Source organism: Papaver somniferum, chromosome 9 (genome assembly GCF_003573695.1).
Source record: "Papaver somniferum cultivar HN1 chromosome 9, ASM357369v1, whole genome shotgun sequence".
NCBI classification, from domain to species: Eukaryota; Viridiplantae; Streptophyta; class Magnoliopsida; order Ranunculales; family Papaveraceae; genus Papaver; species Papaver somniferum.
The window spans coordinates 7,245,505-7,306,452 of record NC_039366.1 but is presented as its reverse complement, the minus strand read 5'-3'; the positions used below and the strand labels follow the sequence as shown (position 1 = coordinate 7,306,452).

The 60,948-nt window shown below is 35.6% G+C and overlaps 3 protein-coding genes and 3 long non-coding RNA genes across 10 annotated transcripts; 1 reads left to right on the top strand and 5 right to left on the bottom strand.

The window, feature by feature from the left end:
* Positions 1–675: 675 nt before the first annotated feature.
* LOC113311268 (S-protein homolog 29-like) lies at positions 676–1,146 on the bottom strand. Its single transcript, XM_026560109.1, has one exon. It carries the CDS (start codon positions 1,144–1,146, stop codon positions 676–678), a length of 471 nt encoding a protein of 156 aa, XP_026415894.1.
* A 6,602-nt stretch (positions 1,147–7,748) lies between these two features.
* On the bottom strand, positions 7,749–8,274 carry LOC113310514. The gene is made up of 3 exons (XR_003341180.1): positions 8,227–8,274; positions 7,963–8,018; positions 7,749–7,823 (listed from the first exon to the last, which is right to left on the bottom strand). It is a non-coding gene; the product is annotated as an uncharacterized LOC113310514 (long non-coding RNA).
* Positions 8,275–23,628: 15,354 nt separating this feature from the next.
* On the bottom strand, positions 23,629–24,219 carry LOC113310728. Its single transcript, XR_003341349.1, has 3 exons — positions 24,106–24,219; positions 23,842–23,897; positions 23,629–23,703 (listed from the first exon to the last, which is right to left on the bottom strand). It is a non-coding gene; the product is annotated as an uncharacterized LOC113310728 (long non-coding RNA).
* Positions 24,220–26,973: 2,754 nt separating this feature from the next.
* On the top strand, positions 26,974–28,004 carry LOC113311267. Its single transcript, XM_026560108.1, has 2 exons — positions 26,974–27,573; positions 27,666–28,004. Exons 1-2 carry the CDS (start codon positions 26,974–26,976, stop codon positions 28,002–28,004), a joined length of 939 nt encoding a protein of 312 aa, XP_026415893.1.
* Positions 28,005–36,410: 8,406 nt separating this feature from the next.
* LOC113309497 lies at positions 36,411–37,791 on the bottom strand. Its single transcript, XR_003340627.1, has 3 exons — positions 37,317–37,791; positions 37,054–37,109; positions 36,411–36,914 (listed from the first exon to the last, which is right to left on the bottom strand). It is a non-coding gene; the product is annotated as an uncharacterized LOC113309497 (long non-coding RNA).
* Positions 37,792–55,007: 17,216 nt separating this feature from the next.
* On the bottom strand, positions 55,008–60,240 carry LOC113310867. 5 transcript variants are annotated; one of them, XM_026559678.1, is made up of 6 exons: positions 58,499–58,736; positions 58,116–58,298; positions 57,740–57,922; positions 57,364–57,546; positions 56,736–57,186; positions 55,008–55,768 (listed from the first exon to the last, which is right to left on the bottom strand). In XM_026559678.1, exons 2-6 carry the CDS (start codon positions 58,252–58,254, stop codon positions 55,723–55,725), a joined length of 1,002 nt encoding a protein of 333 aa, XP_026415463.1. In that variant the 5' UTR covers positions 58,255–58,298; positions 58,499–58,736; the 3' UTR covers positions 55,008–55,722. The 5 variants fall into 5 exon arrangements, 4 of the variants coding, with proteins under 4 accessions (XP_026415463.1, XP_026415464.1, XP_026415462.1 ...); XM_026559679.1 differs by having other exon boundaries at positions 55,008–56,916; positions 57,049–57,186; XR_003341425.1 differs by lacking the exons at positions 55,008–55,768; positions 56,736–57,186; positions 57,740–57,922 and adding exons at positions 59,223–59,312; positions 59,521–59,652; positions 59,852–60,240 and having other exon boundaries at positions 57,411–57,546; positions 58,499–59,038.
* Positions 60,241–60,948: the final 708 nt, after the last annotated feature.

Genomic DNA, 60,948 nt, shown 5'->3' with positions numbered 1-60,948 from the left:
CACACTCCATGAAAAACGAAATACATACCTACACCATGATGGTGACCCTGATTCATACTTGACACTTAGTTTTTTGGGTGATGGAATCTAATCACCTTATGGAATTACCAAGCATAGAGTAGAGAATGCATCTCTACTTTAGTACTACTTACGAGAATAAAGATTGGTTGGTGGTGGGAGAGGGTTAATTACCAGGAAAGTTTAGATATGCTTATCACAGAAAGTCTTCGTTGCATCTTTTTGTTTCGTACGTACTACATTTGTAGACCTGGTTGTGATTCATGCTTGATATCTATGTTATAACAATTGCTTGACCCTCAAATGGAAAATCAGACTTATCATAATTTAATAACAAAAAATCAGAAAACGTGCAATATATCTATGTTTACTGGCCTGTAATCATTAGAGTCCGCACATACCTATGCATATATATTGCCATTTTCATAGGTAGTAATTTTTATTAATATTTCAATAAACATTTGATTCACATACGAACCAAATATATCAAGAAGCGGAATGCATCTTAATGAAGCAAGCAATTATTAGATTTCAACTAACTATAAGAAAACGGAAATACCGGATTGGTCGTGAGTTTCTTGCGGAAAATTATGACTAGGACCTAAAGCACCATTACATCATTTCACGTGATTATCAACCGATAATCTAAAATTAGAATCATTCATAAGAAAACATCTTTTCAAACGGAAAATCTTTATCTGCTCCACTGTTACCATAGTAGCCACCATCTCGACGAATGCTCCAAAAACAATCACCTAAACAATGTCTGTCATAGTCCCTCCTAGTTTTGTAAGCAAAAAACTCCATTGTGTGGTTCTTTTTTTCATTTGGATCATACCAACTTGAATCACATATAAATTTAGTTGACCGCATAAAATTAACTTTAAATCTCCAATAGAAACTTTGTTTGTAATATAGGATACGCTCATCGAGATCATCTTCACTTGATTTGCAATGGATTTTGAAAGCTACGCTTGGATCTATATCATTTTGCACGGTGACAATCTTTTGGCTCCAAACAAGGTCAATACTACCATCAACTGATTGTGCACATAATAACGATAAAGTAAGAAGAGTAAAGAAGATGGTAGAAGCTGATCCTAAAACTAGGAATGGTGATTTTGGCATTATGATTGGAACTGGAATCAGCCTTGAAAACGAAAACTAAGGAAATGGTTGCTTCTTTGTTTCTTTCTTTCTTTCAAAGTTTTTTATAGTCACGGACGGGGTTCAGAGTTATCAAACATGCAGCATGTCAACATATTCCTTAATTACAATCTTATTTATGTTATTTGTGGCGATAAAATATTTGCTAACAATGTTTTATCTTTACATCACAAGATACTGCATATTTGTAATGTGTTCATTATGAAAGAGTGCTCCAAAATAGACTAAAACCGGTGTTACAATGATATTTTCTTTCTTTTCTTGAATTTTATCAAGATACTGGGTGTCACCATGAAATGTCATATCTTATCAAGATATTAGGCGTCGCCATAAATTATCATTCAATGTTGCCAAAATCGCACGTAGCAAAATCCATAAATTATAATAAAAGCTGTAAATTACCGCCAGTTCATTCTATTTTCTTTTATTTTCTTCTTTCTCTCATTATGAATTTGCAGTCGTATCTTCGAGGTCAGACTAAATCAGTAGTGTAGCTCATCATTTCAGAAAAAAAATATTTGAAAATACGGGTCAAGTTTGCAAGAAAATTAGAAATAGTTTATGGGACGACAATGTGTCTAACACTTAACGCAGGGATCCATTTTATGCGTCTGTTTCGAAATTTAGGACCATTTCCATAAAATCTATATCCTCTCCATTCATTTTGTGTAACCTCCTGACCATCTACTTCCACCTTCCACCACACTTCAAGGCCATGTACATTATATGTATGTCTTACAATTCATCAGAGCACACCCATCAGGCTTGGTAGGCGGTTCCAATTACAAAGAAGAGAAGAAGTACGTCATGGTAAATTCAATTGCTAAGAAACTGAACTGTAATGTCACTAAATGTTAATTGTGATTTGGTTATTGATATGATGGCACGGGGTTGTGAATGTCAGGGATCAGTAAGTCTCATAGAATTTCAATAGTATATAATTTTTTTTAATTAACGTGTGGAGATGTAGCACAAGTACATGATAAGTAGTAATGGTTCATATGTTTACGCTCTATTGCACGCCTCCAAATACCTGTATATTTGGAGAAGTAATAATTAAATTTAAAGCAACACCGTTAGCCCAATAAGCCAGGCAAGGAGAACCCCAAGACAACAACCAGTCGCTTTCGAAACATTCAAAATAGATCCAGTGCAGACTAGCATTCTGAATTGGGTTGAAACCCATCCATGGTGATTAGCATTCAAATCACCAGCACTAAAGGTGCGAGCGTAGCTATGATTTTGGAGATATTAATTCACTGACATCAACATGCTCGGTACGAGACTAAGGTGTCAGGTCCTTCACCAACTTAGAGGTTGTTTTTTTTAACACAATTTAAGTCGGATTCATACCCAACAAGTCGGGTATAAAATGCCTCAGAATGAAAAATGAAAAACTAACGATCTGATTTGGGCCGACACAGACTCAAACAAACAATGTGTTAAGTGTGAGATATTTAGGGTTTTGAGTACCATAACATATTAAAAAGAGTTTGACCAAACCCTAAACCCTATTTGATATTTGACACCAAAACCCTAGAACCCTATTTGATTCTTCCTTTCCATCGATCGCTCGTCAAAACTCTCTCCCTCGAGCACCGTCATAAACCACAATGGCATGTAAATTGATGATAGGTACTGGTTTCGTATGGGAAAGTGGTGGAAGAACAATAACCCATCTTAATCATGGCAGCATGATGGTATTTCCTCTCGAAAACGTTTTGTTCTACAGGTATTGGCTATCTTTCAACTTTATAGATTGGTTATCGGCAGATCGACATGAAATTCTAATTTTCATATTCTTGCAGGACAAGTTCACGTACCCAGAGGTCTTTAATGAACTCTTATTATGTCATCAAGTTTAAGACCGCGTGGATGCAGCCAAAGCTAACCCGTACAAAGGAGAAGTGGGAATGTCTTCTCCTCAGATTATTTCAAGGTATTATAGTACAAATCTGGTTTTTGTTATTTGTTTTCAGTTTATGCTTACGAAGATTTGTTTTGTTTTGTTTCCTGTTCCTCTCGCTCACTTTCTTTTCATTTGAGTTGAGATTTAATCGGAGTTGAGAATGGAAACGAAAGGGATATTGAGTTGGAAGAAGGATGGGAAATCGTGCAGAGAGGAATTACAAAGGTGATAAATATTATTGAAGGCGTCCCTGATGAATCACCAATGGACGCCGATTATTGGATGAAGCTCTACACAACATGGGGCCACCTAGTCGTCGTGATTATTCTGCAGAGCTTTACTTAAGGTATGAAGGCGTTTTTATTGATTACTTGCAATCAAAAGTTTTACCAGCTATTCAAGAGAAGAATGATGATGTATCCATGTTGCAAGAAGTTGTTAAGAGATGGGCTAATCATAAGGTTATGGTAACTAAGCTTGGCCGATTTTTGCATACTCTTGACCGTTTTCACATTTGTCGGAGCTCTCTTCCATCGTTAAAAGAAGTTTCCTTTGGTTGCTTTGTTTATGACATAATTCTTCTTTCCGGAAGATTTGATGCAGGTATTCTTTATTAGTTTTTCCTGTTACTTGTTTCATTAGGTTTCATTATTTTGTTGGCATTCTCTCGCATAGTTTCCAACTCTATACCTGATTTTACTTCCGAAACTTCTAGCTTGTTCATGTTAACTTCTAATTCTTTGTGCCTCTTTACTATCTGCTTCACTGAACAGCTGTCGGTGATCCTCTCGGGCAATGTCATGTCACACCATTTGGATTCTCTGTTAAAAGGTCTGCAGTCGACGGCTTCTAGTTCCTTTTTAATGGTTGTTAATGTCACATTCTTCATTTTTTGGGCACTTGGTTGATATTACGTCTGAGATTTTTTAAAATTCTTGTTTAGCATGTTTGTTAAAAAATTCAGCTAATGGACTTTGCCAAAGGTAAAATTGCGATGGCCTTGGAGGGGGATACAATTTGGACTGACTCTTTAGCAAATTCAGTCCTTGCATGTCTTAAAACTTTATTTAATGACAAGCCTGCTCCACATTCTCAAGAGACCAGTGCATCCGAATCTTCATGGCGTGTAATAAAAGCTGTAAATTACCGCCAGTTCATTCTATTTTCTTTGTATTTTCTTCTTTCTCTCATTATGAATTGCAGTGTATGGTATGGTAGTCAATATTACAATGTAGTCATTAAGCAATAGTGAACGTTATTTATCATTACATTTTTAATTGGTGGTAATATAGTCAACAAATGCTGATAAAAGCTTTCTTCATGAATCAGAATAAGCAATCGAGACTACGGATGACACAGTGGAAAGTTCACATCAAGACACACGGGCACCAGAGAAAGCACTAAGGCTTGAAGAGAAAAAGGTTCGGGGTTTGACAAGATTGAATGGAAACACGCGGTACAATTTGAAGGCTTTGGTCAATTTAAGGGGAAGTTTAAATCAGAAATCACAAATTACATGGGTATCTTGGTACGTCGAGATGTTGGCATTAGGTACTACTTGAACTGGAAAGAGGTTCCAATAGACAACGTTATGCTCAATTTATTGTGATTTCATTTCTCGTGTAATTTCAAAAACAACGCTCCAGCTTTATCATAGTCTTTATCCAGCTTAACTTTATCATTCTATTTTGAGGGAATTAAAATCGTTATTCAGATCGATTCTACAAGAACGGTAATAGTGTCCATCCCTTCAACTCTACAAGAATGCATGTGGATTATTAGTAAGTGGTTTCATATGGGAATCTGGTGGAGCAGGAATCCCTTTGAATCCAAGCAGCAATGATATCTCCTCTCAGAAACAATTGAAGGAATAGGTACGCTGATCACTTAATAAGAATGGTGTATACGGGTTCTTATAGCCCATTTGATGGGTTATGGCAACAGAAGCAAAATATCTAAGAATGGTACAAGTTCCGCCATAGTGAGCATTGTTGATTATGGGAAAAAATTGTTGATTTCATAAACAATTGGGTCCAGGCATAACTGGATCCCATACAGCTATTCTGATGGTCTTCCATTTATCTGTTGAATATCTCGGAAAATTAATGTTGCAGATAATTCAAATGATTTAGGGATGATTCTGACAACTCCAAGGTAATTCAAATGTATGTCCATGTTTTCATTCCCATTAGCATTTCAATCATGCCTGGATTCAATAAAACTGCTGCACTTGAATTCATATTGGTGATCATGCTTATACTTTGGTTGTTCTTTACTCATTAGGTTACTTCAATTGTGAGAATTTACTGGAGGAAATGGAGGCACGAGAATCCTCCATTGTAATTGTATAAAGTTTCATCTTAACAGAACAATGTTTCGCCTCTGACAGAAAAAATTGGTATGCTAAAACATCCAAGTATGCACTTTGTTTTGGATGTCACCATTTTTCCTAGTTCTCGGTATTAATTGTGAACCACTGTATTTGTCGACTTTGTTGTGCACGGGTGCTGCTGAAGTGGGAAAGTACTGTATGCATGGCTTGTTCTCCACAGAGGTGCTAGTTGTTATTTATGTCTTGACCGAGATGTGTTCAATGCATTGATAGATAGTTCTAGACTGATCTGTTTGCTTCTTCTTAGCAAGTTTGAGGAGCCTGAAATGACATCCAATTAAACTTGTTTTAGCCATAAGCTAATGGTGGATGCCTTACATGTCATTAAAGCCTGCTTAGTAAGTTTCAATCTCAGTTTCAGTAAAGAAACATGTTCATACTTCATACGAATATGAATTGTCTTAGGTGTTATGCCCATGTAATGCATTTCTTTGTCCTGCTCTGTTTATATCCTCTTCTGCGTTGAAGCATCGTTTTTATCAATCTGTTCGAGTCATTATATTTTCATTTTCTGTGTCTTTGAATTTCTATAGGATCCTATTTGGGTTTAAAGATAAATGTGGAAGACTGCAGCTATCTTATTTTCTTTTATTTTAACTTTTGACTGATGAGTTCATATCAGTAGCAATTTATATTGCATGAACTATCCTGAACTAAATTTTCTTTCGTACGTTTTGCCAAACGCCAACCAGCATAGACACTTTGTTTAGCTGAACAGAATGTCTTTAACTTAATCATCTGCTACCTTAATTTATATATATATCATGCAGCAGCATATGATTTTACCCATAGAAACTTAACCAATTCCAGTTTAACAATACCCATAGAAACTTAACCAATTCCAGTTCAACAACATATTTACCTTTCGAAGGCAAAGCAGACGGAAATAGTGAGTAAGTATCAGAGTCTCAGCTTTACCCGGTTTCCGTTAAGGATCAGAGTTTTATATTGGAAGAAATAGTGAGAGTGTATGCTATCGCGCGCAAGCTAACTCTAGTAAGCCACGTTTCCATCCTCAAAGATTGCAGGTTACATAAGCAAGGGAGTTGACGCGGTAGTACTCGAGAGACCCTTGAGAAATAGTAGAAAGTCTCCTAAATCATTACTCAGGCATAACACTGTCTATATAGATATAATTAAAACGTACACGACTAAGTTAACGTTTATATAATTAAAAAGTACCTCAAGGAATCTATAAGATAAATCAAGCATACACTTCTTTTTCGTCTAATTCTAGGTGTTCATACTCAAAACCATAAAATATGTTAATGTTTACATCGGATAGCTGAACGGAACAGTATCGTAGATTATAGCCATGCCCCCAGTGAGATTTACAGGTGAAGCTCTTGAGATTTGGGGTAGCTAACCTCATAAGTGTAAGATGACGGCCACTACCATATAATTGGATTGATAAAAAAACCAATCAACAACAAATGGAGAGGCCCGGAAATCTGATTCGAGGCCCGGAATTCTGATTCTGATTGTGCGTTGCTCTACCCTTGTTTTTTTTTTCAATAAATAAAATAAATATAATCTTATGTTGGCTGATAGCTCATGTTGGACTATTATGTGTGCATCCAAATCATTGTTAATTGGCGATCACCAACGCAATTCTAATCTCATATATAAAAAATCTTTGGAATACCCTTTCCGGATGTGGGACTATTTTTAATATTTATATTACTTTGAAACCTTGTAAGGATTTTTGATTTGAAAGTAATCTTAATATGTGGACGAAGAGAAATTGTATGTATAACTCTGTTGTCACAAGTTTGAATTTTTATAACCAATGAAAAGATACATCTTCAGTAAATGTAATGATTTATCTGGTTGTGTAACCCCGTCTCAACTTCTAAACTTCTCATTGATAGTGGCTTGCTTAAATCCAGCAATATTTCTGGTCACATAATCACTCGGTCTGCAAGCACCTCCTTCAACGTTTCTTCCGTAGAAAACATCCATGAAAATCTGGTGCGCTTCATTTAATAAGCTTTTATCAGCATTTGTTGACTATATATTACCACCAGTTACTAGTGTCTCTCTTAGGATCGGAGTTGCTTAATGGCTACATTGTGTATATTGACTACCATTTCATTAAATGGTAACCCAGTTATGTGATTCAGATTATTAAACCCAACAGAAATTAGAATGACCTGGTGGTAACTTACCTCTTTTATTACGCGCCATGAAGATTCAGATGCATTGGTCTCTTGAGATTGTTGAGCAGGCTTGTCATTTAATAAAGTTTTAAGACATGCAAGACCTGAATTTGCTAAAGAGTCCAAATTGTACCCCCTCCAAAGCCATCACAATTTTACCTTCGGCCAAGTCCATCAGCTGATTTTTTTTAATAAAAATGCTAAATTAGAAATGAAAAAAAAAAATCTCAGATGTAATATCAAAAAAAGTGCCCAACAAATGAAGAATGCGACAATAACACACATTAAAAAGGAACTAGAAGCCATCGACTACCGACCTTTTTCATCATAACAGAGAATCCAAATGGTGTGACATGACATTGCCCGAGAGGATCTGTCAAATGATGAGAACTCAATAACGAGAGAATGCCAACAAAAATAATGAAACAAGTAACAGGAAAAACGAAGAAGAAGACCTGCAGCAAATCCTCCAAAAAGAAGAATTATGTCAGTAAACAAAACAAAATATTCACTTTCATAAGCATAATCATTAAAAACAATAAACAACAATATAGATTTGTATCAATCAAAATTTAAATTACCATTCCAACTTCTCCTTAGATACGCCTTTGTACGGGTTAGCTTTGGCTTCATCCATGCGGTTTTAAACTTGATGGAATAATTGGAGTTCATGAAAGACTCGTGGGTACGCGAACTCGTTGGCAATCTTGTGTATAAACTGCAATAAAACAAACAGAGAAGAAGAGATATGCAAACCCAATTAAACGAAACCAAAGTCGAGGCAAGGATTATATCCTCTAGCCTTAAGACAGATTCACCCTGCACTGGTGCTTACGGATTATCGATGTCTGTCTCCCAGGATACAACGACTATCTTCTCGATGTAGTAGCACTCCAAACTTCGAGAAACGATGAACCGAACTTAAAGTGATGAACTCTCTCTTTAACACAAACTAAATTGATGATTTTAGAATGCAGTAGGATGATAATTAGATTTCTAATGATGTTCTAATCTAAGTGTGCAGGGTATTTATAGAAATCATTGGTACCTTTTCAATGAACAATCATGATGCTTCAAGTACCTCTTCAATGAAGAATTATGATGCCTCAAGGGTTACATCCCTTCACGTATTCCCTTTTGGGTTTCTGTTGGTTTCCAAATTGAAACTAACTTAACCTAACTAATTAGGCCAAACTAAGATTAAGCCTGTTTATACAACCCAACACCCAAATCCGATAAGGTACTAACCAAATGACTTTTCCATTCATATACGAAAATTGAGTTCAATTTTCCAACAGAACTTGTCCTGCAAGAATATGAAAATTAGAATCTCATGTCGAACAATATATAAAGCAGAGAGAGAACTTGAATTGTGTACATGAACTTGACCACAATTCAACCCTAGCCAAATAACTTCTGTTGGGGCATAATACCTGTAGAACGGAACATTTTCGAGAGGAAATACCATCATGCTGCCATCGATTAAGATGGGTTATTGTTCTCCCACCACTTTCCCATACGAAACCAGTACCTACCATCAATTTACATGCCATTAGGTTTATGATGGTGCTCGAGGGAGAGAGCTCAGACGAGCGAACGATGGAAAAGAAGAATCAAAAGGGTTTTAGGGTTCGGTGTTATCAAATAGGGTTTTAGGGAATATCAGGGTTTGGAATTAAATAGAAATATTTAAATAGAAGATAAAAATAGAAAAATTTATGGATTGATTTATTAGATTTGTTTTCTATTGAGGAAGATATCATTTAATATTTAGATTAGTGATAGTCAAAATAATTTTATAATTGTAAAAATTTGAAGGATATATTTGAGAGTTTGACTAAATAATATGACTATAAACAGAAGCTGTCCAGTATTTTAGGACAAACGAAAAATAATAGAGGACAAAAATATTAGGACAGAGGGAGTAATAAGTTTGTCAAATTCTTTTTAATATGTCATGGGACTCAAAACCCTAAGTATCCCATGCGGTTAACTCCTTGTTTGTTTGTCCGGCCTAAATCAGATCGTTTTTTCATTTTCCATGGCTCATAAAGAAGATGACCGAGTCAGTTTCTGACTCAACTGAGTTGGGTGAGTCAAACCAATTCGGGTCTTGAAGCGGGTTATCGGGTCGGTAGTGGGTTTACCCGATGGGTTAGGAGAACGGGTTGTTGGGTCGGGTCATGGTTGATCCGATGGGTCATTAAATGGGTGGTGGGCTGGTTTGGTGGGCCATGCCGGATTAGGCCCATGGGCTTGGGTTTAGGGCAAGATTAGTATTTTGATGTTTTGAACCATTTATGGTCCGAATTAGCTTTTGGTTCCTTCTGAAAAGTTGTTCAGGTTTTTGCGGCTTTCCGATGATACCTAATTTGACCCAATTTGGATAAGTATATATTGATTTATTCCCAAATTACATATTACCAGGTTGTAGAACTATTGATAGAAATAGAACCGTTAGTTATTTGACTCAGCCTATAACTAGAACTTGTATAATATTGTGTTATGAACCTTGTATGAGCATATTGGCTAAATTCTTAGTGTGCTTGTGTGATTAACAGTTAGTCTATATTAACAACGATCGATTCAAAGGACGAACCAGCGGATGTAGAATCTCGAGGTAGGCAAGGCTTGTCATCAAAATAGGTGGGAATCGATAACGAACTCTCTTGTATTCATTATTGTTTTACAAATCAATCTTGGTGTTGTGAAATTCATGCATATCTTTGTGTGCTCTGTGTGGTATGAGATGTGTGCCGACACAATATCAGTATTTTATGGCTAGGATACACCACAATATTACATGGCTAGGGCGATAAACCGCAATATTATTCTTCATTTATATATATTCAGTATTCTATGGCTAGGGAGATACACCGCAGTATTACCTATTCGGTGTGGAATTGGCATCATATTACTCTTCCCTTATATGCGGCAACACACATCTCATACATGGATGTTTACTGTTATTTATGGATGTCTGTGAAGAAGTTTCTACTTTGTGTTTTACTTTCTTTCCGTGTATTATCGACTTTCGATGAAACCTGCTTCTTTTTACACTATTATTTTTGTGCATTGTCTTCGAATCATATTAATGTTTACTTGAAAGCTAGTTGTGATTCCTATGGGGCACCACTTTTAGGGATGATGTGCTCACCCATTCCCACTTTCAGTTTCAGAGACAAATCAGAGTTGCGCAGTGGAAGCTTTGTGGCATTGAGTCTTTTGCTATGTTTATTATGTCGTATATTCTATTTGCAAACCAAATGAGTATTGTATATGTATCATTTGAGAGGAGTTTTATTTATAAATTTCTGAGCGGGGCTAGTTTTTGGGTTAAGCTATGTAACATATTTCTTAATTGAATTTTTAAGTGAATGATTTAGATTCTTAGTGCCTCTTCATTTAGTTAATCTCTTGGATTAGTCAGCTGCTAGCTTTGGGGGCGCTACAGATGGCTTCAAACTTGACATTGTTGAAACAGTCTGAGAAAATAATTCATGCTAAAGTTATAAATGACCCAAGTAGAGGAGCTTGGTTTCTAACATGTATTTATGGTACTCCCTATATCCATGAAAAATCATCTCAAAAGACTTATATTTCTCAACTTAGTAATTCTATAGACACCCCTTGGGTGATTATTGGTGATTTGAACATCACTCTTTCTCCTAATGGTAGAAGTACTCAAAATACTTCTAGTGAAATTCTTGATTTAATCAATGATTTTGATTTATTGATATGGGATTTTGTGGTAACCCTTTTACGTGGTCTAGCAACAAACACGGTACTGGTCAAATTAAATCTAGATTGGACAGGACTATAGTAAACAACAACTGGTTTATTTCCTACCCAAAGTCTATTCTTACTCACTTAGTTCAGAATGGTTCTGACCATGCCCCTATTTTACTAGAAATGTGTAAACAAAATAAAGTTACGGGTAGAAACTGGAAGTTCTTTGAACACTGGTTATCTCAACATAGTTGTTCTGACGAAATTAAAAATGCTTGGTCTGCTAGATTTTCTGGTTCCAATGCTTTTTTTTTTACTAATAAAGTATGTCCAGTAATGCTTTTGTTTTCACAAGACATTCTTTACCTCAATGGAGTAAAAGTATTTTCAGTAATATTAGTAACTCGATTGCTCAGCCGCAACATAATATTACTTCTCTTCAAGCTTCTGATATCAGTGGTTCTAATACTGAAGAAATAGTTAAATTGGAGAAACAAATCAGAAAACTTAATGATATTCAAGCGAGTTCGAACAGACAGAAAGCTCGAGATCATTTCTATAATGATATGGACCTGAACTCTAAGTACTTCCATATTAGAATGAATAGAAGAAAATCTCGCAACAGAATAGATTCATTATTGGCTCCAGATGGCACATGGTGTAATGATAGAGATTCTCTCGCAGCTATTCTCAAGAATCACTTTCATAATATTATGACATCTTCACACCAGCAGACATCACCAGTTTTCTCTAATATACCTCAATGCATTACAGCTGAAGATAATCCATCAGTTAGAAGCGATTCCTACTGAAGAGGAAATACATTCAGCTTTGATGACAATGGAACCATGGAATTCTCCAGGCCCGGACAGGTTTCCTACTGGGTTTTACCAAACGCAATGGCAGACTGTAAAGGATAACGTTTGCAAATTGGTTAAATCATTTTTTCACTCGGGGTATCTTCTTAAGCAGTTAAATAATACAAGAGTTTCTCTTATTCCAAAAGTTCATATAGCTCAAAAACCAGAGGATTTTAGGCCGATAGCATTGTGTAACACAATCTATAAAATTATTTCAAAGATTATAGCTTTAAGATGAAGAAGCACATCTCCACAATCATTTCTCCCATGCGATCTACATACGTAGCAGGAAGATTAATTTCGGAAAACATATGTCTAGTACAGGAAATTGTTCAAGCAATGAAGAGAAAGGAAGGTAATACTGGTCATCTTTCCCTTAAGATGGACATGTTAAAAGCCTTTGATAGGCTGGAGTGCAGTTTTTTGTTAGATATTCTCAAGCATTTTGGTTTCTCGGAGAAATTTAGACAGATCATCTTTCAGTGCATCACTACAACTCAAATTGAAGTCATGCTAAATGGTTCACCTACTTCAGCTTTCAAGCCTTCTCGTGGAATTCGTCAAGGTGACCCGCTGTCACCTTACTTATTTATTTTGGAAATGGAATCTTTCTCTAGGTATTTGGCACATTGTGAAGCTTCTGGTCAATTAACTGGTATGAAGATCTCTCGTTCTGCTCCAAAAATAAACCCTCTGTTATTTGTTGATGATTGGTTATTGTTCTGTAAAGCCAATGAAACTCAAGTTAACAAGCTCCTCCATGTGATTGATCCGTTTTCAAAATGTTCTGGGCAGTTGATTAATTTCAACAAGTCAGCAGTCTACTTCAGTTTTAATATGGATCCTGAATATTGTCAACTCATAAGTGGCACTCTACAAGTTAGATACCTCAATATCTCAGAAGAACGATACTTAGGGTTACCCTTTTTTGTTGGAAGGAAAAAGAGGATTCCTTTCTCTACTGTGTGATAAGATGGACCATAGGTTTGCTAAATGGAATGGAATCAATATTAGTGAAGCAGGCAGATCTGTTATGGTAAAAAATGTTTCCGGTGCCATTCCAATCCATCATATGACAAGTTTTAAACTTCCTGATTCTACCATCAGTAATGAAATCTTCTCAACAAAAATACTGGAGAAATAAAAATTCTTGCAGGGGCAACATGTTATTACTTGGAAACAAACCCAAAAACCCAAAGAATAAGGTGGTTTGGGCTTCAGAAATTTCAAAAATTTTAACAGATCTTTATTGGCAAAGTCTGCTTGGAAGCTTTGCTCACATACTGACTCTATGATGTCTAAATCACTTCAAGCCAAATATTACTCTGATGGGGATCTATATAATTTGAAGAAGAAGTTAAACACAACCTGCTCTTGGAGAAGCATTAGCTCAGAGTTGAGCTTTGTTCTTAATAATAGCTTTTGGTGCGTGGGTGACGGTATGAATATATTATATGGAAGCACAGATGGATTGAAGAGATGAACTCTCCTCCTATGCCTAAACAAGGAAGTTCCTCTTTCCTTCAGTACAAGTATGTGCATCACTTATTCTCCTTGAATCTACTTCTTGGGATATTAATATTTTGCGAGAAATCTTTGATGATAACACAGTGAATTATATTCTTCGTATCCCAATCCATGTTAACCAAGAAGACAGATTAATTTGGCTGCTAGAGAGAAGTGGCTCTTTCTTTGTAAAGTCCACTTACCGTAAGATGTATGAAGAAGATCAAGTCTCAGACACAGTAGGGGTCAGAATGGTGAAAATGTTTAAATCCTTATGGAAACTTCCAGTTTTTCCAGGATTAAACACTTTTTGTGGAAGGTTTCTTCTTCTTCTCTCTCTACTAGAGATGTACTCAGTTTGAAGGTTCCGGCAATAGCTAATATCTGCCCGTACTGTGATCAAAACCAAGAATCGCCTGCTCATGTTATAAGATTTGTAATCATCCTAGAATGGTCTGGTTTGCGCTTTTTGGTTGGTCTGCAAGTGGTGATCCTTCGTTTGCTGAATGATTATTCAGTGGTTTGAAGACTGTCATGCCAAAAAAAAAATCAGAGGAAGAAATCTGTAAAAGAGCAATTACATCCTGGTGCTTATAGTCTGACAGGTCTGACAAGGTTTTCCAAAACATTACAGCTCAACCTGAGGAAAACAATTAAGAAGTGCAAAAGCTTCTGAGGATCATGCAATTCATGGAATAAAACTACTTCTACTGATAACAGACGTTGTCATAGATTAATCCATTAGAACTCACCTCCTTTTGGTTTTGTTAAAATTAATTGTGATGGTTCTTTCTTAAATTCCAATGGAAGTATATGACTAATCATACGCAATTGTGCAGGTAAGCAGCAGGCAGCAAAGTGCATCCAACTAAAAGGATTAGTAGCGCTGAGGAGGCTGAATTTAAAGGGTTGAGGGAAGCTGTCAAATGGGCGCACTCTCTCAAACTAAAGAAGATGATTTTGAACTTGACGCTAAGACAGTAGTGGATGTGAACTCTCCTATAGACTGGCGCCTTCTAAAAATGATTAAGGATATTAGAACTTTTTTTTTTAGTAGAAACAGCTCTTGGAAGTGTTATCACATTCCAAAGGAATGCTCTAGATTAGAGAGAGTTAATAGTTTATCATGTATTTGGTCTGATTTATCTCCAGTTGAGATCAGAACTCAACTTCTTTTAGATAGAAAGAACTCTTGTAATCCTTCATCTTAATCAATTCATTTTAGCTTCAAAAGAAAAAAATAATAACAACTCTCTTTGTTGCTGATAGCCCATGTTGGACTATTAGATGGCATCCAATCCATCACTGAATGGCGATCATCATGGAATTTCTAATCTCATATATTAAAAATCCTTGGAATAACGTTTCCCAATGTGGGACTATTTTTAATCTTTATATTACTTTGAAACTTTGGATTTGATTTGAAAGTGAGTAACAACCAAAAAGTATTTACGGTTTGCTATCAGCAGATGGTTCATAGTATATCACAACCATGCATGCATTTATCATTTTTAATTCCCTGATAAGTTTAGTTAAAGATAAGTTGGTGATGCGTCAGGTCATGGATGTCTAAAAATAAGAGAGACTTAATACCTCATGGGTTCATCAATTATAACTCTTATTATGGGCGATCAGGTGCACAGGCAAGCATATGCGAAGAGATGATGATCATTAATTATATGCTTAATTAAGCAATTGACAGGTTAGGTGTTTGGTGGCAGTTAGCACACTGCATAATAATGACTGATTCAATACTGCCAAGTAGGTCTCGATCTGAAAATAGAGAGAAACCATAAAAGTGTATCATTTCTTGAAATGGTGTCATGAGTGAATTCATTTGTCTATTTTTCTTCTTTGGCAAATCCTACTTGCCCATGCCTAACAGATGTCCTAGAAATTTGGTAGGTGGTTGCTGTACTAATCGCTATACATTTCATCTCCTATTAATCATTCCTCTGAATGTGTATGCTTTAGCTGAAAACAACTTATTAGAATTGATGTTTAGGGAAAGTACAATTAAGAAATTAAGATACACACACATCAAATGATATATTTCATGACAAATAATCCATGTAATCTTGGTTATATGCCATATGTAGTTTACACACTCCATGAAAAACGAAATACATACCTACACCATGATGGTGACCCTGATTCATACTTGACACTTAGTTTTTTGGGTGATGGAATCTAATCACCTTATGGAATTACCAAGCATAGAGTAGAGAATGCATCTCTACTTTAGTACTACTTACGAGAATAAAGATTGGTTGGTGGGGGAGAGGGTTAATTACCAGGAAAGTTTAGATATGCTTATCACCAGAAAGTCTTCGTTGCATCTTTTTGTTTCGTACGTACTACATTTGTAGACCTGGTTGTGATTCATGCTTGATATCTATGTTATAACAATTGCTTGACCCTCAAATGGAAAATCAGACTTATCATAATTTAATAACAAAAAATCAGAAAACGTGCAATATATCTATGTTTACTGGCCTGTAATCATTAGAGTCCGCACATACCTATGCATATATATTGCCATTTTCATAGGTAGTAATTTTTATTAATATTTCAATAAACATTTGATTCACATACGAACCAAATATATCAAGAAGCGGAATGCATCTTAATGAAGCAAGCAATTATTAGATTTCAACTAACTATAAGAAAACGGAAATACCGGATTGGTCGTGAGTTTCTTGCGGAAAATTATGACTAGGACCTAAAGCACCATTACATCATTTCACGTGATTATCAACCGATAATCTAAAATTAGAATCATTCATAAGAAAACATCTTTTCAAACGGAAAATCTTTATCTGCTCCACTGTTACCATAGTAGCCACCATCTCGACGAATGCTCCAAAAACAATCACCTAAACAATGTCTGTCATAGTCCCTCCTAGTTTTGTAAGCAAAAAACTCCATTGTGTGGTTCTTTTTTTCATTTGGATCATACCAACTTGAATCGCATATAAATTTAGTTGACCGCATAAAATTAACTTTAAATCTCCAATAGAAACTTTGTTTGTAATATAGGATACGCTCATCGAGATCATCTTCACTTGATTTGCAATGGATTTTGAAAGCTACGCTTGGATCTATATCATTTTGCACGGTGACAATCTTTTGGCTCCAAACAAGGTCAATACTACCATCAACTGATTGTGCACATAATAACGATAAAGTAAGAAGAGTAAAGAAGATGGTAGAAGCTGATCCTAAAACTAGGAATGGTGATTTTGGCATTATGATTGGAACTGGAATCAGCCTTGAAAACGAAAACTAAGGAAATGGTTGCTTCTTTGTTTCTTTCTTTCTTTCAAAGTTTTTTATAGTCACGGACGGGGTTCAGAGTTATCAAACATGCAGCATGTCAACATATTCCTTAATTACAATCTTATTTATGTTATTTGTGGCGATAAAATATTTGCTAACAATGTTTTATCTTTACATCACAAGATACTGCATATTTGTAATGTGTTCATTATGAAAGAGTGCTCCAAAATAGACTAAAACCGGTGTTACAATGATATTTTCTTTCTTTTCTTGAATTTTATCAAGATATTGGGTGTCACCATGAAATGTCATATCTTATCAAGATATTAGGCGTCGCCATAAATTATCATTCAATGTTGCCAAAATCGCACGTAGCAAAATCCATAAAGATTTCGTACATGTCTTAAAGTTGGGCATCGGTACTGCACCACACAGTTTTATTTCTATCATGACAAAAATTGACTCGTATCTTCGAGGTCAGACTAAATCAGTAGTGTAGCTCATCATTTCAGAAAAAAAATATTTGAAAATACGGGTCAAGTTTGCAAGAAAATTAGAAATAGTTTATGGGACGACAATGTGTCTAACACTTAACGCAGGGATCCATTTTATGCGTCTGTTTCGAAATTTAGGACCATTTCCATAAAATCTATATCCTCTCCATTCATTTTGTGTAACCTCCTGACCATCTACTTCCACCACCACTTCAAGGCCATGTACATTATATGTATGTCTTACAATTCATCAGAGCACACCCATCAGGCTTGGTATGCGGTTCCAATTACAAAGAAGAGAAGAAGTACGTCATGGTAAATTCAATTGCTAAGAAACTGAACTGTAATGTCACTAAATGTTAATTGTGATTTGGTTATTGATATGATGGCACGGGGTTGTGAATGTCAGGGATCAGTAAGTCTCATAGAATTTCAATAGTATATAAATTTTTTTTGAATTAACGTGTGGAGATGTAGCACAAGTACATGATAAGTAGTAATGGTTCATATGTTTACGCTCTATTGCACGCCTCCAACATACCTGTATATTTGGAGAAGTAATAATTAAATTTAAAGCAACACCGTTAGCCCAATAAGCCAGGCAAGGAGAACCCCAAGACAACAACCAGTCGCTTTCGAAACATTCAAAATAGATCCAGTGCAGACTAGCATTCTGAATTGGGTTGAAACCCATCCATGGTGATTAGCATTCAAATCACCAGCACTAAAGGTGCGAGCGTAGCTATGATTTTGGAGATATTAATTCACTGACATCAACATGCTCGGTACGAGACTAAGGTGTCAGGTCCTTCACCAACTTAGAGGTTGTTGTTTTTTAACACAATTTAAGTCGGATTCATACCCAACAAGTCGGGTATAAAATGCCTCAGAATGAAAAATGAAAAACTAACGATCTGATTTGGGCCGACACAGACTCAAACAAACAATGTGTTAAGTGTGAGATATTTAGGGTTTTGAGTACCATAACATATTAAAAAGAGTTTGACCAAACCCTAAACCCTATTTGATATTTGACACCAAAACCCTAGAACCCTATTTGATTCTTCCTTTCCATCGATCGCTCGTCAAAACTCTCTCCCTCGAGCACCGTCATAAACCACAATGGCATGTAAATTGATGATAGGTACTGGTTTCGTATGGGAAAGTGGTGGAAGAACAATAACCCATCTTAATCATGGCAGCATGATGGTATTTCCTCTCGAAAACGTTTTGTTCTACAGGTACTTGGCTATCTTTCAACTTTATAGATTGGTTATCGGCAGATCGACATGAAATTCTAATTTTCATATTCTTGCAGGACAAGTTCACGTACCCAGAGGTCTTTAATGAACTCTTATTATGTCATCAAGTTTAAGACCGCGTGGATGCAGCCAAAGCTAACCCGTACAAAGGAGAAGTGGGAATGTCTTCTCCTCAGATTATTTCAAGGTATTATAGTAATTTCAATTTGATTCGTACAAATCTGGTTTTTGTTATTTGTTTTCAGTTTATGCTTACGAAGATTTGTTTTGTTTTGTTTCCTGTTCCTCTCGCTCACTTTCTTTTTCATTTGAGTTGAGATTTAATCGGAGTTGAGAATGGAAACGGAAAGGGATATTGAGTTGGAAGAAGGATGGGAAATCGTGCAGAGAGGAATTACAAAGGTGATAAATATTATTGAAGGCGTCCCTGATGAATCACCAATGGACGCCGATTATTGGATGAAGCTCTACACAACATGGGGCCACCTAGTCGTCGTGATTATTCTGCAGAGCTTTACTTAAGGTATGAAGGCGTTTTTATTGATTACTTGCAATCAAAAGTTTTACCAGCTATTCAAGAGAAGAATGATGATGTATCCATGTTGCAAGAAGTTGTTAAGAGATGGGCTAATCATAAGGTTATGGTAACTAAGCTTGGCCGATTTTTGCATACTCTTGACCGTTTTCACATTTGTCGGAGCTCTCTTCCATCGTTAAAAGAAGTTTCCTTTGGTTGCTTTGTTTATGACATAATTCTTCTTTCCGGAAGATTTGATGCAGGTATTCTTTATTAGTTTTTCCTGTTACTTGTTTCATTAGGTTTCATTATTTTGTTGGCATTCTCTCGCATAGTTTCCAACTCTATACCTGCGATTTTACTTCCGAAACTTCTAGCTTGTTCATGTTAACTTCTAATTCTTTGTGCCTCTTTACTATCTGCTTCACTGAACAGCTGTCGGTGATCCTCTCGGGCAATGTCATGTCACACCATTTGGATTCTCTGTTAAAAGGTCTGCAGTCGACGGCTTCTAGTTCCTTTTTAATGGTTGTTAATGTCACATTCTTCATTTGTTGGGCACTTGGTTGATATTACGTCTGAGATTTTTTAAAATTCTTGTTTAGCATGTTTGTTAAAAAATTCAGCTAATGGACTTTGCCAAAGGTAAAATTGCGATGGCCTTGGAGGGGGATACAATTTGGACTGACTCTTTAGCAAATTCAGTCCTTGCATGTCTTAAAACTTTATTTAATGACAAGCCTGCTACACATTCTCAAGAGACCAGTACATCCGAATCTTCATGGCGTGTAATAAAAGCTGTAAATTACCGCCAGTTCATTCTATTTTCTTTGTATTTTCTTCTTTCTCTCATTATGAATCTGCAGTGTATGGTATGGTAGTCAATATATACAATGTAGTCATTAAGCAATAGTGAACGTTATTTATCATTACATTTTTAATTGGTGGTAATATAGTCAACAAATGCTGATAAAAGCTTTCTTCATGAATCAGAATAAGCAATCGAGACTACGGATGACACAGTGGAAAGTTCACATCAAGACACACGGGCACCAGAGAAAGCACTAAGGCTTGAAGAGAAAAAGGTTCGGGGTTTGACAAGATTGAATGGAAAGAAACACGCGGTACAATTTGAAGGCTTTGGTCAATTTAAGGGGAAGTTTAAATCAGAAATCACAAATTACATGGGTATCTTGGTACGTCGAGATGTTGGCATTAGGTACTACTTGAACTGGAAAGAGGTTCCAATAGACAACGTTATGCTCAATTTATTGTGATTTCATTTCTCGTGTAATTTCAAAAACAACGCTCCAGCTTTATCATAGTCTTTATCCAGCTTAACTTTATCATTCTATTTTGAGGGAATTAAAATCGTTATTCAGATCGATTCTACAAGAACGGTAATAGTGTCCATCCCTTCAACTCTACAAGAATGCATGTGGATTATTAGTAAGTGGTTTCATATGGGAATCTGGTGGAGCAGGAATCCCTTTGAATCCAAGCAGCATTATGATATCTCCTCTCAGAAACAATTGAAGGAATAGGTACGCTGATCACTTAATAAGAATGGTGTATACGGGTTCTTATAGCCCATTTGATGGGTTATGGCAACAGAAGCAAAATATCTAAGAATGGTACAAGTTCCGCCATAGTGAGCATTGTTGATTATGGGAAAAAATTGTTGATTTCATAAACAATTGGGTCCAGGCATAACTGGATCCCATACAGCTATTCTGATGGTCTTCCATTTATCTGTTGAATATCTCGGAAAATTAATGTTGCAGATAATTCAAATGATTTAGGGATGATTCTGACAACTCCAAGGTAATTCAAATGTATGTCCATGTTTTCATTCCCATTAGCATTTCAATCATGCCTGGATTCAATAAGAACTGCTGCACTTGAATTCATATTGGTGATCATGCTTATACTTTGGTTGTTCTTTACTCATTAGGTTACTTCAATTGTGAGAATTTACTGGAGGAAATGGAGGCACGAGAATCCTCCATTGTAATTGTATAAAGTTTCATCTTAACAGAACAATGTTTCGCCTCTGACAGAAAAAATTGGTATGCTAAAACATCCAAGTATGCACTTTGTTTTGGATGTCACCATTTTTCCTAGTTCTCGGTATTAATTGTGAACCACTGTATTTGTCGACTTTGTTGTGCACGGGTGCTGCTGAAGTGGGAAAGTACTGTGCATGCATGGCTTGTTCTCCACAGAGGTGCTAGTTGTTATTTATGTCTTGACCGAGATGTGTTCAATGCATTGATAGATAGTTCTAGACTGATCTGTTTGCTTCTTCTTAGCAAGTTTGAGGAGCCTGAAATGACATCCAATTAAACTTGTTTTAGCCATAAGCTAATGGTGGATGCCTTACATGTCATTAAAGCCTGCTTAGTAAGTTTCAATCTCAGTTTCAGTAAAGAAACATGTTCATACTTCATACGAATATGAATTGTCTTAGGTGTTATGCCCATGTAATGCATTTCTTTGTCCTGCTCTGTTTATATCCTCTTCTGCGTTGAAGCATCGTTTTTATCAATCTGTTCGAGTCATTATATTTTCATTTTCTGTGTCTTTGAATTTTCTATAGGATCCTATTTGGGTTTAAAGATAAATGTGGAAGACTGCAGCTATCTTATTTTCTTTTATTTTAACTTTTGACTGATGAGTTCATATCAGTAGCAATTTATATTGCATGAACTATCCTGAACTAAATTTTCTTTCGTACGTTTTGCAAACGCCAACCAGCATAGACACTTTGTTTAGCTGAACAGAATGTCTTTAACTTAATCATCTGCTACCTTAATTATATATATATATCATGCAGCAGCATATGATTTTACCCATAGAAACTTAACCAATTCCAGTTTAACAATACCCATAGAAACTTAACCAATTCCAGTTCAACAAACATATTTACCTTTCGAAGGCAAAGCAGACGGAAATAGTGAGTAAGTATCAGAGTCTCAGCTTTACCCGGTTTCCGTTAAGGATCAGAGTTTTATATTGGAAGAAATAGTGAGAGTGTATGCTATCGCGCGCAAGCTAACTCTAGTAAGCCACGTTTCCATCCTCAAAGATTGCAGGTTACATAAGCAAGGGAGTTGACGCGGTAGTACTCGAGAGACCCTTGAGAAATAGTAGAAAGTCTCCTAAATCATTACTCAGGCATAACACTGTCTATATAGATATAATTAAAACGTACACGACTAAGTTAACGTTTATATAATTAAAAAGTACCTCAAGGAATCTATAAGATAAATCAAGCATACACTTCTTTTTCGTCTAATTCTAGGTGTTCATACTCAAAACCATAAAATATGTTAATGTTTACATCGGATAGCTGAACGGAACAGTATCGTAGATTATAGCCATGCCCCCAGTGAGATTTACAGGTGAAGCTCTTGAGATTTGGGGTAGCTAACCTCATAAGTGTAAGATGACGGCCACTACCATATAATTGGATTGATAAAAAAACCAATCAACAACAAATGGAGAGGCCCGGAAATCTGATTCGAGGCCCGGAATTCTGATTCTGATTGTACTGTTGGCTCTACCCTTGTTTTTTTTTTTCAATAAATAAAATAATATAATCTTATGTTGGCTGATAGCTCATGTTGGACTATTATGTGTGCATCCAAATCATTGTTAATTGGCGATCACCAACGCAATTCTAATCTCATATATAAAAAATCTTTGGAATACCCTTTCCGGATGTGGGACTATTTTTAATATTTATATTACTTTGAAACCTTGTAAGGATTTTTGATTTGAAAGTAATCTTAATATATGTGGACGAAAGAGAAATTGTATGTATAACTCTGTTGTCACAAGTTTGAATTTTTATAACCAATGAAAAGATACATCTTCAGTAAATGTAATGATTTATCTGGTTGTGTAACCCCGTCTCAACTTCTAAACTTCTCATTGATAGTGGCTTGCTAATAGTAAATCCAGCAATATTTCTGGTCACATAATCACTCGGTCTGCAAGCACCTCCTTCAACGTTTCCGTAGAAAACATCCATGAAAATCTGGTGCGCTTCATTTAATAAGCTTTTATCAGCATTTGTTGACTATATATTACCACCAGTTACTAGTGTCTCTCTTAGGATCGGAGTTGCTTAATGGCTACATTGTGTATATTGACTACCATTTCATTAAATGGTAACCCAGTTATGTGATTCAGATTATTAAACCCAACAGAAATTAGAATGACCTGGTGGTAACTTACCTCTTTTATTACGCGCCATGAAGATTCAGATGCATTGGTCTCTTGAGATTGTTGAGCAGGCTTGTCATTTAATAAAGTTTTAAGACATGCAAGACCTGAATTTGCTAAAGAGTCCAAATTGTACCCCCTCCAAAGCCATCACAATTTTACCTTCGGCCAAGTCCATCAGCTGATTTTTTTTAATAAAAATGCTAAATTAGAAATGAAAAAAAAAAACTCAGATGTAATATCAAAAAAAGTGCCCAACAAATGAAGAATGCGACAATAACACACATTAAAAAGGAACTAGAAGCCATCGACTACCGACCTTTTTCATCATAACAGAGAATCCAAATGGTGTGACATGACATTGCCCGAGAGGATCTGTCAAATGATGAGAACTCAATAACGAGAGAATGCCAACAAAAATAATGAAACAAGTAACAGGAAAAACGAAGAAGAAGACCTGCAGCAAATCCTCCAAAAAGAAGAATTATGTCAGTAAACAAAACAAAATATTCACTTTCATAAGCATAATCATTAAAAACAATAAACAACAATATAGATTTGTATCAATCAAAATTTAAATTACCATTCCAACTTCTCCTTAGATACGCCTTTGTACGGGTTAGCTTTGGCTTCGTCCATGCGGTTTTAAACTTGATGGAATAATAGGAGTTCATGAAAGACCCGTGTGTACGCGAACTCGTTGGCAATCTTGTGTATAAAATGCAATAAAACAAACAGAGAAGAAGAGATATGCAAACCCAATTAAACGAAACCAAAGTCGAGGCAAGGATTATATCCTCTAGCCTTAAGACAGATTCACCCTGCATTGGTGCTTACGGATTATCGATGTCTGTCTCCCAGAATACAACGACTATCTTCTCGATGTAGTAGCAGTGGAATGATAATTAGAGTGATGAACTCTCTCTTTAACACAAACTAAATTGATGATTTTAGAATGCAGTGGAATGATAATTAGATTTCTAATGATGTTCTAATCTAAGTGTGCAGGGTATTTATAGAAATCGTTGGTACCTTTTCAATGAACAATCATGATGCTTCAAGTACCTCTTCAATGAAGAAGCATGATGCCTCAAGGGTTGCATCCCTTCACGTATTCCCTTTTAGGTTTCTGTTGGTTTCCAAATTGAAACTAACTTAACCTAACTAATTAGGCCAAACTAAGATTAAGCCTGTTTATACAACCCAACACCCAAATCCGATAAGGTACTAACCAAATGACTTTTCCATTCATATACGAAAATTGAGTTCAATTTTCCAACAGAACTTGTCCTGCAAGAATATGAAAATTAGAATCTCATGTCGAACAATATATAAAGCAGAAAGAGAACTTGAATTGTGTACATGAACTTGACCACAATTCAACCCTAGCCAAATAACTTCTGTTGGGGCATAATACCTGTAGAACGGAACATTTTCGAGAGGAAATACCATCATGCTGCCATCGATTAAGATGGGTTATTGTTCTCCCACCACTTTCCCATACGAAACCAGTACCTACCATCAATTTACATGCCATTAGGTTTATGATGGTGCTCGAGGGAGAGAGCTCAGACGAGCGAACGATGGAAAAGAAGAATCAAAAAGGGTTTTAGGGTTCGGTGTTATCAAATAGGGTTTTAGGGAATATCAGGGTTTGGAATTAAATAGAAATATTTAAATAGAAGATAAAAATAGAAAAATTTATGGATTGATTTATTAGATTTGTTTTCTATTGAGGAAGATATCATTTAATATTTAGATTAGTGATAGTCAAAATAATTTTATAATTGTAAAAATTTGAAGGATATATTTGAGAGTTTGACTAAATAATATGACTATAAACAGAAGCTGTCCAGTATTTTAGGACAAACGAAAATATAATAGAGGACAAAAATATTAGGACAGAGGGAGTAATAAGTTTGTCAAATTCTTTTTAATATGTCATGGGACTCAAAACCCTAAGTATCCCATGCGGTTAACTCCTTGTTTGTTTGTCCGGCCTAAATCAGATCGTTAGTTTTTCATTTTCCATGGCTCATAAAGAAGATGACCGAGTCAGTTTCTGACTCAACTGAGTTGGGTGAGTCAAACCAGTTCGGGTCTTGAAGCGGGTTATCGGGTCGGGTAGTGGGTTTACCCGATGGGTTAGGAGAACGGGTTGTTGGGTCGGGTCATGGTTGATCCGATGGGTCATTAAATGGGTGGTGGGCTGGTTTGGTGGGCCATGCCGGATTAGGCCCATGGGCTTGGGTTTAGGGCAAGATTAGTATTTTGATGTTTTGAACCATTTATGGTCCGAATTAGCTTTTGGTTCCTTCTGAAAAGTTGTTCAGGTTTTTGACGGCTTTCCGATGATACCTAATTTGACCCAATTTGGATAAGTATATATTGATTTATTCCCAAATTACATATTACCAGGTTGTAGAACTATTGATAGAAATAGAACCGTTAGTTATTTGACTCAGCCTATAACTAGAAACTTGTATAATATTGTGTTATGAACCTTGTATGAGCATATTGGCTAAATTCTTAGTGTGCTTGTGTGATTAACAGTTAGTCTATATTAACAACGATCGATTCAAAGGACGAACCAGCGGATGTAGAATCTCGAGGTAGGCAAGGCTTGTCATCAAAATAGGTGGGAATCGATAACGAACTCTCTTGTATTCATTATTGTTTTACAAATCAATCTTGGTGTTGTGAAATTCATGCATATCTTTGTGTGCTCTGTGTGGTATGAGATGTGTGCCGACACAATATCAGTATTTTATGGCTAGGGTGATACACCACAATATTACATGGCTAGGGCGATAAACCGCAATATTATTCTTCATTTATATATATTCAGTATTCTATGGCTAGGGAGATACACCGCAGTATTACCTATTCGGTGTGGAATTGGCATCAATATTACTCTTCCCTTATATGCGGCAACACACATCTCATACATGGATGTTTACTGTTATTTATGGATGTCTGTGAAGAAGTTTCTACTTTGTGTTTTACTTTCTTTCCGTGTATTATCGACTTTCGATGAAACCTGCTTCTTTTTACACTATTATTTTTGTGCATTGTCTTCGAATCATATTAATGTTTACTTGAAAGCTAGTTGTGATTCCTATGGGGCACCACTTTTAGGGATGATGTGCTCACCCATTCCCACTTTCAGTTTCAGAGACAAATCAGAGTTGCGCAGTGGAAGCTTTGTGGCATTGAGTCTTTTGCTATGTTTATTATGTCGTATATTCTATTTGCAAACCAAATGAATATTGTATATGTATCATTTGAGAGGAGTTCTTATTTATAAATTTCTGAGCGGGGCTAGTTTTTGGGTTAAGCTATGTAACATATTTCTTAATTGAATTTTTAAGTGAATGATTTAGATTCTTAGTGCCTCTTCATTTAGTTAATCTCTTGGATTAGTCAGCTGCTAGCTTTGGGGGCGCTACAGATGGCTTCAAACTTGACATTGTTGAAACAGTCTGAGAAAATAATTCATGCTAAAGTTATAAATGACCCAAGTAGAGGAGCTTGGTTTCTAACATGTATTTATGGTACTCCCTATATCCATGAAAAATCATCTCAAAAGACTTATATTTCTCAACTTAGTAATTCTATAGACACCCCTTGGGTGATTATTGGTGATTTGAACATCACTCTTTCTCCTAATGGTAGAAGTACTCAAAATACTTCTAGTGAAATTCTTGATTTAATCAATGATTTTGATTTATCTGATATGGGATTTTGTGGTAACCCTTTTACGTGGTCTAGCAACAAACACGGTACTGGTCAAATTAAATCTAGATTGGACAGGACTATAGTAAACAACAACTGGTTTATTTCCTACCCAAAGTCTATTCTTACTCACTTAGTTCAGAATGGTTCTGACCATGCCCCTATTTTACTAGAAATGTGTAAACAAAATAAAGTTACGGGTAGAAACTGGAAGTTCTTTGAACACTGGTTATCTCAACATAGTTGTTCTGACGAAATTAAAAATGCTTGGTCTGCTAGATTTTCTGGTTCCAATGCTTTTGTTTTTACTAATAAAGTATGTCTAGTAATGCTTTTGTTTTCACAAGACATTCTTTACCTCAATGGAGTAAAAGTATTTTCAGTAATATTAGTAACTCGATTGCTCAGCCGCAACATAATATTACTTCTCTTCAAGCTTCTGATATCAGTGGTTCTAATACTGAAGAAATAGTTAAATTGGAGAAACAAATCAGAAAACTTAATGATATTCAAGCGAGTTCGAACAGACAGAAAGCTCGAGATCATTTCTATAATGATATGGACCTGAACTCTAAGTACTTCCATATTAGAATGAATAGAAGAAAATCTCGCAACAGAATAGATTCATTATTGGCTCCAGATGGCACATGGTGTAATGATAGAGATTCTCTTGCAGCTATTCTCAAGAATCACTTTCATAATATTATGACATCTTCAACACCAGCAGACATCACCAGTTTTCTCTAATATATACCTCAATGCATTACAGCTGAAGATAATCCATCAGTTAGAAGCGATTCCTACTGAAGAGGAAATACATTCAGCTTTGATGACAATGGAACCATGGAATTCTCCAGGCCCGGACAGGTTTCCTACTGGGTTTTACCAAACGCAATGGCAGACTGTAAAGGATAACGTTTGCAAATTGGTTAAATCATTTTTTCACTCGGGGTATCTTCTTAAGCAGTTAAATAATACAAGAGTTTCTCTTATTCCAAAAGTTCATATAGCTCAAAAACCAGAGGATTTTAGGCCGATAGCATTGTGTAACACAATCTATAAAATTATTTCAAAGATTATAGCTTTAAGATGAAGAAGCACATCTCCACAATCATTTCTCCCATGCGATCTACATACGTAGCAGGAAGATTAATTTCGGAAAACATATGTCTAGTACAGGAAATTGTTCAAGCAATGAAGAGAAAGGAAGGTAATACTGGTCATCTTTCCCTTAAGATGGACATGTTAAAAGCCTTTGATAGGCTGGAGTGCAGTTTTTTGTTAGATATTCTCAAGCATTTTGGTTTCTCGGAGAAATTTAGACAGATCATCTTTCAGTGCATCACTACAACTCAAATTGAAGTCATGCTAAATGGTTCACCTACTTCAGCTTTCAAGCCTTCTCGTGGAATTCGTCAAGGTGACCCGCTGTCACCTTACTTATTTATTTTGGAAATGGAATCTTTCTCTAGGTATTTGGCACATTGTGAAGCTTCTGGTCAATTAACTGGTATGAAGATCTCTCGTTCTGCTCCAAAAATAAACCCTCTGTTATTTGTTGATGATTGGTTATTGTTCTGTAAAGCCAATGAAACTCAAGTTAACAAGCTCCTCCATGTGATTGATCCGTTTTCAAAATGTTCTGGGCAGTTGATTAATTTCAACAAGTCAGCAGTCTACTTCAGTTTTAATATGGATCCTGAATATTGTCAACTCATAAGTGGCACTCTACAAGTTAGATACCTCAATATCTCAGAAGAACGATACTTAGGGTTACCCTTTTTTGTTGGAAGGAAAAAGAGGATTCCTTTCTCTACTCTGTGTGATAAGATGGACCATAGGTTTGCTAAATGGAATGGAATCAATATTAGTGAAGCAGGCAGATCTGTTATGGTAAAAAATGTTTCCGGTGCCATTCCAATCCATCATATGACAAGTTTTAAACTTCCTGATTCTACCATCAGTAAGATGAAATCTTCTCAACAAAAATACTGGAGAAATAAAAATTCTTGCAGGGGCAAACATGTTATTACTTGGAAACAAACCCAAAAACCCAAAGAATAAGGTGGTTTGGGCTTCAGAAATTTCAAAAATTTTAACAGATCTTTATTGGCAAAGTCTGCTTGGAAGCTTTGCTCACATACTGACTCTATGATGTCTAAATCACTTCAAGCCAAATATTACTCTGATGGGGATCTATATAATTTGAAGAAGAAGTTAAACACAACCTGCTCTTGGAGAAGCATTAGCTCAGAGTTGAGCTTTGTTCTTAATAATAGCTTTTGGTGCGTGGGTGACGGTATGAATATATTATATGGAAGCACAGATGGATTGAAGAGATGAACACTCCTCCTATGCCTAAACAAGGAAGTTCCTCTTTCCTTCAGTACAAGTATGTGCATCACTTATTCTCCTCAGAATCTACTTCTTGGGATATTAATATTTTGCGAGAAATCTTTGATGATAACACAGTGAATTATATTCTTCGTATCCCAATCCATGTTAACCAAGAAGACAGATTAATTTGGCTGCTAGAGAGAAGTGGCTCTTTCTTTGTAAAGTCCACTTACCGTAAGATGTATGAAGAAGATCAAGTCTCAGACACAGTAGGGGTCAGAATGGTGAAAATGTTTAAATCCTTATGGAAACTTCCAGTTTTTCCTAGGATTAAACACTTTTTGTGGAAGGCTTCTTCTTCTCTTCTCTCTACTAGAGATGTACTCAGTTTGAAGGTTCCGGCAATAGCTAATATCTGCCCGTACTGTGATCAAAACCAAGAATCGCCTGCTCATGTTATAAGATATTGTAATCATCCTAGAATGGTCTGGTTTGCGCTTTTTGGTTGGTCTGCAAGTGGTGATCCTTCGTTTGCTGAATGAATTATTCAGTGGTTTGAAGACTGTCATGCCAAAAAAAAAAATCAGAGGAAGAAATCTGTAAAAGAGCAATTACATCCTGGTGCTTATAGTCTGACAGGTGTGACAAGGTTTTCCAAAACATTACAGCTCAACCTGGGAAAACAATTAAGAAGTGCAAAAGCTTCTTCGAGGATCATGCAATTCAGTGGAATAAAACTACTTCTACTGATAACAGACGTTGTCATAGATTAATCCATTAGAACTCACCTCCTTTTGGTTTTGTTAAAATTAATTGTGATGGTTCTTTCTTAAATTCCAATGGAAGTATATGACTAATCATACGCAATTGTGCAGGTAAGCAGCAGGCAGCAAAGTGCATCCAACTAAAAGGCATTAGTAGCGCTGAGGAGGCTGAATTTAAAGGGTTGAGGGAAGCTGTCAAATGGGCGCACTCTCTCAAACTAAAGAAGATGATTTTGAACTTGACGCTAAGACAGTAGTGGATGTGAACTCTCCTATAGACTGGCGCCTTCTAAAAATGATTAAGGATATTAGAACTTTTTTTTTTAGTAGAAACAGCTCTTGGAAGTGTTATCACATTCCAAAGGAATGCTCTAGATTAGAGAGAGTTAATAGTTTATCATGTATTTGGTCTGATTTATCTCCAGTTGAGATCAGAACTCAACTTCTTTTAGATAGAAAGAACTCTTGTAATCCTTCATCTTAATCAATTCATTTTAGCTTCAAAAGAAAAAAATAATAACAACTCTCTTTGTTGCTGATAGCCCATGTTGGACTATTAGATGGGCATCCAATCCATCACTGAATGGCGATCATCATGGAATTTCTAATCTCATATATTAAAAATCCTTGGAATAACGTTTCCCAATGTGGGACTATTTTTAATCTTTATATTACTTTGAAACTTTGAATTTGATTTGAAAGTGAGTAACAACCAAAAAGTATTTACGGTTTGCTATCAGCAGATGGTTCATAGTATATCACAACCATGCATGCATTTATCATTTTTAATTCCCTGATAAGTTTAGTTAAAGATAAGTTGGTGATGCGTCAGGTCATGGATGTCTAAAAATAAGAGAGACTTAATACCTCATGGGTTCATCAATTATAACTCTTATTATGGGCGATCAGGTGCACAGGCAAGCATATGCGAAGAGATGATGATCATTAATTATATGCTTAATTAAGCAATTGACAGGTTAGGTGTTTGGTGGCAGTTAGCACACTGCATAATAATGACTGATTCAATACTGCCAAGTAGGTCTCGATCTGAAAATAGAGAGAAACCATAAAAGTGTATCATTTCTTGAAATGGTGTCATGAGTGAATTCATTTGTCTATTTTTCTTCTTTGGCAAATCCTACTTGCCCATGCCTAACAGATGTCCTAGAAATTTGGTAGGTGGTTGCTGTACTAATCGCTATACATTTCATCTCCTATTAATCATTCCTCTGAATGTGTATGCTTTAGCTGAAAACAACTTATTAGAATTGATGTTTAGGGAAAGTACAATTAAGAAATTAAGATACAACACACATCAAATGATATATTTCATGACAAATAATCCATGTAATCTTGGTTATATGCCATATGTAGTTTACACACTCCATGAAAAACGAAATACATACCTACACCATGATGGTGACCCTGATTCATACTTGACACTTAGTTTTTTGGGTGATGGAATCTAATCACCTTATGGAATTACCAAGCATAGAGTAGAGAATGCATCTCTACTTTAGTACTACTTACGAGAATAAAGATTGGTTGGTGGTGGGAGAGGGTTAATTACCAGGAAAGTTTAGATATGCTTATCACAAGAAAGTCTTCGTTGCATCTTTTTGTTTCGTACGTACTACATTTGTAGACCTGGTTGTGATTCATGCTTGATATCTATGTTATAACAATTGCTTGACCCTCAAATGGAAAATCAGACTTATCATAATTTAATAACAAAAAATCAGAAAACGTGCAATATATCTATGTTTACTGGCCTGTAATCATTAGAGTCCGCACATACCTATGCATATATATTGCCATTTTCATAGGTAGTAATTTTTATTAATATTTCAATAAACATTTGATTCACATACGAACCAAATATATCAAGAAGCGGAATGCATCTTAATGAAGCAAGCAATTATTAGATTTCAACTAACTATAAGAAAACGGAAATACCGGATTGGTCGTGAGTTTCTTGCGGAAAATTATGACTAGGACCTAAAGCACCATTACATCATTTCACGTGATTATCAACCGATAATCTAAAATTAGAATCATTCATAAGAAAACATCTTTTCAAACGGAAAATCTTTATCTGCTCCACTGTTACCATAGTAGCCACCATCTCGACGAATGCTCCAAAAACAATCACCTAAACAATGTCTGTCATAGTCCCTCCTAGTTTTGTAAGCAAAAAACTCCATTGTGTGGTTCTTTTTTTCATTTGGATCATACCAACTTGAATCACATATAAATTTAGTTGACCGCATAAAATTAACTTTAAATCTCCAATAGAAACTTTGTTTGTAATATAGGATACGCTCATCGAGATCATCTTCACTTGATTTGCAATGGATTTTGAAAGCTACGCTTGGATCTATATCATTTTGCACGGTGACAATCTTTTGGCTCCAAACAAGGTCAATACTACCATCAACTGATTGTGCACATAATAACGATAAAGTAAGAAGAGTAAAGAAGATGGTAGAAGCTGATCCTAAAACTAGGAATGGTGATTTTGGCATTATGATTGGAACTGGAATCAGCCTTGAAAACGAAAACTAAGGAAATGGTTGCTTCTTTGTTTCTTTCTTTCTTTCAAAGTTTTTTATAGTCACGGACGGGGTTCAGAGTTATCAAACATGCAGCATGTCAACATATTCCTTAATTACAATCTTATTTATGTTATTTGTGGCGATAAAATATTTGCTAACAATGTTTTATCTTTACATCACAAGATACTGCATATTTGTAATGTGTTCATTATGAAAGAGTGCTCCAAAATAGACTAAAACCGGTGTTACAATGATATTTTCTTTCTTTTCTTGAATTTTATCAAGATACTGGGTGTCACCATGAAATGTCATATCTTATCAAGATATTAGGCGTCGCCATAAATTATCATTCAATGTTGCCAAAATCGCACGTAGCAAAATCCATAAATTATAATAAAAGCTGTAAATTACCGCCAGTTCATTCTATTTTCTTTGTATTTTCTTCTTTCTCTCATTATGAATTTGCAGTGTATGGTATGGTAGTCAATATATACAATGTAGTCATTAAGCAATAGTGAACGTTATTTATCATTACATTTTTAATTGGTGGTAATATAGTCAACAAATGCTGATAAAAGCTTTCTTCATGAATCAGAATAAGCAATCGAGACTACGGATGACACAGTGGAAAGTTCACATCAAGACACACGGGCACCAGAGAAAGCACTAAGGCTTGAAGAGAAAAAGGTTCGGGGTTTGACAAGATTGAATGGAAAGAAACACGCGGTACAATTTGAAGGCTTTGGTCAATTTAAGGGGAAGTTTAAATCAGAAATCACAAATTACATGGGTATCTTGGTACGTCGAGATGTTGGCATTAGGTACTACTTGAACTGGAAAGAGGTTCCAATAGACAACGTTATGCTCAATTTATTGTGATTTCATTTCTCGTGTAATTTCAAAAACAACGCTCCAGCTTTATCATAGTCTTTATCCAGCTTAACTTTATCATTCTATTTTGAGGGAATTAAAATCGTTATTCAGATCGATTCTACAAGAACGGTAATAGTGTCCATCCCTTCAACTCTACAAGAATGCATGTGGATTATTAGTAAGTGGTTTCATATGGGAATCTGGTGGAGCAGGAATCCCTTTGAATCCAAGCAGCATTATGATATCTCCTCTCAGAAACAATTGAAGGAATAGGTACGCTGATCACTTAATAAGAATGGTGTATACGGGTTCTTATAGCCCATTTGATGGGTTATGGCAACAGAAGCAAAATATCTAAGAATGGTACAAGTTCCGCCATAGTGAGCATTGTTGATTATGGGAAAAAATTGTTGATTTCATAAACAATTGGGTCCAGGCATAACTGGATCCCATACAGCTATTCTGATGGTCTTCCATTTATCTGTTGAATATCTCGGAAAATTAATGTTGCAGATAATTCAAATGATTTAGGGATGATTCTGACAACTCCAAGGTAATTCAAATGTATGTCCATGTTTTCATTCCCATTAGCATTTCAATCATGCCTGGATTCAATAAGAACTGCTGCACTTGAATTCATATTGGTGATCATGCTTATACTTTGGTTGTTCTTTACTCATTAGGTTACTTCAATTGTGAGAATTTACTGGAGGAAATGGAGGCACGAGAATCCTCCATTGTAATTGTATAAAGTTTCATCTTAACAGAACAATGTTTCGCCTCTGACAGAAAAAATTGGTATGCTAAAACATCCAAGTATGCACTTTGTTTTGGATGTCACCATTTTTCCTAGTTCTCGGTATTAATTGTGAACCACTGTATTTGTCGACTTTGTTGTGCACGGGTGCTGCTGAAGTGGGAAAGTACTGTGCATGCATGGCTTGTTCTCCACAGAGGTGCTAGTTGTTATTTATGTCTTGACCGAGATGTGTTCAATGCATTGATAGATAGTTCTAGACTGATCTGTTTGCTTCTTCTTAGCAAGTTTGAGGAGCCTGAAATGACATCCAATTAAACTTGTTTTAGCCATAAGCTAATGGTGGATGCCTTACATGTCATTAAAGCCTGCTTAGTAAGTTTCAATCTCAGTTTCAGTAAAGAAACATGTTCATACTTCATACGAATATGAATTGTCTTAGGTGTTATGCCCATGTAATGCATTTCTTTGTCCTGCTCTGTTTATATCCTCTTCTGCGTTGAAGCATCGTTTTTATCAATCTGTTCGAGTCATTATATTTTCATTTTCTGTGTCTTTGAATTTTCTATAGGATCCTATTTGGGTTTAAAGATAAATGTGGAAGACTGCAGCTATCTTATTTTCTTTTATTTTAACTTTTGACTGATGAGTTCATATCAGTAGCAATTTATATTGCATGAACTATCCTGAACTAAATTTTCTTTCGTACGTTTTGCCAAACGCCAACCAGCATAGACACTTTGTTTAGCTGAACAGAATGTCTTTAACTTAATCATCTGCTACCTTAATTTATATATATATATATCATGCAGCAGCATATGATTTTACCCATAGAAACTTAACCAATTCCAGTTTAACAATACCCATAGAAACTTAACCAATTCCAGTTCAACAAACATATTTACCTTTCGAAGGCAAAGCAGACGGAAATAGTGAGTAAGTATCAGAGTCTCAGCTTTACCCGGTTTCCGTTAAGGATCAGAGTTTTATATTGGAAGAAATAGTGAGAGTGTATGCTATCGCGCGCAAGCTAACTCTAGTAAGCCACGTTTCCATCCTCAAAGATTGCAGGTTACATAAGCAAGGGAGTTGACGCGGTAGTACTCGAGAGACCCTTGAGAAATAGTAGAAAGTCTCCTAAATCATTACTCAGGCATAACACTGTCTATATAGATATAATTAAAACGTACACGACTAAGTTAACGTTTATATAATTAAAAAGTACCTCAAGGAATCTATAAGATAAATCAAGCATACACTTCTTTTTCGTCTAATTCTAGGTGTTCATACTCAAAACCATAAAATATGTTAATGTTTACATCGGATAGCTGAACGGAACAGTATCGTAGATTATAGCCATGCCCCCAGTGAGATTTACAGGTGAAGCTCTTGAGATTTGGGGTAGCTAACCTCATAAGTGTAAGATGACGGCCACTACCATATAATTGGATTGATAAAAAAACCAATCAACAACAAATGGAGAGGCCCGGAATTTTGATTCTGATTGTGTGGTTGGCTCTACCCTTGCTTTTTTTTTTCAATAAATAAAATAAATATAATCTTATGTTGGCTGATAGCTCATGTTGGACTATTATGTGTGCATCCAAATCATTGTTAATTGGCGATCACCAATGCAATTCTAATCTCATATATAAAAAATCTTTGGAATACCCTTTCGGGATGTGGGACTATTTTTAATATTTATATTACTTTGAAACTTTGTAAGGATTTTTGATTTGAAAGTAATCTTAATATATGTGGACGAAAGAGAAATTGTATGTATAACTCTGTTGTCACAAGTTTGAATTTTTATAACCAATGAAAAGATACATCTTCAGTAAATGTAATGATTTATCTGGTTGTGTAACCCCGTCTCAACTTCTAAACTTCTCATTGATAGTGGCTTGCTAATAGTAAATCCAGCAATATTTCTGGTCACATAATCACTCGGTCTGCAAGCACCTCCTTCAACGTTTCTTCCGTAGAAAACATCCATGAAAATCTGGTGCGCTTCATTTAATAAGCTTTTATCAGCATTTGTTGACTATATATTACCACCAGTTACTAGTGTCTCTCTTAGGATCGGAGTTGCTTAATGGCTACATTGTGTATATTGACTACCATTTCATTAAATGGTAACCCAGTTATGTGATTCAGATTATTAAACCCAACAGAAATTAGAATGACCTGGTGGTAACTTACCTCTTTTATTACGCGCCATGAAGATTCAGATGCATTGGTCTCTTGAGATTGTTGAGCAGGCTTGTCATTTAATAAAGTTTTAAGACATGCAAGACCTGAATTTGCTTAAGAGTCCAAATTGTACCCCCTCCAAAGCCATCACAATTTTACCTTCGGCCAAGTCCATCAGCTGATTTTTTTTAATAAAAATGCTAAATTAGAAATGAAAAAAAAAAATCTCAGATGTAATATCAAAAAAAGTGCCCAACAAATGAAGAATGCGACAATAACACACATTAAAAAGGAACTAGAAGCCATCGACTACCGACCTTTTTCATCATAACAGAGAATCCAAATGGTGTGACATGACATTGCCCGAGAGGATCTGTCAAATGATGAAAACTTAATAACGAGAGAATGCCAACAAAATAATGAAACAAGTAACGGGAAAAACGAAGAAGAAGACCTGCAGCAAATCCTCCAGAAAGAAGAATTATGTCAGTAAACAAAACAAAATATTCTCTTTCATAAGCATAATCATTAAAAACAATAAACAACAATATAGATTTGTATCAATCAAAATTTAAATTACCATTCCAACTTCTCCTTAGATACGCCTTTGTACGGGTTAGCTTTGGCTTCGTCCATGCGGTTTTAAACTTGATGGAATAATAGGAGTTCATGAAAGACCCGTGTGTACGCGAACTTGTTGGCAATCTTGTGTATAAAATGCAATAAAACAAACAGAGAAGAAGAGATATGCAAACCCAATTAAACGAAACCAAAGTCGAGGCAAGGATTATATCCTCTAGACTTAAGACAGATTCACCCTGTACTGGTGCTTACGGATTATCGATGTTTGTCTCCCAGGATACAACGACTATCTTCTCGATGTAGTAGCACGCCAAACTTCGAGAAACGGTGAACCAAACTTAAAGTGATGAACTCTCTCTTTAACACAAACTAAATTGATGATTTTAGAATGCAGTGGAATGATAATTAGATTTCTAATGATGTTCTAATCTAAGTGTGCAGGGTATTTATAGAAATCGTTGGTACCTTTTCAATGAACAATCATGATGCTTCAAGTACCTCTTCAATGAAGAAGCATGATGCCTCAAGGGTTGCATCCCTTCACGTATTCCCTTTTAGGTTTCTGTTGGTTTCCAAATTGAAACTAACTTAACCTAACTAATTAGGCCAAACTAAGATTAAGCCTGTTTATACAACCCAACACCCAAATCCGATAAGGTACTAACCAAATGACTTTTCCATTCATATACGAAAATTGAGTTCAATTTTCCAACAGAACTTGTCCTGCAAGAATATGAAAATTAGAATCTCATGTCGAACAATATATAAAGCAGAAAGAGAACTTGAATTGTGTACATGAACTTGACCACAATTCAACCCTAGCCAAATAACTTCTGTTGGGGCATAATACCTGTAGAACGGAACATTTTCGAGAGGAAATACCATCATGCTGCCATCGATTAAGATGGGTTATTGTTCTCCCACCACTTTCCCATACGAAACCAGTACCTACCATCAATTTACATGCCATTAGGGTTTATGATGGTGCTCGAGGGAGAGAGCTCAGACGAGCGAACAATGGAAAAGAAGAATCAAAAAGGGTTTTAGGGAATATCAGGGTTTGGTATTAAATAGAAATATTTAAATAGAAGATAAAAATAGAAAAATTTATGGATTGATTTATTAGATTTGTTTCCTATTGAGGAAGATATGATTTAATATTTAGATTAGTGATAGTCAAAATAATCTTATAATTGTTAAAATTTGAAGATATATTTGAGAGTTTGACTAAAAAATATGACTATAAACAGAAGTTGTCCGGTATTTTAGGACAAAAGAAAATAGAATAGAGGACAAAAATGTTAGGACAGAGGGAGTAATAAGTTAGTCAAATTCTTTTTAACATGTCATGGGACTCAAAATCCTAAGTATCCCATGCGGTTAACTCCTTGTTTGTTTGTCCGGCCCTAATCAGATCGTTAGTTTTTCATTTTCCATGGCTCATAAATCTGATTCTGAGGCATTTTAGACCCCCACTGATTGGGTACGAATCTGGAGTTAGAAAACAACGAACTGTAAGTTGGCGAAGGACCTGACACCTGAGTCTCGTACCGAAAATGTTGATGCCAGTGAATATCTCCATAATCACAGCTATGCATACGCTCGCACCACTAATGCCGATGATGGTCTCAACAGCCATTTATGGGTTTCAACCAAATTTACCATTCTGGGATGCACTGGCTCAATTTTGGAATGATTTTTTAGGGACCATGGTTTTTTTGAGGGGACCATGGTTTTATTAGGCCACCTTCCCTATAGTGATAAGGGGTGCCCTAAGACGTTGAAATGACTAACCTATCCTTAACCTAATTTAATTTAAAATCAACCTTATAACCACCTATATATATAACCACCACCAACCACCGATTACCACCACCGCCCACCACCGCCGATTACCACAACCACCACCTCCGATTATCACCACCACCACCTCCTCCTCCCACCACCACCACCACCGCCTATTTAAGAAATGTAACAACATCAATGCAATCACAATTAAGTTCGGTTACATAATAATTTTATCGAGTATAAAGGACGCCAGTCGCAACCTGATTCTGCCATGGGACCACTCCAGAGGTATTTTCCAACAAACCCTTCGCTTTAATTTGATTTTGATTACTTCAATCGAATAGAAATCATCAAAATAGGGTTTTAATAAGAGTTACAGAGCTATATTCGGTTAGGTCGATTTTCCAAAAAACCCTAGTTTACTAACCGAACTTCTTGAAAATGAAGAACATGAAGAACAGTTCGGTTCTATTGGATTTAAAACTAAGTCACCGAACTCTCTGTTCGGTTGTTTCGCAAAAAAAATTAAAATTACAAAGTAGCCTAACTCCACCCTTAAAACCGAAAAGAAAAACAAATCCAGTCTAACCGAACTGTGTTGTTGTGGCCACTGTGTTGAGTTCCAAAATAACCGAACTTAGCCAATAAAGTTCGGTTTGTTCGCAAAAAATTTTAAAACTACAAAGTAACCGAACTTAGCCAATAGACGCTAGAACTTCACATTTTTTTTGTTTGTTAAGTTCGGTAACTTCACAATTTTATCACGGAAACCGAACTCAGAGTTCGGTTGGTTAGCTGTTAGGTTCAAGTTTGCGAAAGAACCGAACTTTGTAAACTTATATACTCTTATATTACGTAAAGTTCGGTTAGATCAAAAGTGCATGCAGTTTGCGAACCAACCGAACTTTGTACACCAAAGTTCGGTTAGTTGAGAACCAACCGAACATAACGTTGTAACTCCTAGAAAAATTATTAGAGAGTTCGGTAACCTGCGTGTTCGGAACAAGTAACCGAACTACACTTTCAGATGAGTTCGGTTGCTTGTTCACCTCACGGGGCAACCGAACTACAGCTTCAGATGAGTTCGGTTACTTGTTCTTCATATAAAGTAACCAAACTACAGCTTCAGATGAGTTCGGTTACTTGTTCTTCATATAAAGAAACCGAACTGTTCAAAATCCAGTTCAAATCCGGATCATTTTGAAGATTAACAAATATTCTAGGAGAGGATGGAGATGAAGAATCAGATGAGTTTTCATCATTTGAATAATTCTACTCAACTAATAATAAACCCATCTTTTAATTTAATCTCACTAATTGTTTTTAACTAAATCATTCACTAATCATAACCTAAAACTAATTAAGAGGGTAGATTAGATATTATTTAAATAACTAGATACGGGGTGACCTAGAATTACTTCTAATACCTTTACCCAAAATAAAACCATGGTCCCCAAAAAAACCATGGTCCTCAAAAAATCGTTCAATTTTGGATGTTCCAGAAGTGTTGTGGGTCTCCTTGCTTGGCTTGTTGGGCTATGGGATTGCAAAGGTACGAGATATTGTTGCCAAAATTACCAGGTGAAAGTGTTGGGAGATGATTTAATGTGTCCGCCAGTAGTTATAAAAATTTTACTAGTCTCATGCACTTTTGTACAACTGCATGACCAATATACCTAGAATACACTTCGCAGTCCATCCGAAAGGATATGAAGAGCAATTTGGCACAACAACATGCTCCATGCCACTAGATTAAACTGGACGATTTCAATGGGTAAACATAGCTCACCAAAGATATATTCTTCGAGAACCCACTGGCTATTGCAACACCATTTTGTTCCCAAGTCACCGGAGAATAAGTACCTCAAGGGTCCATTACCGATCAGAAATCCTCATGCGAGCTTAATTAGGTAATTGAGATTGGTGTCAGGCATAAAATCTATTCCTCCTCCTAACATTTCAATATTATCAGTACATTACGTGTCCTGTATAGTTCTCTCTGAAGCAACCCTCCCTCGAACTCATAATGGGCAATCCCACAAAAACTGCTAAATTCATTTCCCCACAAGCAACCAACATGATAACAAATTTATAGTAATTTTTTCACCAAAATGTCTAGTAAGTAGTAACACCTAAAATTGCCTAAAATATAAACCCTTATATAAGTGTCGGGCATTGTATAGATACCAGTGACCTGAGTTCGACACCAGCACCAAATTCTTTACAGATCAAAAAAAAAAAAAAAAAAAAAAAAAAAAGCTTCCGACATTGTGAACCTATTTGGAGAGGTTATTGGATGGTAGAGTCACAGACTTTGAAAATCAGATAATGGGATCCAAACTTTAACCTAAAATCTCAGGAAACATCTACAGCTTGTGCGGGATCATTTTCCAGGTTTGAGCATAGAATACTGGAAGCAGAATATACTTTTACTTCGGAACGTTGACATTAAAAAGCCAATTTTGAGCTTTCACTTTGTAGTACGTTATAAATCCCAAAAGGCAACTTGTTTGTTTTTTTGTTATGCTTCAGAACGTTTTCTAATGCAAATAATACAGCAAGCATAGAGGCCGAGGTGTTTGCATCGTTGAGAAGCATTGTTTTGGTGCAAATATGAGCGGAACTGTAAAGGGGGTTTGGCCCAGGGCCATAAATTTCAACGTAGTCCTAACCAAGCTTTTTTTTTTTTTTGAAGCATTCCTAACCAAGTTTGTCAATCACTTTCTAATGCAAAAATATGAACAAAATCACTTTCTTTAATAATCATTTATAGTAATTGATCCGGTGTTGAGCATTCTTGAGTTGAAAAACTAACAGATAAAGGGGCTGTTTGGTAATCATTATTTTAATGGATTATCAGCCCATAATCCATTATGCAGATTATAATGGATTCTATATGTGTTTGGTAACCATTATAATAATTGTTTATTTTAATCATAATTGAAAAAATTCATTATTTCCATAAACAGAAATAATGGATTTTAATCATGCGTTTGGTAACCATTATAATAACTGGGAAGACGGAAAGGATGTTTGTATGGATGTCACAAGTGTTTCGCCCTTCACAGGTAATGGAATTCGCTCTTTCGTCCCAGGGAAAGCTATATCTAATGCGGTTTCACGTAAACACTCTAAGTACTTGGACAAGTGTATTTCACATGGCCATGGATTGAGTGTTTTGGCTTTCTCTACTCTAGGAGGGTTGGGTGAGGATACTTTGTGTTTTTCAAGCGTCTGAAAAATTGTTTAGTTAGTAACAACGCTAGTAGTGGTTTTCGTAGCTTTATTTTTCATAGATTAGGCGTTGATATTCAAAAAGGTGTTGGATCCTAGCTTGTTGCTAGGTTACCAACCAAAAGCTTTGTATAATAATATTAATTAACTATTTCAAAAAAAAATGAAAAAAGTTGTTTTGAAAATTTATTATAATCAATTATTTTTTCCAAGGAACTCAAATTGAATTTGTTCTTCTTATTTTTTTCTAAACTATCAAGAAAGAGATAAAAAAGCAACATACCAAAAAAATATCCTAGATCATTGTTTTTTTCCTCTTCTTTTTGAAATCATCATTCTAATATAATCAATTATTTGAAAGAAGTGTTTGGAAAAATTTATTTTTAAAATGATTCTATCATAATCATTTATCAATTTATGATTATCAATAATCCTAAATAGATAATCATAAATTTTACCAAACAAGACCAAAATATTCACGTTCCTTAACAAAGTAGCCTTGATGTGCCAACACTATTGGAAATGGTCCTAAATTTCGAAACAAACGCATAATATGGATCCCTGCGCTAAGTGTTAGACAAATTGTCATCCTGTAGGTGCCGGCTAAACCCATAAACTATTTCTTGTAAACTTGACCCGTATTTTTGAATATTTTTTTCTCACATGATGAGCTACTACTGATTTAGTCTGAGCTCGAAGATACGAGTCAACTTTTGTTATGATAGAAATAAAACTTTATGGTGCACTATTAAAACCGATGCCCAACTTTAAAACATGTACCAAATCTCTACGGATTTTGCTACCCGCGATTTTGGCAACATTGAATGATAATTTATGGCAACGCCTAACATCTAGACAAAATATGACAATTTATGGTGACACCCAATATCTTGATAAAATTAAAAAAAGAAAAAAACAATATCATAATAAAATCGGTTTTAGCAATTATTTTATTTCCTCGAATAACTTAATTTTACCATAATAAAACTCAACACAGTAAGAATTCTCGTACAACCCCAATTGACATAAATAAGATTTTAATTAAGGAATATGTTGACATGCTACATGTTTGTTAACTCCGAAACCTGTGACTATAAAACACTATGAAAAAAAGAAAGAAAACAGTAACCATTAGCATTATTCTTAGTTTTCATTTTCAAGGCTGATTCTTGTTTCAATCACAATGCCAAAATTATCCTTCCTAGTTTTAGGATCAACTTCAGCCATCTTCTTTAATCTTCTTACTTTATCATTATTCTGTGCACAATCAGCTGATGGTATTGACATTGTTTGGAACAAAAAGATTGTCACAGTGCAAAATGATATAGATCCGGAGATAGCTTTCAAAATTCATTGCAAATCAAGTGAAGATGATCTCGGTGAGCATACCTTATATTACAAACAAAGTTTCTATTGGAGATTTAAAGTTAATTTGATGTGGACAACTAAATTTAAATGCGATTCAAGTTGGTATGATCATAATGAGAAAAAGGATCACATAATGGAGTTTTTTGCTTACAAAACTTGGAGGGACTATGACAGACATTGTTTAGACGATTGTTTTTGGAGTATTCGTCGAGATGGTGGCTATTATGGTAAAAGTGAAGCAGATAAAGAGTTTCCATTTAAAAAGATGTTTTCTTACGAATTCTAGACTGGCGGTGGGTAATCTCATAAGAAAAATATAAAGGTAAAATCTACCTTTGAAAATTGAAATATATATATATATATATATATATATATTTATATAGGTATGTGCGGTCTCTAATGATAATATGTAATCGTAGATATATTCTCATCTCTTGCATGTTTTCTGAATTATCACTTTAGGAGAACTCGGAGAGAATACTTTGGAATTCTTCAAGCGACTCAAGAATTGCCTTTTTAGCAATGATGCTAGTAGTGGTTTGGGTAGTTTCATCTTTTATAGATTAGGTGTTTCTATTCAAAAGGGTGTTGGAGCTCAGCTTGTCGCTAGGCTACCAACAAAAAGCTTTGTGTAAAACTTTGATTCCTAAATAAATTTTATACTTATATAAAAGAATAAAATAAAATTAATTCAATAAACCGGAGAAAATTGAATGTCTTTTTTCCCATTCATTATCTTATTTTTCTTCTTCAACTGAAAAATTAGAATTCTTTTTTAATTCCCTTCATCTCTGCTGTAAAAATAAGATTTATTGTTACAATGTTAGAAAGGTAATCCTTACAAACCCTCAAGATCCATAAAGTAAATTAACGTTTACCAAAACGGAAAATTATTGATAAAGCCACAGACATGAGTAAGTTTTTCTGCAACGATGATTCAAGTTCTACATTTCATTTAATCCTTGCATGACTTAACGAGAAGAAAAATGAAGCTTCTTTCAAATCAAAAGACCCTAAAAGATGACCCAACTTAACATTTTGAAGTGGTTGTAGTGCTTGATTTTAATATTCAAACTCCATTAATAATCTGATGCAGTAAAAAACAATAAAAAAGAGAAAAAGAGATAATCAATCTTTAGCTGCGCCAAAAGAGGGAGTGCAAGAGAGAAAAGATGTTCTAAGATCAGGTGACTCGTGTTGATCTCACTTAAATCTACGGCCATTTCAATGCAGGCATATTAATCAGCAGATTGTGCCAGATGAGTTACCCACATAAACACCACGTCGATGCCACATAAGTAGTGGGTTTGACGGTGGGTTGTGAAAATGGGCTGAAAAGAATTATTGTTTTCCGAAAATTTTCAGAATGAATAAGAATGATTATTTTGGATAAAGAAAGAAAATATGGAAAATATTTCCAAATAATTTGATTACCAGATTTTGGCAAGAATTCTGAAAAATGGAGATATTTTCGAGAAAATGATTGTGATTGTGATGAATATATCCCAAAAAAAGGAAGCGATCCTCTGTGCCGGAAATCCCAAGTTCCCCTGTTCCAATCCACTAGTAGCGCGACACCTGGATACCACCTTAACAACATTTAACCCTGTTATCTTTTTTTAATCTCTTTTTACTTGATAAAAATAACAATAACAAAAGAGAACTAATTTCTTAAGATTCTGTTCAACTCCCTCCGTTTATGAAAGTAATTTGATCGGTACTTATTTTTAAGATTTATGTAACCCAAATCATATTCTGGAATATGTGACAGACGATTTGGATTTAATAAATAAATCTCTCCAATCAAGAAAGAAGCCTATTAATTTTGTATAATTCTTTGTAAAGAATATCTTTGATTAGGTTTAGCTTAAGTCTTTCTTATAAATCATTTCTCAATCAATGAAGAAACTAAAAAATTAGCCGAATTCTCTTTCTTCACCATCAACTTTTATCAGATCAATTTTCCACACTTAAAAAAATCTGCTAATAGATAATTAAACGGGGATCACTTGATTCTTTATCACTTAAAAATCATGGTATGGATCTGATCCAGTATAGTCTCTGAACTCAGACAACCATCTTTATAGGCACGGTAAAAACCCAATTTCAAATCTTGATTGCCGAAAAGATCTGTCATGAACATTTAGTAAAAGAGAAAAACAGGGTCGCGAAAAGTTTCATGTTATTGGCTTTAGATTTTTGATTAAGTGAATACAAATTAAAAAAGCAAAGATAACGGGGTTAAAGGCCAGTTAGAATGACATCCACTTGTCGCGTTACTAGTGGGCAGAACAGAGGCACTAGGGAAATCCTGGCACAGAGGATCCGCGGCCCAAGAATATGATAGATCATCATAATTAATAAAACGAGCTTGAAAAAGATATGATCACATGGAATAGTTTACCATGGATTTCGAAAACGTAAAGTGTTTGGATGAGTTCACGATGATCAACGTGAAGACTAGCGCCAAATGTAATACAGGGATTTGTTTAACTCGGATTACCAGTATTATATAAAATCAATTTGATTGAGAAAATAAAAGTGCCAAATGATCAAGGCACAAAGGATTACAAAAGAAATGAATTAGGAAGAGTTATTTGACTACAACTCTGACGGAGAATAAACAAGTTATTTATTGGAAAAAAAGCGGACTATTATTGATGATTAGCCTCAACAAAATCGACGAAAATGATAACCTAGAAAATAAAAAGCGGAAGCAATTGAGCGGATCTCCCCGCTCTGATACCGTATTAGATTTATAATAGGAGTTAGGATCAGAGACAAATAAGAGACAAAGATTAAAGTGGTTCGGTCACTTGACCTACTTCCACTAACAAACCCTCTAGGGGTGAATTGTATTGATCATCAGTAGTACTACTGAGACGATTTACATTTACATTTGACATTTATAGAGTAGATAAAACCCTAGAAAGATAATATGAAATCTTAATTATCTTTTACTAGGTAATACATATTTAGAAATTAATTGCATAGTATTCTAGAATTAACTTTTGATTTAGTCTTCACTTCACATGCAAGAATAGCACAGTCACTTGGTCTTCTCTTCGGTATGCGTCACCTTCATATCTCATGCGGCACACTTACAATATTTCATTATGTTTGTTGCTAACTATGATAATAAATTCTGATAAGTCTCAGCAGTTCTGCAAACATTATTTAGTCATGGAATACTGCCATTTAGAGTAGTTGCCATAAGTTATGGGCCATAACGGAGGATTTGAGTAATAGAAACAGTGCATAAGGTCAAATGACTCTAATCAGCTGGAAATGTTAATGGAGGATTTTAGTCATGGAATACTGCCAGTTAGTCCGTTAATTTAGTCTTTCCAATAATGTCAGTATGTCAGCTACAAAATTTCACTATGTCAACATGAGAAACAATGAAAGATGCTTAATTCTGTTTACGAATTGTTGTTTTTATTACTCAAAAAAAATCTAGCACATGTATTCCTAATTTGCTATGAAATGTATTACTAATTCTATTTCACCTACACACCAAATTCTAAGAAGTTGCTTTCAACTTATTATTATCACAGATGAAACGTAAATATCACATTCTACTCTGAGTAAATTCACATTCTACTTCGCTTTCACCAAATTCTACTCTGAGTAAATTCACATTTAGAGGAAACATAAATATCACAGATGTAATCCATTGTTATAACACAGATATCAAAAATGAATCACAAAGATCATTTTTCAGGTCAATTTATTACGTAGAAAGAGATGCAACAAAGACTTTTTGGTGATTAGCATATCTAAAATCAAAACTGAGAAAAACAAACCGATAATCTATAAGATTTTCCTGGTCATAAGTAGTACTAAATTAGAGATGTATTCTCTACTCTATGTCTGGTAATTGCATAAGGTGATTAGACTCCATCAACCCAAAAAATTAAGTGTCTAAGTATGAAAATTATTATTGGGACCTAAACCACCATTATATCTTTCTACATGATTATCCACTGTCAGTATGGAATTAGAATTATTCGTAAGAAAACATCTTTTTAAACGAAAACTCTTTATCTTCTTCACTTTTATCATGGTAGACACCATCAAGACGAATGCTCCAAAAACAATCATCTAAACAATGTCTGTAATAGTCCTTCCAAGTTTTGTAAGCAAAAAACTCCACTATGTGATCCTTTTTTCATTAGGATCATACCAACTTGAATCAAATTTAAATTTAGTTGTATGCATAAAATTACCTTTAAATCTCCAATACAAACTTTATTTGTAATATAGAGTATGCTCACCGAAATCATCACTTGATTTATAATGGATTTTGAAAGCTATGTCCGGATCTATATCATTTTGCACGGTGACAATCTTTTTGTTCCAAACAACGTCAATATATACCATCAACTGATTGTGGACAAAATAATGATAAAGTAAGAAGAGTAAAGAAGACGGTAGAAGCTGATCCTAAAACTAGGAATGATAATTTTGGCATTATGATTGACACTGGAATCAGCCTTGAAAACGGAAACTAAATATGTAGTGCTAATTTTCATAGTGTTTTATATTCACGGGGTTCAGAGTTTTTTAAAATTGAAGGTTATATTAAAGTTAAACCTCAGAGAGGTCTACTGCCTACAAGTCAATGTAGTTAGGCAAAGAAAGACAAAGAAAAATCCCCCACACCGATGCTGACGAGTTTCGAACTCAGGTCGCTGGTATCATCACCCAACGACTTTACCATTGTACTACAATGACATTTGCACAAGGTTCAGAGTTAACAAACATGTAGCATGTCAATATATTTCTTAATTAGAATGTTATTTATGTAAATTGGGGTCGTACGAGAATTCTTATTATGGTGAGTTTTATTATGATAAAGTTCAGTTACCTGAGGAAATAGAATATTCGCTAACAATTCTTTTATCTTTTCATGACTACTTATTGCATATTTTTAATGCATGCTCTTGTCATTCAATTTTGTCATCATGATATTTTCTTTCTGAATTTTGTCAAAATATTGGGTGTCACCGTAAAATGTCATATTTTATCATGATATTAGGCGTTGCCATGTATTGTCATTCAATGTTGCCAAAATCGCCTGTAGCAAACCTAACTTGTTCCAAACAATTGCCATGAAAAATCCGTAAAGAGTTGGTACGCGTTTAAAGTAGGGCATCAGTTTTAATACTGCACCACACGGTTTAGTTTCTATTTTAACAAAATTGACTTTTTCGAGGTCAGACCAATGTAGTCAATATCGGTCGTATCGGCCGATATATGGGGAATATTTCGGATATCGGCCCAGAACGATACGATAAGAAGGATATCGGGGATACTATATTCGCCCGATAATATCGGCCGTATCGGTCGAATATCGGCCGTTTCGGTCAAATATTGGCCGTATCGGTCGATACGAAATTTTCCTACATTTCCCGATATGAGACGGTATTGGTCGTTTTTTATAAAGTTTAAGGGTAATTTTGACGAAGAAAGTCTTCCAGGTGGTAGTAGAGGTGCATGTAGCTCTCGAAGCAAGTTACTAAAGTTACTCTTTTGTTTTTTTGATAAAATTGATGTTATCTATTATATCTTATCCGAAAATGTGTGGAGAAAATGTTTAATATAAAATTATAGTCTCTAAATCTAGAACCGATATTATACCAATATTTCAACGATAATATCCCCGATATAAAATCGTACCAGTGTATCGGTCCCGGACGAGATGAACCGATATCCGATATTAACTACATTGGGTCAGACTAAATCAGTAGTTGCTGAATAATTGCAGTCCCGAAAATAAGGAAAACATGAGTTGTCATCCATTATGTAAATACCTATATAAATAGAAAGGCATGAGAGAGAAAGCGAGGATACACACTTTAGGAAAGAGACACACTTTATATGAAGACACATTATGTGGGTAGAGAAGGTAGAATTGGTATTAGTATTATCTCCTTGTTCTTCCTATATAAAAACTAGAGCTCCAAATACTCATTAATGGAGTCTCAGTTATAATCCATATGTAATTTCTACAATCATAGTGAAACCTAACCCCGTGGATGTAGATCACATTGATCGAACCATGTAAATCTTGTGTCCAATTTACAATTTTAACACTTTAATCTTTATTTTGATTGTGAAATAGATTTAGATCTAGGAATAGTTAATGGGGTGTGTTGTAGGATTTCCTGCAACTACATTTTTGACGCTAGAAACACTACCTGTTTCTTGTTGATTTGAAGAAAATTCATAGAAATTGGCAATTGGTGGTGTTGGATTCAACTGGATCTATAAATCTTGAGGACAAAAGTGGAAGTTTAATAGAGAAATTGTGTCTTCAAGCAACAAATATCAAAAGCAGACGTTAATGATTACGATTATTAAATTGTGTCTTCTAGTTTTATGTTTAATTGCTCAGATCTGAAAGAAGTTAAACAACCAGCATGAGAAAGAAAGATTGATGAGTCCATCAACAGTGCGAAGACAATTGAACTCAGTAGCACCAAGAGAACATTATCTAGCAACAGTGCGAAAAGATAATTGTCCACCAACAACACGAAGAGCTATCAACAGATCATGAGTCTAGAGCCAATCTTACAACAAATTCAAAGACATACAAGGTGAAAGAGAGCATCATTACAGCGCGAAAGCAATAGTTGTCGAATTATCAAAACGACGCACAGGGAAAAAAAGCTCCAAAGACGCACAACAGATGAAACAAACACGTGCTAAGGGACAAATCATGAAGTCCAATACCAAGAGGACCGGATTGTGCGATAAATTCGCACAAAAGAAATCAAGTTTTACACAGATGGCACAGATTGAAAGAAGGAAAACTTAAACAGTGGAACTTTAAAAGAAGGGTGATCAATCTACTCCGTCAGTTCAGCAAATTAGAAAAGATTCGCACCCTGCAAAGACAAAAGGAGAAAGAAAAAAATCAGTGGACAACATTCCATGCGAACAAAGAGCTAAAGCACTTGAAACAAGACAAGCCCATGGGAAACTTAAGCTTTACTTATGTAAGAAATAGCCAAAGCCGAAAATAACAACCAAAAATAAGGAAGACGAATGGATAGTGCGATAAGTTCATACAGGGAAATCGAGTTCAACACAGTAGGATAGTAGCTACTTCGAAGAAGATGAAATATCAGCCACGCCTTCGTGCAAGTTCAACTAACTTTTGTGTGAGCTGAACTTAGGAGTAAAGGCAAAGAGAACTGAACTTAACAGCGCGAAAAATTCGCAACAAATCAGAGAGCAATCTTTAAGACAATGATATGAACAGAAGAAATAGGATGATGTAAATATCCAGGCGAACAAAGAAGCGCATGAAGGAATAAAATACCAGGCAAAGATAAAAGCTAGTTATGCGAAAATAACGTTTCAGAATTACCAAAAGCGAAAGAATTCACTAAGAGCGAAAGCAAAGACAACCATAATTCTAACCCGCTAACTCATTAATGAGCGAAAGTAAAGGAAAGAATTATAAGAAGAACAAAGAGATAGCCAAAATTGGAGATTAAAGGGCGAACAAGATCGCACATGAGTAATAAGAGGTTATCGTCAAAATATATGCGGTAAAGTTAGCATGGAAAGGTATATTGCAGATGGAGTTAGGCATCATTACAATGATAGGAGATAAACGTCTATCAACATCTCAGAAAGCTAAGGCGTCGTCCAACGGCTAGAAAAGAAGGAAAAGAACGAAGGGAGATCAAGAGAAGTTCTGCCAAGAGAATAGCTCATCAAAGCCTGTGTGGATTTCACAACATACTAAGCAGCAGGAGAAGAAAAAGAAAGAACGAAGGGGAAAATTCTATAAGGGGCGAAAATATAATAATACAATAAATGAGCAAATAATACCGCTCTTGCACAAACACCCGCTTGCTCGGTTGGTAATGAGCTATAAGAAGGGGCTAGATTATTGCAGGCCACCTACGCTACAACGACAAGAAAGAAAATCAAAGAAGAAAAGGTAAAAAATAAGACCTTAATAAAAGACACTAGAAATGATAAAATAAGACCTTATAAGAAAAGGTACCAGAAATGATATTTATTATCAAATTGGCTACGAATCCGAATGTGGCGTGCAACCTAGTTCGCATATATGCAAGAGGCAAAAGAATATATACAAGTAAGACCTATCGCACGTCATATTCGGAGAACCTAGAAAGCATGACCCAAGGGAAGGCTACACCGACCTCGGAACTTGAATTGTGGAGATTTGGGGTAAGAATAAAACGATGATGCCCATCCCGGAGAGATACCTTAAATTTTCAGTCTAAGATAATAATCTTAGATTGAGAGCCTAAGGTGAGAAAGGATCTCCTAAGGAGTGCAGAAACTCGATCAAGGCGCCGAGGTACACGGTTGAGTCAAGAGTGCTCGGGAAGTCTGGAGCGTACCTTGCCACTCTTGACAAGTCCTGACTATGATGCACTCGGTCCGAAGATACCCCACTTAGGGTGCGGTCTTGTAACCACAAAACCTCATCGATGGTGGGATAAGAGACAGCGAAATCAACTGGTTGTTGATACCGGATGGGAACAGCCATAATCTTAACCCAATAGAGGTAAGCTTCCTTGAAGGGGAAACTAGGGGGAAGATAAGGACGGCACCCTCCATTAGGGAGCTGAATTGTGTCAAAAGACGACAATGTTATGGGGCTTTTACTCACTGGAGTACTTAGGCCGCATTGTCGCATAGAGATATCCTGAAGAGGCAATAATACAAGAGATGATAAGACAAGATCAATGGGTCGTTGCATGAAAGCGTAAAGACTTCCTGCGATTTTGCCGCCCGACCAAATAGAGGCAACAATAAGACTTCTACATAGGGAGGCGAAGTAAGACCACACTAGACACACATAGACCTATATATTATGATGATTATATTATTATTATGCAATTCTACTAGTGCATGAATAAGGAAAAATAAGAAACAATACAATGTGATACGATGAATTAAAGGTAAGTAACTCAACATTATCTATACATAACATGACATAAGCATTGCATACGCATTCATGACATAAGCATTACATGGCATAAGCATTGCATACACATTTCATCGCATTAGTGTTTTCGCTTAATTATTTCGCATAAGCAATTTGAAGACATTATACTCAAAGAAGAAAGACGTGAAGATCAATTCGCTCATCCAACACTTTCTAAAAAATTCTTCCCTCATAGATAAAAAACAGAGGCAACGATGGATTATCAAGAAAACATTTTTTGATACGATGGATTATCAAAAAAAACATTTTTTGTTCTTTATCTTTTCTGTCAGAATCATTTCCAAAAAAGACGCTCATTCATGAATAACAAGAATTCTCACCAACAATGGAGTAAGAGAAATAGAAAACATGAAATAGGAATCACATCAAAAAAGTTTCGCATGATTGATTCGCAATACTCCTTATATTTCGAGGATTAGTACTTCTTATACTTCTTCAAGGATACTTCATACTTTTTATACTTCTTCAAGGATACTTCATACTTCTTCGAGGATACTTCATACTCCGCATACTTCAAGAAATGATACTTCTCAAAGCTTCGGAACTTCACAAAAGAATAGAGGCAAGTATGTACTTTTCAAGTCCAGTATTCTTTCGCTCGTTCCTTCAACATCACGCATCTCGCACAAGCGACTACAACGAAGTGGATTTTTCGTTGAAGATCACTCTTCATGCGATATACAAGAAAAAAGAGGAAAAATGTAGGATCAAAATATCATGCAGCACATTTGTTAGTGTGCGAGATAAAATAATTTCCTAGTGTGCGAGAATGTCGCACGGTGATCCCGAAAATAAGGGAAGCATGAGTTGTCATCCATTATGTAAATACCTATATAAATAGAAAGGCAGGAGAGAAAAAACGAGGATACACACTTTAGGAAAGAGACACTTTATATGAAGACACATTCTTTAGAGAGAAGGTAGAATTGGTATTAGTATTATCTCCTTCTTCTTGCTCCGTAAAAACTAGAGCTCCAAATACTCATTAATGGAGTCTCAATTATAATCCATATGTAATTTCTACAATCATAGTGAAACCTAACCTCGTGGATGTAGATCACATTGATCAAACCACGTAAATCTTGTGTCCAATTTACAATTTTAGCACTTTAATCTTTATTTTCATTGTGAAATAGATTTAGATATAGGAATAGTTAATGGGGTGTGTTGTAGGATTTCCTGCAACTACAAGCATAACAAAAAAATAAACTAGTCGCCTTTTGGGATTCAAAACGTACTACAAAGTGAAAGCTCAAAATAGGCTTTTCTAGGTCAACTTCCACTTGCATTATATATCCAGCCTCTCACTCTAAAGTTATTTCATCAACCTTAATTTACCAATCTGCAAAAGTGTAATCTGCTTCCAGTATCGTATGCTCATACCGGGAAAATGATCCCTAGATAGGTTCCCATTGTCGGAAGTTCTTAATTCACTCATCTTGGAGGACAAATTTTTGAGTCAATTTTAGGTGTTACTAGACATTTTGCTCAGCAAATTATAAACTTATTTATCAAGTTGGCTCCCTATGGCAATGAGGTTTTGGTGGGTTGTTAGTAGGTTCGAGGAAGGGTAGCTTCAGAATGAACCATACAAGACACATGTCACATGATGTACTGATAATTTAGAAATGTAGACGAGGAATAGTTGCAGAAGTACTAATTAATCAAAACTCTGTCTGAGAAGGTATTAAATCTTTCTGAGATGCATTTAAAATGCCTCATAATCAGATTTATGAGCCAAATAACAAGTAGGGAAAATGAAAAAATAAACAAGGCGTTAACTACGGGATATTATTCCCCAACAGAAGCTATTTGGCTAGGGTTGAACTGTGGACAAGTGTATGTACACAATTCAAGTTGTCTTTCTGCTTTATAGATTGGTTATCGGCAGTTCGACAAGAGATTCGAAAATGTATCAGCTTTATAGTAGAATTGCCCTTGGTTAAAAAAAATCAAGCCTAAACAATAGGATTAAGCCAGACCAAGTCAAGCCAATTTGTTTTCAAGCCACCCCAACACTCATTTTCTAGCTCCGTCACTGTCTGTGAGGTTTAGCTAAGCTAATATCCATGTAAATGGTCCTACAATGGACCAAAAGGTGAGACTCATTGCAGCAAAACCTCAAAAGCATAAGGTCACTACCGTATATGTTCTCCCGCAATGAATGCCACATAGAGATAAAGTCAGCTTGAGGATTTCAACATCAGTATACAATCTTGCTATTTACAGAAGTAGTCTTACCAGAACTCGTCAATTCAAGTAAACTTGGCAACACAGTCAACTACCATGTCACTAATATTTCTGTTAAGCTAGAGATGTAATCTAGCTTAAATATAATTAGATTTTACGCATAACATTATAAGTTCCAGGAGCGAAACAGGGGTTGTTTTTTCTCCATGTACACCTATCAAAATAATCTAAAGTCTAGCTACCATAATATGACTTACTACATTGCAGAGTCAATCCACATCCAATGTCCTATTTGTTATCTTAACCAGTTTCCTTTTCATATGCGTACACAATTAGAGGAGGTTAAAAGGAGATGCGGAATTCCAATGTTTAGAGCAAAAAATTAAGGCCACCTGAACAATAATCTACCTTTTTGAAGTTTGATCTCCGTTGTTGGCAGTTGTCGCTGGAAGGAAAAACGGATCCTTTTCATTTTCGTAGATATCAAACAAATATATCGAGTATTCTATAGCCAGCTTCTTGCAGTCACCAACCGCTTTGGAATCTAATGTCTCCAAGTCTTTCACAGACTTCTTAAGATCACCTTTGCAGTCCCCATCCATTAGAAACTTGGCCAAAGTAATACACCTGTTAAGGCAAAATATCAATCTATGACAAAAGTGTATGAAAACAAAAAACCAAGAACAGATACTGCTATTGATTCTGCTGCCTGGCTTTCCTGCCTTGTGCCCGTGCAGCCACGAGCAAGAAAATAGCTTGCTCCCACAGTTCACGTGACAACTACAGATATGAAATCTTGGGAAGGCAGCAAATCTTTTATCTGTCAATCATGGATAAGTCGGCCACTAAACTTTCTGTTCCACCCAATTCTGTTGACAATCATGGATAAGTCAGTACCAAAATTTCATATTCACGAGTGAGGTAGTGTCGACACCAATTCACACTATTTACAAGATCATGTAACTATACCTGCACTATCATTCCCCGCAGACACATTTTGACTCCTAAGAATAAAGATAACTAAGTCTCTAGGTGTTGTGACATGCAAGTAATAATACTCTTTAAGTACCGCCAAAGTGAAAGCATACTTTTCCAAGGGGAAGCTATATGACAGAGGAATCGCATCATTCATACAAAAGCACATATTCATAGGGTTTACACATTGATTTTCCAATTATCAATTTAACTTGTAGGTCTAGAATTGTAGCTGCTTCATAAGATTGTTGTTCTTTGGAAACTCCATTCAAACATTGATTTTAAGACGTGCACCAGATTCCTATAGATTTATTCATCAAAGAGAAAAGAAAACAAACAAAGGAGGGGAACATAAGACCCCTTGAAACTCCAGAATAAGATGAGAAGGTGAAACAACGAAAAATTATCAAAATCTGTGATTAGGAATATCAATTTTTGTCACTTACTATTGTAATGCTCAAACCATCAGGTAATGAAAGTTATTTTTCTTCTGATTGTTGGTAAGTTATTGTAATGCTCAAACCATTATTTAGTAAGGCGGACAGTTTTAATTTTGAATCTTTGGTACTGCCAAGTATTATAGATGCGTAATTGGTTTAAATTGAGTCAGCAAAAAGTAATATACTGGCATATTGTCTTCTGGTTATGTTTTCTCTTTGAGATGTTGATAAAATAACTTATGAATTTCGCTGCAGAATATAATACAGCATAGACAGCATATGAATGTCAACCAACAGGGTAACAGATTCTTGCAACATTGAACAAGCCAATGTATTGCAACTGAAAAAACAGTAATTTCATGCAGTTTTAAGTATAATCGAATTGGAAATGGTGGAAAAGTGTGCAGAATTCTTAATATACCTGTGTGTGTCTTCGTCAAAGACCAACCCCTTGGGTGATATTTCGTTTTCGGATATTACCTGCCGATAGAGAGCGCAGACAGCTTTCATACAGATCTCAGTATCCTCTTCAAATGAAGAAAGCATATCAGCCTGAGATTTCCATTTCATTTCGTCGTTGTTCATATTCAAATTTTTCAGTGCTGACATATCCATAAGGTCACCAAGAGAATTTTTTGAATCAATAAAACAATCAGAATCTTCAGATTCGTTAAGACTATCACCAGCATCATCTGAATCTGAGACCAAGTTCACAAAAGTCTTCTTACTCATACCCGGATGAGCGTGAGATGGTGATCCATGTTGAGATGGTCTCTCTTCCAAACAGGCCCAATCTCCAGACCCTTTTTTCCTTTCGAAATTTTTCCTCTTTGTCCCAATTTTGGAAGAACCAACTTCTACACTTCCATCAGCTGGATACAAAATTCCCAATTTGTTAGACAATGCAATGATTCTTATTCTTCATCTGGGGGACTTAACAGATGAAACTATGAAAATTCTGAATTATAATAATTTTAAAAATGCAAATGAAACGAGCAGCAACAACAGGACAAGAACAACAACATCTAATTTATGTAAGAGTTACTCACAGTCACAGTTATCGCTGGTAGCTGATTCGTTACTTGTTTCATCAACGAACTGGTCACCATCCTTTACCATCTTCCTCCGTTTTGAGGCCGTAGTTTTTGTCAATGATTTCAGTTCTCCAGTTCTTACGACATATTTCCTTTTGGTCCCGAATGTAGCAGATGCACCCCCAACAATTGTATCAGCTGGATAAAAAATTCCCAATTAGTTAGACAATGCAGTCATTCTTACTTCTCTAGGGGAAATTCACTCATTAGGAGAACTTAACAGATAAAACTATGAAAATTCTCAATTATCATAATTCTAAAAATACAAACGAAACGAGCAACAACAACAGGAAAAGAACAACAATATCGAATTTATGTAAGAGTTACTCACAGTCACAGCTATCGCTGGTATCTGGTTCATTACTTGTTTCATCAACTAACTGGTCACCTTCATTTACCATCTTCCTCCGTTTCGAGGCCGTAGTTTTTGTCAATGATTTCACTTCTCCAGTTCTTTCGACATTTTTCATTTTGGTCTCAAATGTGGCAGATGCAACCCCAACAATTTTATCAGCTGAACAAATAAATCCCAATTAGTTAGACAATGCAGTCATTCTTACTCCTCTAGGGGAAATTCACTCATTAGGAGAACTTAACAGATGAAACTATGAAAATTCTCAATTATCATAATTCTAAAAATACAATCGAAACGAGCAGCAACAACAGGACAAGAACAACAACATCATATTTATGTAAGAGTTACTCACAGTCACAGCTATCGCTGGTATCTGGTTCATTACTTGTTTCATCAACGAACTGGTCACCTTCATTTACCATCTTCCTCCGTTTCGAGGCCGTAGTTTTTGCCAATGATTTCACTTCTCCAGTTCTTTCGACATTTTTCATTTTGGTCCCAAATGTGGCAGATGCACCCCCAAGAATTTTATCAGCTGAATAAAAAATTCCCAATTAGTTAGACAATGCAGTCATTCTTACTCCTCTAGGGGAAATTCACTCATTAGGAGAACTTAACAGATGAAACTATGAAATTTGACTCTCAGTTACCGTAAGTTAAACATTTAATCAAACGAAACAAACATCAACATCAAAAATCATAAAATTATTAGAAATGTATGCTTGAGTTACTCACAGCTGGTGGTAGGTTTGCTTATGTTGTTTTTATCACTTTGCTTTTCACCAGTTTGAGTAATTTCATTCTGCAAACACCGCGCTTCAGACTCTATCTATTCAGAGTAACTGAATCCCTGACATCTCAATATGGAACTTTCTTTTCCATTCCTCGGGACTAGGCTCCCCAAATTAGAAACACATGAATTTACACATCTTATTGTTGAATTCTCATTTTCCAAATCAGAGCACTTCTTTCTCCAAAACTCAGTTGCATTCTTATCTTTAGCAGAACTCTTTCTAGTTTCTTCTGCCTCCGCTAATTTACCCTGGAATTCAGTGCACTCCACTTTCTTCTTCTCGAGCTCTACTTTATTTTTCTCAAGCTCCGCCTTCATCTTTTCAAGCTCCACCTTATTCTTCTCAAGCTCCATAGACAATTCAAAACATTTACTTTTACAAAGCTCCACGCTCTCCAATTCAATTACAGGTTCTCCAGTTCCTTTTGTTCTTTCGTCATTTGCAGGAACTTTGAGAGAAGCACCTTCTGTAATTGTATCAGCTGGATAGAAAATTCCAATTAGTTATTCCTTTGCAGGACTTAATAGATGAAACTATGAAATTTCTCAATTATCATAATTTGAAAAATGCAAAAGAAACGAACAGCAACAACAACGACAAGAACAACAACATCTAAGGAGATACACTGAAACAGGGAGAGAGATATTTATGTAAGAGTTACTCACAGTCACAGTTATCATTTGTAGCTGGATAGAAAATTCCCTTTGTACAAAGTAACTGATTCTTGGGAGAAGCACCTTGTGTAATTGTATCAGCTGGATAGAAAATTCCCAATTAGTTAGACAAAGCAATGATTCTTATTGTTCCTGTGCAGGACTTGATAGATGAAACTATAAAATTTCTCAATTATCATAATTTTAAAAATGCAAAAGAAACGAACAGCAACAAGAACGACAAGAACAACTACATCAAAGGAGATACATTGAAACAGGGAGAGACAAATTCATGTAATAGTTTCATCACCTTCCATTACCATCTTCCTGCTTTTCGAGGCCCTGGTTCCAACTACAGGTTCCCTAATTCCTGTCAATGATTTTAGTTCTTTTTTCCTCTTTGCCCCAATTTTGGAAGAACCAGAATCTACAATTTTATCAGCTGCATAAAAAAAATTGCCAATTAGTTAAGACAATGCAGTCATTTTTACTCCTTTGCGGGAATTCACTCAATAGAAGGACTTAAACAGATGAAACTATGAAATTTGACAATCATAAGTTAAACATTCAATCAATTGAAACAAAATCAACATAAAAAAAAAATCACTAAAATGAAGAAATGTATGTTTAGAGTTACTCACAGCTGGTATGATTAGTAGTAGTAGGTGGTTGAATTCCTCCGGTCCGGTCATCTTCCGCCGTTAGCTGCCGCTTCCTCCTCCTAGTTTCTATATCGACTTTGGAATCGTAATGTTTTTCACATAATATAGAATTAGGATTGCTACTACTCTTCATCCTGAAATTCTTATAGGAGCCTGCTTTCTCTTCTTCTTCTTGGTCAGATCTGGAGTTTCTAATTGAAATCAAAGTGAAATTTGTAATGTTTATCACAAATATCACCACTGAAATTCTTGAATCTGTAGTTTACCACTGAAATATCACCAGCAACAGCCTTTTTCTGAGTCGTCTTCTTCTTCTTCGTCGCAACAAAAACAAACCCTAAAAATCAATTCGGAAGAAGAGGAAGGAATACAACTTTTATGAAGCTACAAGGTAAAGTAGTTTTACAATTTTGCATTTAAGACACGGTAATTCTCTATTACTTTGACAACGAAGTAAACGTTTTTTTACTGTATTTTTTTTTTCCTCCTGGCCTTAAGTCGGACCTAGGCCCTGGACCAGCCCAGACAGTTGGACCAGCCCCACTACAAGTCCTTGATATGAACATTTGGGTGCCACTCGGAATCTAAATAATTTCATCTTATTTCATCACATTGCATATGGTCCAGGATCTTGCAGTCATATCACACTTATAACACTAAAAGAAAATGTGTCTTTTGCGACTAAATTTAATCGACTGTCTAAAATATTAGTTGTTGGTTTTCTGTACCTACTTATGTTTGCGTCTGAAAAAATAATAGTCACTACAGAATACTATACACTATTTTCTTGCAACAAAAAATCTATGTTAGTCGTTAGACGTATTGTACAACTTATTTGGAGCGACTACTTGGATAAGCTTGAAGCAATTTATGTTTATCCACAACGAATGTAGCGACTAATTTTCTTTTAGTCAATAGTGTTATATATCTACAAATTCCTCGCGACTGAAAATATCTACTAATTGATGGAGCTATCTTACAACTTATTTTGGAGCAACTACATAAAAAAGGTCGGAAGCTATTTACGTGCAACAACAACTTTTGTAGTGACTGATTTTCCTTCAATCGCTAGTATT

Bases quoted from the DNA above. Each gene is read 5' to 3' on its own strand.
- LOC113311268 (XM_026560109.1), bottom strand. From the start codon at position 1,146: ATGCCAAAATCACCATTCCTAGTTTTAGGATCAGCTTCTACCATCTTC.
- LOC113311267 (XM_026560108.1), top strand. From the start codon at position 26,974: ATGGCTTCAAACTTGACATTGTTGAAACAGTCTGAGAAAATAATTCAT. The intron at 27,574-27,665 runs GTATGTCTAGTA...TCGATTGCTCAG, and splicing joins CTTTTGTTTTTACTAATAAA to CCGCAACATAATATTACTTC.
- LOC113310867 (XM_026559677.1), bottom strand. From the start codon at position 58,254: ATGAAAAATGTCGAAAGAACTGGAGAAGTGAAATCATTGGCAAAAACT. The intron at 57,923-58,115 runs GTGAGTAACTCT...TTATTTGTTCAG, and splicing joins TACCAGCGATAGCTGTGACT to CTGATAAAATTGTTGGGGTT. The intron at 57,547-57,739 runs GTGAGTAACTCT...TTTTTTATCCAG, and splicing joins TACCAGCGATAGCTGTGACT to CTGATACAATTGTTGGGGGT.